Source organism: Quercus suber, unplaced genomic scaffold (genome assembly GCF_002906115.3).
Source record: "Quercus suber isolate HL8 unplaced genomic scaffold, Cork oak 2.0 scaffold_87, whole genome shotgun sequence".
NCBI classification, from domain to species: domain Eukaryota; kingdom Viridiplantae; phylum Streptophyta; class Magnoliopsida; order Fagales; family Fagaceae; genus Quercus; species Quercus suber.
Window position 1 is genome coordinate 485,980 of NW_027069552.1, and position 71,167 is coordinate 557,146.

General features: G+C 34.7%; 6 protein-coding genes and 2 long non-coding RNA genes across 12 annotated transcripts; 2 read left to right on the forward strand and 6 right to left on the reverse strand.

The window, feature by feature from the left end:
- Positions 1-2,696: 2,696 nt before the first annotated feature.
- Positions 2,697-4,618, reverse strand: LOC112008478 (uncharacterized). Its single transcript, XM_024040806.1, has 6 exons — positions 4,300-4,618; positions 4,021-4,179; positions 3,861-3,975; positions 3,621-3,712; positions 3,326-3,534; positions 2,697-3,209 (listed from the first exon to the last, which is right to left on the reverse strand). Exons 1-6 carry the CDS (start codon positions 4,616-4,618, stop codon positions 2,697-2,699), a joined length of 1,407 nt encoding a protein of 468 aa, XP_023896574.1.
- Positions 4,619-16,707: 12,089 nt separating this feature from the next.
- Positions 16,708-18,334, reverse strand: LOC136067827 (uncharacterized). The gene is made up of 2 exons (XR_010629233.1): positions 18,043-18,334; positions 16,708-17,014 (listed from the first exon to the last, which is right to left on the reverse strand). It is a non-coding gene; the product is annotated as an uncharacterized LOC136067827 (long non-coding RNA).
- Positions 18,335-18,361: 27 nt separating this feature from the next.
- Positions 18,362-22,079, reverse strand: LOC136067828 (uncharacterized). 2 transcript variants are annotated; one of them, XR_010629234.1, is made up of 4 exons: positions 21,573-22,079; positions 20,947-21,116; positions 19,491-20,828; positions 18,362-18,481 (listed from the first exon to the last, which is right to left on the reverse strand). It is a non-coding gene; the product is annotated as an uncharacterized LOC136067828 (long non-coding RNA). The 2 variants fall into 2 exon arrangements; XR_010629235.1 differs by having other exon boundaries at positions 18,623-20,828.
- A 4,317-nt stretch (positions 22,080-26,396) lies between these two features.
- LOC112008479 (serine/threonine-protein kinase CTR1) lies at positions 26,397-33,967 on the reverse strand. The gene is made up of 5 exons (XM_065774181.1): positions 33,943-33,967; positions 29,378-29,463; positions 28,504-28,775; positions 28,267-28,408; positions 26,397-26,768 (listed from the first exon to the last, which is right to left on the reverse strand). The coding sequence occupies exons 1-5, from the start codon at positions 33,965-33,967 to the stop codon at positions 26,622-26,624; spliced, it is 672 nt and encodes a 223-aa protein (XP_065630253.1). The 3' UTR covers positions 26,397-26,621.
- A 368-nt stretch (positions 33,968-34,335) lies between these two features.
- LOC112008480 (uncharacterized) lies at positions 34,336-39,067 on the forward strand. 4 transcript variants are annotated; one of them, XR_010629236.1, is made up of 5 exons: positions 34,336-35,071; positions 35,726-36,114; positions 36,292-36,385; positions 36,963-37,091; positions 38,559-38,668. XR_010629236.1 is itself a non-coding variant. In XM_065774147.1 (5 exons), exons 4-5 carry the CDS (start codon positions 37,033-37,035, stop codon positions 38,964-38,966), a joined length of 501 nt encoding a protein of 166 aa, XP_065630219.1. In that variant the 5' UTR covers positions 34,364-35,071; positions 35,726-36,114; positions 36,292-36,385; positions 36,963-37,032; the 3' UTR covers positions 38,967-39,067. The 4 variants fall into 4 exon arrangements, 3 of the variants coding, with proteins under 3 accessions (XP_065630219.1, XP_065630220.1, XP_065630221.1); XM_065774147.1 differs by having other exon boundaries at positions 34,364-35,071; positions 38,525-39,067; XM_065774148.1 differs by lacking the exon at positions 35,726-36,114 and having other exon boundaries at positions 34,364-35,071; positions 38,525-39,067.
- Positions 39,068-39,691: 624 nt separating this feature from the next.
- LOC112018010 (uncharacterized) lies at positions 39,692-47,861 on the reverse strand. The gene is given in 15 exon segments (XM_065774146.1): positions 39,692-40,028; positions 40,030-40,148; positions 40,694-40,781; positions 40,874-40,983; positions 41,100-41,161; positions 41,237-41,728; positions 41,990-42,017; positions 42,148-42,237; positions 42,318-42,401; positions 42,666-42,759; positions 42,859-42,922; positions 44,673-44,733; positions 44,902-45,635; positions 45,735-45,899; positions 47,245-47,861. Coding segments are annotated over 15 exon segments (2,532 nt in total). The 5' UTR covers positions 47,453-47,861; the 3' UTR covers positions 39,692-39,895.
- Positions 47,862-60,446: 12,585 nt separating this feature from the next.
- Positions 60,447-61,859, reverse strand: LOC136067843 (anther-specific proline-rich protein APG-like). The gene is made up of 3 exons (XM_065774182.1): positions 61,566-61,859; positions 61,401-61,451; positions 60,447-60,599 (listed from the first exon to the last, which is right to left on the reverse strand). The coding sequence occupies exons 1-3, from the start codon at positions 61,857-61,859 to the stop codon at positions 60,447-60,449; spliced, it is 498 nt and encodes a 165-aa protein (XP_065630254.1).
- A 1,525-nt stretch (positions 61,860-63,384) lies between these two features.
- LOC112017999 (protein mago nashi homolog 1) lies at positions 63,385-66,994 on the forward strand. The gene is made up of 2 exons (XM_065774153.1): positions 63,385-63,572; positions 66,711-66,994. Exons 1-2 carry the CDS (start codon positions 63,420-63,422, stop codon positions 66,795-66,797), a joined length of 240 nt encoding a protein of 79 aa, XP_065630225.1. The 5' UTR covers positions 63,385-63,419; the 3' UTR covers positions 66,798-66,994.
- Positions 66,995-71,167: the final 4,173 nt, after the last annotated feature.

A 71,167-nucleotide genomic window follows, 5' to 3' on the forward strand; every position in this document is an offset into this window, starting at 1 on the left:
GGTATCTTTGAATTTTATGAATCTTTCACCGAGTATCTAACGATTTTGTAATTTATAATTTTTTAGTTATGTTAGAATATTATTTTTTTTTTTGGGGGGAAAATTTTTGTAACACAAATAAGGCAAAATCATTTGCCAACCTTCCAATTTGTTGGTATTGATGATGAGTAAAGCTAGAAGTGCTAGTAAGATTGTTTGCTGGAATCTGCTTATTTTTACTAATATTTCATTGGCTCACTCTCTTTTTTTTGGGGTCTATAAGATTAATTTAGAGATTTTCATTTTGAACGACTTATTAACCAATGGCTTAAGTAGTTTTTTTAATGGGATAACATTCTACATGAATTTCTTTCTTTCTTTTTCGCAATTTTTTTTGGTGTGGAGAATTTGTTTAACTCGAAAAACACAGCAAAGGTTGAGGTCTACTGATGTAGACATACACAAATCTTGAGATAGTCTTTATTTGAGTTGTGCCTTTCTTATCTTCTACTTATCAAAAGCTTCTAAATTGATATCGAATTTGTTCAAACAATTTCAGTAAAACCTTTTGTGCGTTCGGTTTCTAATGCCCATTGATCATAATCATGAGTCTTTCGGTTTCCTAGTGGTTTTGGCTCTTTGTCTACCTCCAATCACTGATATAGTCTTTTGCTCTTCTTCCTTCTCATCGTTGTCCAATTGTCTTGCAAGAAAGGATTTTTTTTTTTAATGCATAGTTCATAATTTTTTTGTTGGGGGTAGGGGAAGCTCTTTTCTTGTGCTAAAATGTTATTTCAAATAGATGCTTCATAACACTTCCATTGTGCGTATACTTAAAAACTGTTTATCCAACTATGCTACAAGAATTAGCTTATTTTAATGGTATTCTCTTGGTTCCTTTTTAAAATACCATAGATACCATTGATAATATTCTATCAATTTTGTAATACATTGACATTCAAGTTGGATGTTGATAATGTTGTCATGGCCTAATGGGATTCCTAAAATTGTTTACTAGTAACTAATTATGATGTCATATATTTGTGGGATTCAAATTTTCTTTATGCTTTTAATCCCCTGAAATTTTTTTAAAAGCATGAATCCATAAGCTGTTGGACTTATCTTTGTAATTGCATTTGGCACTCTTGGAGTCCATGGGGGCTAATGGATCTACTGGATCTGAAGTTATTGCTGCTGCCGAAAAGAATGCGGCTTTATTGACTGCAAGAGCTGGTTCCTTGGATCTATCTACGATTCCCTCAATATTCTGTGTTTTAGCTACCCTTCAATATCCTGCTGGTGAGTCATGGCTTCTTTGTTTATACACGACATAAGTATAAAATACTAGGAAGAACCTTTATGGAACAGGTATAGGTATAGGTACGGTACGGTGGCATAGAAATTTTTGAAAAATGCAACTATCCAGGTTAGTTAAGTTTTTATTTCTGATAATCCCTTCTAATTTGATGTCAAAGATAAAAGTCCCTTATAATCTGTTTGAACAGGTGCTCACATTGGACCAGAGCCTACAACACACAGATTTGTTGTTGTTATGGTATCACAAGTCACCCTCACTTTCCTATGTTATTTTTGAAGGCTAATTAAGTTTAAATGCACTATGTAAAATTTTGAAACTACTTTGGTTTAGACAGAAACTACCATGTGTGTATTGTCTCCTTCCCAAGTAGCAAATGGGGCTTTCCAAACAGGTATTCATTTGGGAAAGATATTCAAACCAACCCCTCCCCCTGCGGCGGTGTGCACGGTAGTTTCCCCTAAGAAAATTGAACCTCGTGAGTTTTCTTCTCCCCATATGGTATTGCTTTATGTGTCAACTCATTAATTGTGTTACACTTAACCCCCACCTTCAAGGGCTTTTGGATATAACACAACACCTACTATGGTATTTTTGTGAAAATAATATGGAATCTTATAGTTATTTTCCCTCAAAATCTATCTTCTTATTCTATTCTTGACATAATGAAAGTTTTTGGTGACTTTTCTTTTGTGCAGAGTTTTTTTTTTTTTTTTTTGATAAGTAATCAGTATATATATTGAAGAACACTACCTTATGCAGAAAAACATAAGGCAGAGAGCAAAATACAGAAAGATAAGATAAAGAGGAAAGAAAAAAGAAAGGAAAAGATACTAATTATAAAGAAGAGTGTTAAGGAACATAAGGAGAGAGTCACTAGAGGTGAGTCTCCAAGCCCTAGACCAGTCAAACAGAGAGCCACTGAAAGAAGCCAATAGCTGGTCCTTCGAGCTTTCCAAGTCCTCAAACGTCCCCCGATTTTGCTCCCTCCAAAGACACCACATTAAGCACAAAGGAACTAAATTCCAAATGCTAGACGAATGCTTTCCCGGCCAATTCCACCAACCAAAGAGAGTATCTGCAACTGTTCTTGGCAAGACCCATGAAATTCCAAAAGATCTAAACACTAAACTCCACCGCCTATAAGCCTTACCACAATGGAGGAGAAGATGATTCACCGTCTCCCCATTACAACGGCACATAATGCACCAGTCAACAAAATGCATCCCTCTATTCCTCAAATTATCACCTGTGAGGATCTTATCCCGTGCAACAATCCACACAAAGAAGGATACACACCTTGGGGACTTAACCTTCCACACACCTTTCCACGGAAAGATAATGGGCAAAGGTCTTCTTATCTTATTGTAAAACGATCGGACATCAAAATCCCCATTCTTTGTCAACTTCCATCACATTCGATCCCCATTCTCATTAGGAGGTAGATTTGAACCCAAGGTGCGGAGAAAATCATCCACGCCATCCATTTCCAATTATTTGGTCTCCGAATAAAATGAACATCCCAACTTTTCCGTTCCTCTATCCCCAACCGTTCAAGAGAAGCCGCCACCGATGCCTCTTTATTGGACGCAATCCCATACACATTCGGAAAAGTCAATTGAAGTGAAGACTCCCCACACCATTGGTCTGTCCAAAGCTTAACTCTATCTCCCACCCCTACTTCAAACCAAATATTTTTGCTAAATTCCTTCCAACCCATTCGGATGCCTCTCCACAAACTACAACCATGTGTCCCTCTAACTAGCTTGGATGTCCATCCCTCCCATTCTTCCCCAAACTCTAGAGCTACAACCCTTCTCCAAAGCCTTGTCTCTTCAATCCCAAAGGTGCACACACCTTGTCCCATCCCACCAAATGAGACTTGGAATCCCCCCACAAGAAATCCCTTTGCAACCTCTTAATTTTATTGGCCACATGCGTAGGGATGGTAAAAAGAGATAAATAATATGTAGGAAGACTAGATAGTATGCTTTTAAGCAACGTTAGTCTTCCACCTTTTGACAAATGCACCTTCCATCCGGCCAGCTTGCACTCAATTTTCTCCAGGATAGGATTCCAAGCAACAAGGGATTTGTGGGACGCCCTCAATGGCATACCAAGATAGGTCATAGGCAAAGACCAAATACGGCAACCCAAAATCTCTGCCAACACATGGACATTAGGCACCTCCCTAATGGGAACCATCTCACTCTTCAACGCATTAACCTTTAAACTTGTCACTGCTTGGAAACAAAGAAAAAACATCTGAACATGTAGAATTTGCTCCTCATCTGCATCACAAAACAGAATCGTATCATCCGCAAACAAAAGATGCGAGACATAAACCCTCCATCCCATCTACCACCAGCTCTAAAACCTCGAAGCAAACCAGCCCCTTCAACTCTTTTCATCATCTTACTGAAAACCTCCATCATAACTAGAAACAACATGGGAGATAACGGGTTCCCTTGTCTCCAACCCCTCGAGCTCCCAAAAAAGTCAGCTAGAGACCCATTAAACAAGACAGAGAATTGGACTGTAAATATACAAGTGCGGATCCACTTACACCATCTCATCCCAAATCTCATTCTCTTCAGCAAATCTAGAGTTCACATGATCATAGGCTTTCTCAATATCTAATTTACAAATAACTCCCGAAGTCTTACTCTTCACCTTGCCATCTACACACTCATTAGAAATAAGAACTTAATCAAGTATTTGTCTACCACCCACAAAACTGTTTTGAGACTCAGATATTAGCTGATCCAAAACCTCTTTTAGGCAATTTGCCAAAACTTTAGCCAAAATCTTGTAAACACTCCCCACCAAACTAATAGGTCTAAAATCTCGAATATTGGAGGCACCATTCGTTTTAGGGATTAAGGCTATGAAAGTTACATTGACAGATTTTTCAAACTTATTGTGTTAATAAAACTCTTCAAACACAACTAAAACATCTCTTTCCACAATTCTCCAACAATGGTGAAAGAAAGCCATAGAGAAACCATCAGGACTTGGAGCTTTATCTCCTTTCAACTCTTTGACAACTTGAAGAACCTCATCCTTTTCAAACCTCCGTTCAAGCCAGTCCCTCTCCAACCCATCTATCTGATCAAATTTCAAACCTTCCACAAAAGGACTCCACTCCTCAGACTCCTTGTACAAGTTTTTATAAAACTGTACAGCTTGGTCTGCCTTCTCGGATTCGACCTCATAAATAATCTCATTTACCTCCAACATACTAATATGATTATACCTTCTCCGAGAATTGGCCACTTTGTGGAAGAATTTGGTGTTGTTATCTCCTTCCTTCATGCAAAGCATTCACGACTTTTGTCTCCACAAGACTTCTTCCAAAGAGAGAAGGTTCTGAATTTGAGATCTCAACTCAGCCCTCTCACCTATCTCCACTTCTGAAAGGCCATACTCCCTTTCCTTAACATCCAATAATTTCAAAGCCTCCAAAAATTATTTTTCCAATGCTCTACATTTCCAAACTCCCTACGGTTCCGCTGAATAATATCTTCCTTCAAAGCCTTCAACTTCTTGGCAAGTACAAAACTGGGAGTACCTAAGAAGGAATAACGACTCCACCAAGAATGAACCCTATCTTTGAACCCATCCGTCTTAAGCCACATGTTCTCGAACCTAAAAGGACTTTTCCCCCTTAATATCCCACTTGCCTCCACTAAAATAGGAAAGTGGTCTGAAATAGGATGAGGTACCCATTGGATCACATCTGGAAAGTGATCCTCCCGGTCATGGGAAACCAGAGCCCTGTCTATCCTAGACATCAAGGGCTGATCTGAACCACTAGACCATGTATAACTCCCTCCTTCCAACGGCAAATCTATCAAACTAAGCTCCTCAATGAACTCAGAAAAATACTCCATTGCTGGGGTAAGGCAAGAACCCCCCAACCATTCACTAGGAAAACGAACAATGTTGAAATCCCTTATGTAACACCATGAAACTTCACATAGTTGCTAAATTTCAATAAGCTCATCCCACATCTGCCCCCTCAAGTTGTTATCATTTGGGTCATAAACCCCAGAGCATGCCCAAATAAAACCATCCCCCATACCCTTCCACTGAACCGATACAGAAAAATTACCTACCATAACCTCCACCTTTTCTAAAGCCCTCCTATCCCACATCATCAAAACCCTACTTGATGTTCAATCCGCATCCAAAGCTACCCAATCTACATAGGGGCAACTCCATAAGCTACAAATCAACTGTCTACCTACGCCCGCAAGCTTAGTTTCTTGAATGCAAACTACATCACAATTCCACTCCTATAATAAATTTCTCACTACCAAACGTTTCCACGAATCATTCAATCCTCAAACATTCCATGACACCATTTTCAACTTCATTAAAAACTGTGACTCCCTATCACACCCTCAATAATGCAGTTAGAGAAAACTATCTCCCATCATAATTAATCTAGGATATCAAATTCCCCAACTCCCTCTTCCCTTTATCCTTGGAGACAGCTTTTCAGTAGGCAGCATCTTTCCTGTGCATCAGATTGGCCGCCTCAATTGCCGTCTCAAGCCTTTGTAGTAACGTAATACACATCTTCTCATGTCGACCCAAAGAAAGCCCCATCATCTTACTGAAATCGGGAATTCTATGTTTCACCCATTTAGAAATGTTCAAAGTATTATCAAAACTCATCACCTCCGTTTTACTTTTCACTTTAGTTGACACAACCAACCCTAGAGGGTTAATGGTCATCAGGGGGGAAAGACTCCACATCATCCAAGCCCTCATCTACCCAAGCTGTTTCCACCTTAGCCAATGCCAATACTAACTGACCACCTTCATCTTCACCCTGAAAACCCAACTCCTCATACCCAATTCTCGATGGATTCAGAACACAATTGGATACAACCAAACCTTTGAAAGCCTTGTCTCCCTCTATTTCTGCGTTACCCAATTCATGGAATCTTGCATAGGTAATTTCCTTTGAAACGATTTGGTGAGCCTGAATCATTTACTACTTGTGTTTTATTGTCGAACCATGCAGGGGAATGTTTTCAGGTTTTATGACTCTGCTACCCCAATTTCCCATTTTAAAAAATTTAATGCCGATATATCTACTAGGGCAACAAAGTTGCATAGGGACCTAAGGCCATATGCTCTCTTATCTCTGGATATTGATATTCTTTTACTAAAATTTAAAGGTTTCTTTATTGAATTAAGATGCAAGTTAAAAGAATTTGCTAGGGTGACATAGGGTTGAGATCAAAATTCTCTTTGGTTTTCTCAATAATCTCATATCGGTACTTTTCTCCTTATTGTGTTTTAAAAATTTTATATTGAATATAGATAACCTTGTTGTTGCTGTGTTAGATTTTATTTACGATTGAACTTAATTCTCTCTTAACTATTTGATTGACCCTTATAGGTTATTGATTCTCTCTCTCTCTCTCTCTCTCTCTCTCTCTCTCTCACACACACACACACACACACACATATATATATATATATTTGTGTGTGTGTATCTTCCACATAATCATTTTTAGTCTATATTTTATTATTGGAGCTTAGGATTTGTGTTTTCTCTAGTTGCATTCTTAGAGTTTGCTTAATCCTTGGGGTGATGCATTTGCAATGCTTTAACTAAGGTTGATTTGATTTTGTTGCTTGTCAATGAGACATCCTTTTGAGTAGTCTTAAAATTATTGCAATTTAAATTATTGCGCTTTTATGTCGTGCTTGTTCATCTATCCTATCATCTAGTTTTTGTTGATGTTTTCTTGCTTTTAATTGAACTGGGTTATCCTGTTATGGTGGAAACTCCATGTCCAGTTTGGTGTGCCATAGAGTCTCATTTGGCAATATGCTCTCTTTTCCTATCATATTTGTATATAAGCAGCTACCAAACTTCATATCTCAACTTAGTTTCCTTATGTAATTTGTGAATTAGTTCTTCAACTTGAGTACTCCAAGGATCTTGCAGCTTCGAGCGCCACCTGGTGGATGTGTGTTTTTCGTGAATGTTTCTTATGAATATCATGATCATGCAGTGCATCATGAAGTGTCCCATTTCTGCAACACTCTTATACAGGTAGCTGCTAGCCATGCTTAGCACAGTAACCCACCATCTCCACAAAGATTAGCATGGCGAAGTTTAGGGATACTATAAAGTGTCATTACTCAGCTGCCCGGAAACTTTAGTGTCCAGTTCCTTGATTGCCAGAAGCTATAAAAGAAATAAGAAATTGAAGATTAATTATTAGGATCTCAAATTACTTATGAGGATGAAGAAGAATCCACCACGTTACTTGAAACTTGGGGAAATAGTGATGGTTGGGAGGGTGGGTTGGAAGGGACTACCTAACAGACATTTATTTTCACACATGGAGGTAAATGTAATTCAGACTTCAAAACTAATTTACCTAATGAGGATAGAGAAGATGAAGGGGAAAAAAAGAGAACAAATACAAACGTACATGAGGCATTCTAAAGTAGAAGCCACACAATCAAACAGCCACGCCATCATCTGGCAAATTAGTTCTTATTAAGTTCAAAGAATCTTACCTTTCCATTGGGCAGCTCACCCCTATAAATACAAACAAGCATACCTTCACCAATAAAATTTTCATGAGAAAAGCTGCATACTGCTCAAGCAACGCAACAGTGAAAGCTTTTGCAGAACTTGCATTTGGACTCTTTCAAGGATGTATACTTGTAGTTACTTTGAAAGGTACCATCGGTTACACAGAGACCCTTCTCGAAAGGATAAAATGGAGGAAGTCGTGGTGGCAAGAACTCCATATCCACGCTGCTCATGACTGAACCATGATTCTTCTTGGTTAGTGAAACTGCCGGTGTGTTTTTCACATCTACCTCCTGTTCATTCTGAAGCTTTGGAAATACACTTTTTTATCCATTGTCTTCAACATAACTATCTCTTGGTTTCACAACTCTCCCTCTTGGCACTGCTAAAGATATTCAAAAAGTCAATTTTCATTTAGAACAGAATAAAGGAGATAAGGAAATTTGAAAATTTTGAAAAAACTAAGAGTGGACAATGAAAGACATTACCTCTTGGTTTTGAACACTTTCCTACCTCTAGTCAAATATGATATTTCTAGGACAGAAGGTCCAATTTTCCCAGGGGTTTTTCAGAGTGTGGTGCAGCCGCTAGAGGAGGAGCAGCATTGTGACTAGTTAAAAGGTTTCCCAAACTTGTTAGAAGTTTTTAGCATGTTGCAACAGAGCAATTCTAACAAGTCAGAAACTCACAATTCAATATTAACTGCTCAGTTGCAACATGCTAAAAACTTCTAACAAGTTTGTTCACAAAATTGACACATTGCTACAAGTCCGAATCAGGGCAATATCTACATGTTCATTCCTTAGTGGACATCATATCATCAAAATAGATATTAATATTAGTTTTCTTTTTCACTTATTATAAATAAAAAAAATGTACATATTCAATTTCTTAAAAAATTCTTTTCAACTAACAACTTAAAATAATTGGCATCCTGTTTACAGAAGCATCAATAAAGGATTGAAACCCATAAACTGGAAGGGAGGAAGTCCAACTTTTTAGTACCTAAAAGATTGAAACATTAATAAAGATTCTATTTCTAAGGAGAATTTCATAGAGCAAAGAATAATTTTGGCAGTAGGGTCGTGTACAAAGGACAAGCCAGTAGGGGATGGCAATTTTTGCCTGACCTGCGGGTACCCGGCTCGGTCTGACCCTAATGGGCCGGATTTTACCCGGTCCGATTAGGAATAGGGTCGGGTATGGGTTTAAAAAAAAAAAACCCGAAGCGGGTCCGGGTCGGGTCTAGGTTTTATAAAAAAATCCGAAACCTGGCCTGAAACCCGACCCAAATAAAACCCGGTTTCCCTGAAATTACAAAAATACCCCCTATATATATAGCTATAATCTAACCCTAAAACCCTCATTTCCCCTCAGTAGCAGCTCATGCCTCCTTCAGTCCTCACTGCCTCACTTTCCTCTCCCACTCACTTTCCTCTCTTCTGACCACCACAGCCACAACCAAGCGTCCAAGCCTCACTCAGTCTCCCCTCTTCTCACCACGACAGCCCAAACGATGCCCAGAAAACCCATTCATTCGACGGACATTTCGCACTCAAGATTTCCTTCACCCTTTGATCGAAACCTCCACTGTTCCTCAGCGAATTCGAAGCCACCAAACCCCCAAACAGCTTGTTGTTGAAGAACATCTGTCGAACCGCTGTACTGTTTCTGCAATTACCAAGAAAAGAAATTGAGAAAATGGGTTGGTTTATTAGATCTTGGATCTGTTTGGATGGCAAGAAAATAGCCAAGATTCTGTGTTTATGATTTTGGGATTTGAACATGTATATTCAATGATTTAGATCTTGTGATTTTGGGATCTTAGATCTTTTATTTAAACATGTATATTCAATGATTTCTGTGTTTGTGATTTTAGTTTTGTTAATTATGTACTGTCTCTGCACTTTTAAGATCAACTTTCCTATTGTATGAAGCAGTCCAATCGTGAGATTTGATATATTGCATTTTCAGGAGGAATAAAGAGGAAAGTATGATTAGATTTTCGTTACTCTGTTTAGGCTTCGATTCTCTTCTTCTTCTTCCCTTTTTTTTTTTTTTTTTTTTTTTTTTTTTTATTGGGTTGGGCCCAAATCTGGTTGGCCTAAACGTGGCCTGTGGGGCTCGGCGGGGGCAGGTCCGGGCCCCGGAAAAAAAAAATCCGTTTAGTAAACTGGTCGGGTCTGGGTCACGGGCTAAGACCCGCGGGTCGGGTTCGGGTATGGAAAAACCCGGCCCGAACCCGACCCGTTGCCATTCCTACGAGCTAGTGTCACAGTAGTAATTGATTGTGTTTCCAAGAATAGAGATTTGAAACTTTTGAGTTTTTCCAAGAAAAGTTTGTTGCTGAAGGAGATTTAGATAAATTTTTATTTTTGATTGTTGCTTTAGGAACGGACGCTAACGGTGTTATATCCAGTTAATGGGGATATATGATGTGGCACTTAATGCCTATGTAATATCCTTTTAATGACTTGGTGTTTTTCTACTGGGTAAGACTACAAGGTCAGCTTGACTACCCAATAATTTCCCAATTGATTATTGGGGGGATGGAAAATATGGGAGAGGAAATGGTGTTTTTGGTTTTTGATTGAGAGGGCAGAAAAATGGAGGTCTTGGGTATTTTCCACACAAGACCACAAAATATAATCTCACTGATTTGGTGAGAAGCATGAGAGAATTTACTGGGCTGCTTCAACCAGTTATAATAACCTTTCTATCCCTCTCATTATAACGTGTAACTATAACCAACACAAAATAAACTTATGTAAACTACATTTTCTATCACCTCCTTTTCGCTTCAATCACGAGTTTTTTTTTCTTATCTCCCCACTTTTACATCCTTTTAATTAAATACGTATGAGGGAAAACTAAATTTTTTCTTTCCTACCACCAATTTCTACCCCCTAACCAAAAAAAGCCTTAGCTTTCAAAACATCTCATCAAAACCTAAAGACGCATATGCATCCATCATTTCGCTTTCTCGTTTTCAAATCAATTCCCTTGCTTCATTATATAATTACAAATGAACCATGTTTCCAGCAAATTTTTTTTTTTTAATTTTTTACTCCGAAGACTTAAGTATTGATTTGTAAAATAATACTCAAGAGTTTAAAAATCTCCTGCAATATATACACTTGTTGAAGCCTAGTGCGCCATTGAATGTCTCATGGTGCATTGTTGAATGTGTCATAGCGCACCACTGAATGACTCTTGCTGTCACCACCAAATGCATCATGTCATTCATTATTTAATATTACTATGTGCCTGCCACTAAAAGTCACATGACTCTTTTTAGTACCACTGATAATATTAACATTGAGTGCTTCATGGCTAAATATCTTTTTGTTGATTCTTTTTTTCCACTCTTAAAATGACTATCTAATCTAAAAGCAACTCCAAAAAACTATAATTTCAACTATCTTTTCTATCAAAATCTTTATTATTCCTTAATTTTATCTTTATAAAGAAAAAAACTCTTGTTGGGTATAATACAATAAATATTTATTATTTGCGATTCTATAAACAAACAACAATAAAAATACTATATATTGCTCTAACATGAAGTAAATAAATAAAATAAAATACAAAAAACAAAAAAATACAAACAAAATATGTAAAAAAAATGGAAAAATCATTTCTGATCAAGGCTAGTGCTTTTTGCCACATCCTTAAGATAGATTTCATCCATCATAGTGGTTTTTTGAGTCTATTGGACAACTACCTCACAGGATACAAAAATCTTCTATAAACAGAAGAAGCATAGCAAATGTGTGCGCATCTAACAATACTGTGTTTTTCTCCCTTTCAAAAATTCTTAAGCATGAAATATGAAAATAAAAATTGACCAAAATGAATGAGGGACAAAGTATTCATAGACAAAATCGCAACAATTCATAATAGGTACAAGTTAAGCATTCATGCTTTTCCAAAAAAAAAAAAAAAAAAAAAAGGGCAATGGCCCCTGCCCCTTAATGGGTCCGTCCCTGACCCGACCCGTGGACACTCTTAGTCATATGAAGACCATTTTGTTCCTTTCTAAATGCAAAGCCCTTCATTTGAGTAATATTATTGCCCCTCTCCGAAAAAATTTCTTTTCAAGAGCTTTCAGCAGGTGCTTCATAACTTATTAGATTGCTTCAATCAAAAAGATTTTTCCTGAAGATGTTTTCATAGGCTTTTTCAGTTTCTTCCACTACTGTATGGTGCAAAGTCATATTTTCTATGTCTTAGCATATTGTTACTTTTTTGCTTATGGGCAGTTTGGGTAAATTTTTATATCATAAATGCCACTTTACGTTTTGTTTTAAGTCATTGTTANGCTTAATAAATTAGATTATTACTGGCTTAATTTTGAGCTTCAATTGTCCTCTGGTTATAGTTTATTAATGTTGTGCTCATATTTAAAAACCCAAGATTCTTTGACTAGGATATAATTGTTTTTCCCCCTGCTAATGGTTTTCATGTTTTGGCATTCTGCCTTGTTTTTGAGGGTGGTGAACCATATGCAAAGTTGCAAACATAAAGCATATGGACTTTTTAAATTGCTAGTACACGTGTTGGTCTTTGATACGTTGGAGGTTAGACTTAAGGTTGTTGTGGGAGTCGAGTCTGTAACTCTTGCCAATGGATGGTCTGTTGGTCCTCCTCATTGTGTTTTCTCCTAGGTTATGACTTATGAAATAACGTAATGAGTAGGTGAAAAATGGGGTGGAGTTTTGAAAAATTTAGGTTTTAAGAAGTGAGTGGTTGGCTAAGTCAAAATAAAAGATAGACAACACTTTTGAGGCAGTGTGAGTTGGGTTGTGTTTTCCTACGTGGAAAAATTAACTTACGTTATCACTCGCTCAAAACCATTAGGAAATTAATGAGAAATTGACGGATTCAGATCCTCTAGATTTCATAGGGTACTCTACTAAATAGATTTTCCTAAATCCTAACCACTCTTTAATGATTTAATAATTAAGATTCTGCCATGTCAGCATTCCATTAATAATAATCTTAATTGTTTTGTTTGCAACATTATTTTATTATTTTAAGAATATTGTTAGTGGAATGCTGATATGGCAGAATCTTGACCAATAAATTATTAAAGAATGGTTAGGATTTAAAGAAATCTACTGGTAGAGTATCTTAGAAAATCTAGAGGATCTGAATCCAAAATTGACTACAAAAGTGTCTTCTTAAACATGAATGAAGGTAGTGAAAATCATGATCCCGCATTGGTAAAGTTATAAATATTTTGTGGGTTTGTATACCATAGACATAGAGTTGGATATTAGATGGGCCCAAAGGGCACCTTACTTTTGTGGAAGGGGGATGACCTACTTAAATGGGTCTTTCTCACACAAGCAGGCATCACCTTAGGTTGGGTTGGGTTGGGTGTGTGCGCAACTGTGCATGCTATTTGGATTTGTCTAATATTGCCCCCCCCCCCCTCTCAAATTAGCTATTTTATTTCCCCCTCTTCAAATTAGCTATTTTATTTGCATGCTCGTATTTTAGAGTTTATAGTTGGCCCCCCTCAAATTTTTGGATTGGTTCAAATAGCCCAAAAGAAACTAATCACTTAACCCTTTCTTTGAACCCATGGCCCCTCCATATTCCAAATACAATACAACAAAAAATCTACAAATCACCAATATTATAATTCATAACTCATAACCAAAAAAATCTCATAGAAAAAAAAAATTCCCTTACGAGGGTGACAATAATTTATATAACTTTTTAATTGATTTATAAATTATAGGAAAGTCAATTACAATATTTAAATTTTTTTCAAAAGATAAAGTGCAAAATTCTTTTAGAAGCCAATATTGATGATGTAGCATTGTCAACTCTTAATATTAATATCCTAATTTTTTTAAATCCTCAAACAAAGTTTTGAAAACTTCATTAGTGTGATTTTTAGTTGCATCCAAAAGTGTGGGTTTATCATATTGATGAGTTGGTCAATGTGATAAAATCAACATATTAATTCCAATTATCCAAAATTTGGAGATCCAAGTCGTCTTCTTTTTTTATTCTTCTTCGAAAAGGTTTGAATATCATATTGTAACTTTCAACTTTTTTTGTTCATATTATTTCCTTCTTGACTTAAATATTTATGGCAATAATGTGCAATTGTTTTTGTCTACCATTAAATTATTTTTAATAAACTATGTCACTTGAAATTTTTTTGGTTCATGTTTTTGCCCCCCCAGGTTCAAATCCTGGTTCCGTCCTTAGGTCGGGTCAAGTTAGTTTGGACTCAGACACATTATGTTGGTCGTTGGGTGGTGAAGGATGAGACCCATCACTAACTGAGCAGAAACAACAACTCAAACGTGCAAGTGGCCATGGGTGATAGTCAGATTCAGTTGAAACCGGCAGAAAAAGGCGATGGAGAGCAGAAACATTTGAGATTGCAAGATCTCTATCGTATCTGATTGGAGATCTCACCAGATATCAGAGATTGTCTCTACCAATTTGGGAAAATATTTTACCGATTTTGCATCTTGAATAGACAAGTCAGTTTCATCAAATTCCCAAGTGGGAAAGCTGACACTTGACCTGTTTGAGGTAGATTTTCAACGGATTCATACCTAGGTGCAATACCTAAAAGAGAAATGATATGTCAACAATATTTTTACAATAAATTCTAAGTGACAGGTTGTTACTAGTTATTATTGTTGGGACAAAAAAGTAATCTTAGTGTTAGTTAATTTGAACTAATAATAACTAACTACATGTGATTTGTTGTAAAAATGTTGTGGATGTAGCATCTCTCTACCTCAAATCCTAGCCTTCCATTCAATCTAATGGCTCTAAAACAACTCCACATCATCAATCCGCGTGACTTAGAAAAAATTTAAAAATTCACTCTCATTCATTCTTTTTCTCTACTTTTTTTTTTTCTGGTCATATCTCTCTTTGCTACTCTTCACTCCTCTGTTCTCTACTTCTCTCTTAAATTTCAGAATTTTCAAAAAATCCCTTTGTCACTGTTGCTTCTTCCACTATTGCGCCAAACCACCATCATCACATGGACCAAGTCTCGAATCAGTCACCATTGCGCCACCCACAAGCCACCGTTGCGACCTTTCTATCCCCCAACGATCTATCAACCTTTGCTATGCCTTAGCTTGCTCCACTGCCTAGCATCTTCAAACTGCACTGCCAGCACAGTCACTTCTCAATAAGTTTTCTCTCTGATTTTTCATATATATTAGGAACATGAAAGAAAATAATTATAATTTGACATTGCAATCTTTTCGATTTTTTTTTTTAGTTAGTTATGAGCTTAGGGATTGAAATCAAATGGTGGGTTTTTTGCCTGTGGGATTTGTGGGTTCTTTTAATCTAGGTCTTGTTTTTTTGTAAAGTTGTGATTTTTTTTTTTCATTCCCATGGTGGTGATTTGTACTAAGAGCCATGAAATTTTTGATGGGTATATTGTTTTGCTCAGTATTATGGGTTGGGTTATTTATTTATGAACTTGAACAGAATTTTAATGCTTCTTCATTGTTGAACTTTTTTTTTTTTTTTGGAGAAGAATGTAAGCGCATTGTTGAACTTGAAAGGCACTATGAGTACCTTTATTTAACTTAAGTTGGACATATAGGTGATATATATGGACAATTTAGAGACTTGATTTTTTTTTTCTTTTAGTTGAGTATTGCAAAGAAGATTAGACATATCAAAATATGCTGGTGATTAGAATAATTCATTATTACAAAACTTGCATCAATGTGAAGTTCTAAATTTATACAACACTTTAATGTGTTCATTTGCAGTTAGATGACATTAGATTTGATGATGGAGAGTCTCCATTGGAGACCTCTCAAAGTTGAAAAGGTAGATTTTGCTGTGCACAGGTAATGTAGCATTAGTAGAATGCTTACCTTTTGTACTTGTTGGTTGTGATCTTGCTAGTAGTAATCTGGGTTGGTTTTGATGTAGCTTGTTGGAAAGCTACAGTAAGGGATAAAGACCATGGGCGTGATTCTTGTTGCAATGATACTAGGCAATTTGACATTGGTAGTAAACAAAAGGTACTAAAGACAGATGCAATTTAGGTACTAAAGACTGATGCCTTTCAGTGTGTTATTAAATATTCATAATATGCTTTGGGTTACAGCATTTTTGTGGTAATGTGCTCTCAATTTGTATGATAGTTCATGTACAAGAAAAATTGGTTGTTTCTTTGCTAAGTTCCGTGTATTCATTGGATAGCTATGCTAGCTCTTGATATAAATCCCCCCCCCCCCCCCGCCCCCTCTCCAAGTCTGTTCATCATCTTAATAGTAATATTCTTGTTTTTCTTAGCATTTTTTCAACTTTTCAATATTATCTTCTATGTAGTCCGAATTTGAAAGAATTATTGCACTGAGTCACAATACTAAAGGTTGCTAATTTTTGATATCCACTATGCAGGTGATTCCTTGGATGCAATTGAGTGCTAAACCTATTTTTTCTAAATTGGTGGCTCAATAATCACAGCATGGTTACGTCTACCATAGTCCACTTGAGATCAATGAAGAATATGATCTTGAAGCAAACTCATTTTTTTTCCTCTCTTCATAGTGTGGAAATTATATATTCTACTAGGGGAAAAATTGGTCTTGTAATCAAAGTCTATATTTCAATAAAACTCTTGTTATCTTGTTATTTGTCCTTGTAATCAAAGTATACATTTCAATGGAATTACTCAATTATCTGCTATCTATTGATTTTGATGAAAAAAAAGGTTTCAAGAAAAGTCTCTTATCATCCTTTTTATGAAATCAAAACTACCATAATTGGCTAATAGCTTGGTAACATTTCAAAAGATAACTCATAAAAATCATTATAGATATTGAAATATCAAGAAAAGAAGAATTGCATTTTATTACATTTTCTTTGGTTTGTACTATACATCATTGTAATGGTTTTTGTATACATAAACGAGGACACTCATGTGTCAAAATTGGATAAGACAACATAATACTCAAGCAAGTCTTTTTTGTCACAATACATTTTTCACAGTAAAAAGAAGTTCACTCATATCAAGTCTAAAACTTTAATAAAACTGAAAATTAGTCTTGCTAACGTCAAGATATCAATCCATAATGAATGCTTCAAAACCTTTTCTGGCAATATAGCTTGGCTGGATCTCTATGCTCTATCATCTTGCAATGTTGAAAAACAAATTTTAATCAATACAATAACATCTTAGAAGACCAATCTTCAATTTACTTGCAAAAATCTTATATGATCCATTGGTTTCAAGTGAAATAAACCAACAATTTGACTGGAACTTGAAACATAATTGATCTATATAAGCACTGTTCTAATGCCCCACACAACTGACAATCCAAACCTTTTGAAATCAGAACAGCCCTTGTTTAAAGCTTGGCTAAAAACATATTGCAAATACCATGACAAAGGCAACCCAATAGAAGAAAAACTACATCTACCATAACTCAATAATTTATCTATAATTTACTGCAATTAAAGCAAAAGCCTAGCTGCTGTATACTGGAATAGATGCACCCCATCGGGTAGTTGCAACTTGAACCAACCAAGTGATGTAAGAATACTGCCAACTCATGCTCAAATTTGTAGTGGCACCTGAAGCAACTAAGACAATGCATATCTCTACAGTATCAACATCTGAAGAACTAAGGAGGCAATTTTAACATGATAAATTCTAATATTAGATAGAAAAATATTCTATTTGCCAACAAATGGTATTTTCACAAACTTCACAATATCAGGTAGTTGAACAAGAATAATAGAAGAAACAGCCTTGTCTATGAGCACATCCTTGGCAAAATCAAGACCAAGTATGACACTTGCACATATATGAAGCCTTCCTCATCAAATTGAATTTGGGTGCTATTAGGAGTTAGTAGAAATGATAGAACTAAACCCATAATAGGGTAAAACAATATACCCATCAACAATTTCTTGGCTCAGTACAAATCAACACCATGAAAATGAAGAAATTAAAAAAAGAAAAAAAAAATCACAACTTCATAAAAAAACAAGATCCAGATTAAAATAACCCATAAATCTCACGGCCAAAAGACCCACCATCTGATTTCAATCCCTAAACTCAGAACCAACTAAAATAAATAAAAGAAAAATTGCAATATCAATTTATTTTTTTTTCGTGCTACCAATATTTGTGAAAAGTCAAAGAGAAAGAACTTACTGGGAAGTGATTGTGCCGGTGGTGCAGTTTGGAGATGCTAGGTAGTGGAGCAGGCAAAGGCGTAGCCGAAGTTGATAGATCATTGGGGGAGAGAAAGACCACAACGGTGGCTGGTGGGTGGTGCAATGGTGACTGGTTTGAGGCTTGGTCCATGCGATGGTGGTGGTTTGGCGCGAGAGTGGTAGCGGCAGCAACAACAATGGGATTTTTTTAAAATTTTGAAATTTAGAGAGAAGTAGAGAACAAAGGAGTGGACTGAGGAGTGAAGAGTTGCAGAGACAGCTATGGAAAAAAAAAAAAGAATGAGAGTGAATTTTAAATGTTGTTTTCTAAGTCATGCGGATTAATGACGTGGAATTGTTTTAGAGCCGTTAGATTGAATGGAAGGCTAGGATTTGAGGTATTGCACGGGATATGAATCCATTTTCAACTGTTGAACCTGTTGCCACCATCAAAAAAAATACAGATATTAAATTTCTTAAAAAATTCTTTTCAACTAACAACATAAAACAACTGGCCTGAAATGAAGGCCATCTTCCCTCTCCAGTAAAACTGAATATAGTTCAGATTTAAAACTCACAAGACAAAAACAGGAAAAGAGCAAGAAACGCCTGATGTGGAAGTGAAAGTGAAGTGAAATCCGCCAAGCTCTACAGAACGCCAATTCTTGAGGGACACCACAGGTCAGCAAGCCCCAAAAATTACAATGTACATCACTGAACATTGACTTATTCTTTAAACTTTGGATTGCTGTGGTGACTAGTCCTTAAAAGGTAAAAGCTAAAATTTGAGAATACGAAAGATTGCTGTGAGGTGTCTTGTGTTTTGGACCTGGCTCTATCAAGTAATGCAAAAAGGTTTCTTTCAGAAGCCAGAGGCCTAGAGTCACCATGGTCCATGATGGTATCAGATAGAGAGAGAAGGATGAGGTCTTCTCCCTCATATGTGGACAAAGGCAATCATGGAGAACCATGTTAGATTTGAGTCCCTTTCTATTTTGGGCTTCTAATTTATTTATTTATTTTCTATTTGTGATCAAATAATAAATATCAATTGGAGATAAGCATACATCTTTAAAGAAGCTCCAAATGTCCAAGGGCAAGGAACATCAACTTGTTCCTGTGCTCAAACCTGGACATTGGTATCTCCAATCTCCCAAAAAGGAAACGATTTCTTTTCTCCAGTTTCATTTCCCAAGTTACATTCTAAAAGATCCAATATCTAGAAATTTCAAATTCTTCAGCATCTTTGCCACAAAGTTTTACAATTTTTGAAAATTTTATAAAATTGTTCAATTGCATCCTGTCAATTTCTAATTAAAACAGTTATAAAACATAAAGTTGAATGCAAACACAGGGTCTCAATAAACATTTACAAACATCAGTCAAAAATAGTAATTTGTAGCATTTTATATCAACGGGATTTAAACATCATACACACAAAATTACCTAGCGCGCAGAACCAAACAATAGTAGAGGAGCCAAACTGCAGTCTGAAACACGTAATTCAAGCTTGTCATAAGGAGAAGATTCGCAGACTTGAAATTCGGTGAACAGAGGGTGGTTGACAGGTCTCATGCAAATACATATACCACAAAAAAGAGAAAAAATCAGTTTCTAATTCACTAAACATGAATGACAAAAAACTTCCTCACAAAAGAGTGAAATCTACAAGTTGTGATTTCCTAGGTTAGCAATAAAAGAGACAACAAAGTAATCTGTTTCTGACCTCCTAGCCTAACTTGAGCATTCAAAAATAAAGAAAGAAAGAAGTATCGAGTTCTGCATTAATTAAAAACAGACCGTGAGAGAAGCACTAACATCACTAGTTTAGGATTTGGCATACACGACACAACCAAATCCATGTTAAAAGGAAATCTATTCTCTGGACCTATACCTGCAAAATTGCTGAGTATTTCAAATTTTAGGTGCTGTGGATTTTGGAATTTGGAATACTCAGCAATTTTGCAGGTATAGGTCCAGAGAATAGATTGTTCTCCACACTCCTACATAGCAAGCAAGAATTTGTGAGTTGCTGTAGGTAGCACATAGTTCCTCCTTGCAAATTCTGAATCAAGATCAAATTTTGGAACACAAATATTGCTAAGAAACATATTATCAAATATTTAAAAACAAAAAATGAAAAATCAAAGAGGATGAAAGAAGGGTACAGATCCTGTAGGCCGCAAGAGAAGATCCTGTAAAACATCAATGTATGGAGATATATCCAGACGTTGATTAATGCCTAAGGCAATACAACAGAATCAAAGGGCTGGAAAAGTCCATCAAGAAACAGAGAGACGAACAAACTTTAGAAGTATCAAGTACATAAGAATTCAAATCACAAAAATATTCTAGAAATAAAAGTTATGGAATATTTTTGTCTATGTACAATTATGGAATATTCTTCCTCGATACATCTCTTGAGTATATTTCGTGATCAAAATATGAAAAGATTGAATTCAAACTAGTTGTGATTACTTTGACAAATATGATTTGTTTGGTTTAAACCAAATTCTCTTTTACTTGGTACCACACAGGCATTAAAATCATCTCAAACAAGAAAGTACAACAAGGCCCATACCACAGCTTAAGGGTTTAGAGACGTAGAAAAGTACTCTAGAAATAAAAGTTAATCTATGCTAACTGCATAACTCAGATGATAAATAAACCACTCAAGCTTCTAGCCTCCTTCAGAGATTGAACAAACAATTTACACGGTGGCAATATAGAAAGAATAAGTGCATTCCCTGTTATTTCAAATTTGTAAGGAGTTCCCTTCTAATCCTGCACATTTATAAATAAATTGAAAAAAATAGTTCAAAATTCAAGGTAACACAAATCAAATTGAAAAAAATGGTTCATAATTCTATTATTTCAAGATCAATGCCAAACTTTATCTCACCAGATGCCTGCCATGGCTCAGGTACTAAAGACGAAGGATTTATCAAAGCTGATTCAATTCCTCTCCCTAGCATATCCAGCAACAACGTTGCTTGCATATCAAGAATCATTTGCTCTAACTTCTTGAGCATTTGTACCTCCAAGAAGCCTGCATTTTATCCTGTCTAGACTCTACATCATGCAAAACCATGTTTTCATATCTTCAATAAAAACTACGAAGCAAACAAATTAATGAGTATCAAAACAACTCCCCCTCCCCAAAAAATAATAATAATAATAAACCACCAAAAAGAGGTAAGTGGCAGGATGCATCGCACAGGACAGTAAGACAACTCTGAGCTACATTTAGAATTTCAGAACCCTATAATGCAGGTGATTTTTTGCTGGAGACATGAGGAGGTCACTTATGTAAAATAAGGAGGCCACTATTAGTATGATAGTTTATGCCTACAGGACAAGATTGTATATCTACATTCACAAATCATCTTTCTTAAAATAATAGGAATTTATTAACCCTTTGTTCGAGTCACTGTATAAGACGGCATACACAGTGAGAATGTTTAAAAAGTTCACCCCTTAAATATCAATACATTGAGAAAGAGTCTAAATCTAGTAAATGAGACTCACAGGTGATGTATATCCAGGTAAATTTTGGGTATGAGAGAGCACAAGCTTTCCTACTAAAATAGGATAAGTTATCTCCTCATAAAGATCATGCTATTCTGCATGGGCATGCACCCCAAATTAAGAAACCTCAATGACAGCCTTCCCACTAGAGATGGCTTTACCTGCAAGAAAGACAAAGGGTAAGGTCACCTCACTAAAAATGGCAAAATATATGTCAAATGGCACATACATTAATTAATGTTCAGCAAATACAAAACATCAGTAGGCAAAAGGGACAAATAAACTCTATGGTTTGATCATATTCATAGTATTCAGAACATTAAAACATGTAACAAGAGGCATTTTCTGGCATTAGATATAATACATTAGATTTATAATGCCTTCTTTGGAGCATTGTTCAATCAAAACAAGTGTTACATTATGAAGTTACATAATCCAAGCTTACTTATATCAAAATCACCTAAGTCAAGTAATTTCCTAAAAGAAAACATGACCAATGGAAAGAAAGTTATGCCAATAACACACGCACACAAAAAAAAAAAGGACCAAAGATAGAAGAAATTTCCGGTTGAGTCTGAGATGAAGCATTGTTCTGCCATTAGATTTATAATGTCATCTTTGGAGCATTGTTCAAATCAAAACAAGTGTTATATTATAAAGTTACATAATCCAATCTTACTTATATCAAAATCACCCCAATAGAAAGAAAGTTATGCCAATAACACACAAAAAAAAAAAAAAAAGAAAGACCAAAGATAGAAGAAATTGCCAGTTGAGGCCGAGATGTTAAAGGTGGCTGGCCTGCCTGACACCACTGGGTAAGGTGATACCTCAAAACCATGGACCTTCACAGCATAATTAACTTTCTTATCTCGCATCATTCCACAAAATCCCATTCATTAAGAAAGAAAGATTCATCATTTATAAACCCCCCCCCCCCCCCCCCCCCCCCCAACAAAAAAAGGTTACAGCACAGAAGCCTGTTGCTTACCAAATATTTCAACACACACACACAGGAAATTTTTTATTTGGAATTGCATTTCACATATTATTTCAATCTTCTAACCTTTTCCCTCTTTCCCAACCCATAAACTCTATTCCAGTTTCAAAGTAAGATACAACTCTCCATTTTACATTTTCATAATATTGTATCAATAGATTTGATCTGGCAATTTAGGATGAATGTATATCCTACCTATGCTTTATTCTAAAATGTGTATAAACTATAATGACAAATTTAGTGAGAAAAAAAAGCTCTACATATGAGGCAAGTAATAGTAACAGGGGGATTGTAGGTATACCAAATCCATCGAAGGTCAGAATATTAGTGGTAGTAGAAAGAAGATGATCTCTAATATTAACTACTAAGTAAGGAAAATCTACTAGTATCAATGGTCTTTGGCTGATATTCAATTGACCTATGTCAAGCTCCCAAATTACCCCATGAGCATAACCAATTGCAAACAAATTATTCTGTCATTTCACAAATACATAAAACTAATTGCACATTCACAATGTTACATCAACTGAAGTTCAAGATAATTTTCACAAAAATAAGTTCAAATTTACAACACTAGTGCTCAACATAATTCCAAGGAAAGATAACAAAACTAGAATAGCAACAAACAACCTAGTGCCAATACAAGAAAATAAATATCACCAGGTAAAAGAATAACTTGCAACGAAAATACCTAGTCCTTAATCATTAGTCAATAAGTTGATATGATTACATACAGTACAAAGTAAAACAATATGTTTTTATACCCTTTACTTATCAAAAAAAAAAAACAATATGTTTACTCCAATATAAAGATAGCTTTATCTAATGGGGGAGGGAGGGAGGCATGAAGTAACCAAAAGAACCAAACTAATTATACTATTTGTTTCACTGTTATCCAAGTGTTATGTAAAAATAACTAAATTTGTCCCTAGGGGTGGGTCCAAAGGGCCCTTGCCTTGGTGAGGTTCCTCGTTATGGAAAAAAAGAAAGAATAAATAAATAACAAAATTTACCAATAATGGCATTCTTACTTTCTTTCAATTTTATCCAAGCAACAGAAAATAACACACTAGCTCAACTCAAATACCATCATGTCCCAAAGCCTACTTTATTTTTACGTTTTCCATACTTCTACTTTACATAATTCTTCATGAATATCCATAATTGTGCAGTTAATATGTCATTTAGAGTCTTAGACTTATAAATCTCCAGTGTTTTCTTATTCATTACTGTGTGATGTGGACTTTTCTTTCATACTTGTTAGTCCTTTTCTTTTTCTTTCTTCTGGTCGTTGTGAGGGAGTAGGGGTGGGGAGATGGACCTTGTCTACCACTTTTAATGCACTTTACATGATTTGCACTTTTAATAAATCCTGTCCCAAACCATAGGATATCTCATTTCATTTTATTTCCCATCCATTATACCCAATCCCCATCAAGATCACTATTCTTATTTTTAGGAAAAATTACACTTTACCCTTATGGTTTAAGTTTAATTTGAATTAACAACCTATGGTTTAAAATGTTGCACTTTACTCTCATGATGTCTTATTGTATTTGCTTTTAGTTCATTAGTTTAATATATTTAGACTATATAGAGGTCACTATTATGCTTTCTGAGCTTTCTTTTCAAGGCACGCTATTTGCACAACCAAATTTTAACAATTTTTAGATCAAAAAAATGGAAAGATATGACCTCGTGTGGGCAAAGTGCAATCTATAAAACCACGCACAAGTGGTTTTCTCTCTTTGCCCCCACTTTGCCAAACTTTTTAGTTGCTTTTTTTGCCTCACTTAATGCTTTTGGTAATTCATGTACTGACATTTAATGAATATATGATCATTGCAGCATACCTATCAGAACCAAATTGCACAAGGCAGGAGGCAGATACATCCTTTCTACAATATTTGCAGCCCTTAGCAATTCGGCACGGTAGTTTAACTATGTCTGCTAAAGTCTGCCAAAATTATAATTAGTTAGCATTTAAACCGGCAAGTCATTTTAACAGATATCTCCAACATACCAAATGAGAAATATATTCAATACTAATTGTTAGAATGTAGGACTAGCAAAAGTGCATTTACACAAGCAAGAAATAAAAACATCCACAAAAGACAACAATATTTAATATCCCTCTCCTACACCAAAAAAAAAAAAAAAAAAAATCCCAATTAAGTGAATTCACGTTACTTTTTTTAATTTTGTTAGTAGTAGTAGACTTCTACTCCTAGTACAATTCTATATATAAAATTAATGAATCACACTTAGTAAACTTGATGGACTAGACAAAGCCACTTGTAAAATTTTTTTATGTGTCAAGTTTTTTTCTTGGATAGCCAACTTGAGACATACATCCATGACATACAGTCTACTAAAAAGTTTTCAGCAGTTAAAAGAATTGGATAGCTTGCTAAAAAGATGGTAAAAATGAAAAAGAATGTTTCATATCCATTAGTTTACTCATTAGTGACTTTGGCATTGATCTTACCAGTTACAATAGCTACTGTTGAAAAAGCTTTTTCAGTAATGAACATAATTAAAAATCAATTTACGCAATCGAATAGGAGATCAGTGATGAATGATTGCTTAGTCACATATATTGAGAAAGATATATTCAAGACTATTGAGTGTGAATAAATCATGCAGCGGTTTCAAAATATAAAAAATCGCTAAGGGCAATTGAGTAAAATAAGCTAGATGTGAAAAAATAAATTTAAGTTTACATTTTATGTTAGATTCTATATAACAATTACGTAATCATATAGTTGTTTACTTATTTTGTTATTAATACCGATTAATTTTTTTAGATTAATTTTTTACTTCCAATCTTGTCTTTTAATCTTGCCTCCCCTGATCTAAATTCCTGGCTCCGCCACTGGTGCCAATACAAGAAAATAAATATCACCAGGTAAAAGAATAACTTGCAACAAAAATACCTAGTCCTTAATCATTAGTCAATAAGTTGATATGATTACATACAGTACAAAGTAAAACAATATGTTTTTATACCCTTTACTTATCAAAAAAAAAAAACAATAGGTTTACTCCAATATAAAGATAGCTTTATCTAATGGGGGAGGGAGGGAGGCATGAAGTAACCAAAAGAACCAAACTAATTATACTATTTGTTTCACTGTTATCCAAGTGTTATGTAAAAATAACTAAATTTGTCCCTAGGGGTGGGTCCAAAGGGCCCTTGCCTTGGTGAGGTTCCTCGTTATGGAAAAAATAAAATAAATAAATAAATAACAAAATTTACCAATAATGGCACTCTTACTTTCTTTCAATTTTATCCAAGCAACAGAAAATAACACACTAGCTCAACTCAAATACCATCATGTCCCAAAGCCTACTTTATTTTTACGTTTTCCATACTTCTACTTTACATAATTCTTCATGAATATCCATAATTGTGCAGTTAATATGTCATTTAGACTTATAAATCTCCAGTATTTTCTTATTCATTACTGTGTGATGTGGACTTTTCTTTCATACTTGTTAGTCCTTTTCTTTTTCTTTCTTCTGGTGGTTGTGAGGGAGCAGGGGTGGGGAGATGGACCTTGTCTATCACTTTTAATGCACTTTACATGATTTGCACTTTTAATAAATCCTGTCCCAAACCATAGGATATCTCATTTCATTTTATTTCCCATCCATTATACCCAATCCCCATCAAGATCACAATTCTTATTTTTAGGGAAAATTACACTTTACCCTTATGGTTTAAGTTTAATTTGAATTAACAACCTATGGTTAAAAATGTTGCACTTTACTCTCATGATGTCTTATTGTATTTGCTTTTAGTTCATTAGTTTAATATATTTAGACTATATAAAGGTCACTATTATGCTTTCTGAGCTTTCTTTTCAAGGCACGCTATTTGCACAACCAAATTTTAACAATTTTTAGATCAAAAAAAATGGAAAGATATGACCTCGTGTGGGCAAAGTGCAATCTATAAAACCACGCACAAGTGGTTTTCTCTCTTTGCCCCCACTTTGCCAAACTTTTTAGTTGCTTTTTTTGCCTCACTTAATGCTTTCGGTAATTCATGTACTGACATTTAATGAATATATGATCATTGCAACATACCTATCAGAACCAAATTGCACAAGGCAGGAGGCAGATACATCCTTTCTACAATATTTGCAGCCCTTAGCAATTCGGCACGGTAGTTTAACTATGTCTGCTAAAGTCTGCCAAAATTATAATTAGTTAGCATTTAAACCGGCAAGTCATTTTAACAGATATCTCCAACATACCAAATGAGAAATATATTCAATACTAGTTGTTTGAATGTAGGACTAGCAAAAGTGCATTTACACAAGCAAGAAATAAAAACATCCACAAAAGACAACAATATTTAATATGGCTTGGCTAACTTCATGCCCACATCCAAGGGCAATGCCAACCAAAATCCACTATCAATGATACAGATTGCAATCACTCTCAACCAAACCTCACAAACCAAAATCATGGACTTCCACAAACACCACTCACAGGCCTCACAATCACAACCAAAAACATTAACTTAATCTCTCATAAAGTCTCAATCCCATAGCCCCAATCCACCCAATGGTGCTCTCATACTAAAAAAGAAAAAAAAAAACTCTCAAATCACAAACACACCCATATTGGAGGGTCTCAGCCCACTTGTGTTCTTCTAAGAGTCTTCTCATCTCCCCCCATATTGGATGGTCTCCTAGGAAAAAGCCACCAAACCTCTTAATAGTAAGCCTATATACAGGATTCCAACTCCTATACCTTGTTAGGCAATGACCCTTCAATTACTTCTGAGAATAAATAAAATTTCTTCCATGCAAGAAAATCCAAACTAAATTAGAATAGTAATTTGAGCCAAACTCTAACAAATCTCCACCTTGACTCAAATTCCACCAAGTTTAAAAGCCACCAACCTCTTAATATTGAGCCTATATACAGGGCTCAAACTCCTATTCCTTGTTAAACAATGACTCTTCACTTCTTTGACATAGGATTAAACTTCCTTCCATACCGAGAAATCCAAACCAAATTAGAATAGAAATCTGAGTCGAACTCTAATACTTATCATACACGAGTTCAAGAGAAGCATTTATGCCAATATCACCTATACTAACAAAAGGAAAAAATAAATAAATGACTTGGGGCTAGGTGTGAATCATTTCTTATTAAATATAAGGGAAAACACCTATTTTAGTAAATGAAAAGTACTTGGAAGTTCCAAATTGGTCCTTAAGAGTTTAGAAATCTGCATCAAGTCCTCAAATAAACAATAACGTTATAGTTAGGTCCTTCCATCAGTCAAAGGAAAATGTTAATGAAGCAATTATGACTGACATGTCAAAAAAAAAATTTCTTAAATTTCAAAATTTTGTTATTAATTAAATACAAAGAAAAATAATAAAAGTTTAGTATAAGATGACATTTCGTCGCTTTTGCCAGGTACGCATGCAAATGTTTATAGCAACCACATAAGATATGACACATCCCCAATTTCTGCTAGTCAGACAGATGAAAAGACTTAATCATGTAATATAAAATTATTATAGGACTTGATTGTCCTTTCTGAACTTTAGCAACAAAATCGGAACTTCATGTACTTTAAAATAGGTGGTTTGCCAAAATAATATTTTTGTGAAACAGCAACAAATTGTTGTAGAGTTCATCACATTACATTAAGGTTGTGAGAATTACTTTAAACAGCAATGCACGATGGACACAGCGGCCGACAGATAAGCTTCCAATTGGAAGGACAACAGAGCCTAGGCAGCGTTTAAGAAATTCGGTGTACTCCTCCCAGTGTGCACCCAGATGTTCTTCAGTAAAAACTGCACCCCTTGTAACAACAAAAAAAGTTTGTTTACAAGGAAAGAAGAATTGCAAGTTTAACAACATTCAAGATATACATTTAACAAGTAGCATGAAGCTCACCCCATTCTATTACACACAAGGGTTGCCAGCTGACCAATCACGTCTTTTGTGGTGATCCAACCCCCAGAAAGACTACGTAATCTATTCTGTAGTTCCTTCAAACCAGGATCCCTAGATTTATCAATCAAAACCACTTTGATTGACAAATCATCACAAGGATCAATAGCCTTCAAAGATTCAAAAGATGGGATCTGGCCACTGTCTTGCAGATCAGTACTTATAGTCCATGCATCAGAAAATAACATAACACCAGAAAATCCTCTGGTTGATTGCTAAAATTTCAGAAACACAGCTAATTAAACCTTGTCTTTATACTTTTTTTGTTGTTGATAATTCAATAGTTGGGGTTGAGGGAATTTGAACTCTGGACGTCTTCACTGGAAACATCAAGAGGTGCTAGTTGAGTTACAAGGTTGTTGGTGTCTTTATGAAAACTACGTTGAAGCTTTTGCAATCACTTATGGTAGCATTGAAACTATGCACGTGAACATATCTTCTTTTATTATTATTTTTTTCAATATTTATTTACCTTTTTTATAATAAATCAATGTGAAGTCTTAAAACTTTTAATATTATCCATCTCACAACCTCTTTCTTAAATATGTACAACTCACGACTTTAGCCAACAATTTTAAAACACATTACCACTCCATGGGTTGCTCCAAAATAATTTGCATGCCTAGAACACACACATGCACATATGCGTGTGTGCTATTTTGGTTCAAATTTGAACAACATTTGGTTATAGAAAAGAAAGGAAACAACCCATGAGCTGTCACTTAGAATGAAAAATATTACGAATACCAACTTTATGTTGGAAAGCATACATGTAAAATTACAAGATACATTTTCAAATATACAAATAAACCCTAACCAATTCCACAAAGTACTTTCCACAAGCTACTTTATAAGCAGTATCCTTAAGAATGAAGGACTTGGTGCTGTCAATGAATTGAAAGGCTAACAATGAATAGTACATACAAAGACAAATTAATTAAGTTCTTAAACAGTTATTTGAAACATATAAACAATATAGATATATAATTGTTCTAACATAAGCAGTCTTAGTGTCACCATGCTGCTGTGACATCATACAATGCTTTAAAGATATCAAAGGGTGGTGATTTCAATATTCTTATAAGATAAGAACATCATTAAAACCAAAGAAAAACTACATTAACTATTTCAACAATTTACTCAATGATCACAAGCAGCATGATGAAAGGGAAGACATGATGGTTTATGAGAAGACCAAGATCTTATTGGAAAGAATTTACATATTTTTTCCCTTTTTGATGAATGGTAAGAATTTTCTTGGAGGACAAAAGAATATATAACTATATATACGGGATGTATACACTACAGCCTCTCAAGATTTTACAACTGAAAATTCAAAAGAAAAATGCAATCCAGGAAAGAAGAATTTACAGATTTAAACAACTAAACCAGCTAATATCCTCCTCAAAAAGAAATAAATAAATGAATTTTAAAAAACAAGCGAGGAATGAATGGTGAGACTAAATTCTTTTGGACCCGCATACCTAGAAGTACATATTTGTTCAACATTGTGCTACATGCCTACATTACCATTTCCATTTCCATAACACTAAAGTTTGAGGTGGAAATGGAACCTCTATTCCATCAAGACCTTTGTCGGATCATAACCCATGTGTATTGGGTATCCTTTTTTAATTTCATGGTTTTCTTAGATGTTTTGATATTATATTAAATTGAAAATATAATTAAAAATAATGCAATGATTTCCCATGTAAACATAAATGTATATTATCCTATATTTTGGATTATGCAACCTTACCTCCTGTTGATAAGGTTTGCAATTTGAGGAGCAGTTTACATATACTTTTGGATTAGGTGTTTTTTTTTTTTTTTTAATTAAATATAAAATTTTAAAGTCTCATTTTTCCTAAAGAAAGCGCTTGAGCTTCTTTTTAAAACTAATAGTTGTGAGTTGTGACAGCTATGGTTTACTAGTTCCCCTTTTTGCAGTTCTGGATTTCGCGGGTAAGATGTTATTATGATAATACTTAGATAAAAAAGCCACTCTGATCGTCCCTTTCTACTTTCTATTTCATTAAAAAGAAATCTAATATTTGTAATATTGGGAATTCATTTTTACCAAATCTAATAGTTGTGGTAGGCTGACAGCTACGGTTTACCAGTTCCCAACTTGTAGGCTCAAACTCAGCGGGTAAACTGCTACTATGATAACACCTAAATAGGAAAACTACTCGGATTGTCTCTCCTAATTTTTTTTTTTTTTGTTCATTAAAAAATAAAAAAATCTAATAGTTGTGACATTTTGAAATCCATTTTTGCAGAATCCAAGAGCTTCCTTTAAACTATAAAAAAAATTTCCCTCTTTTTGTGAGCCTCAGGTGGTAGGCAAGGCAAGACCTCATCATCTTACGGTAGAAGCACGCTAGAACAGTAGTAACCACATAAAATGGGCTCATAATGCTAGTAGAAGATAAAAGAGATAACTTAGATAAGCTTCTCCTTTTTCATAAACGAGAGGACCCAAAGGCCCCTTTTGCAATAGAGTCTTCATCAAAAAAGTTGTTCTCTCTTTTAATTATTACCCATATTCAATGAAAGTGGACTAGATGTGAGCACCAGTACCAAACAAATGATTCAGATTTTGTTCCACAAACCTTCGACTCTTGTTCACTACCAAACATCTTTTAAAGCCAAGAAAAAGACCAGTGAGAGAGAGAGAGAGATCATAAATCAAAATGTCCTACCCAATATTAGGCCAATTAGCATTTTGAGCTGTCCAATTGTGAAAGTTTTGGGCTTATTGAAGCACCTTTTCCTTTTTTTTTTTTAAGTGTCAATTCTTTAAGCTAGTTATAGTTGTTGATTTAAGTAGGGTTGATTGTTTAATTAGTAAATTTTAATAAAGTTATACAAAGGATTTTGAATAAAATACCAACTTCCTTTTTTGAGCTGATGGACCTAACTTTAAGCTTGGTGGCCAAAAAGGCAAAAAAAAAAAAAAAATATCCTAGGTTGGTTTAGATTACATGTATGTATGTGTGATTAGTTGGGGTACTTAAAAGAGTCCTAATCACCTTGTCAACAAAAAAACACAAGTAGAGCCGTTTATGATATAAAGTTTGAGGCAAAAAAAGTCCATATTATTATTCTTGTTCATTTTTCCCCTTCTTCTCTAAATTTTGCACTAGACACCCTTTGTTGAAATAATAGCAACAACAACAACTAGTCGTTAACCCATGCATTTAATATAATATGATTTTTATCATTCTTTTTTTTTTTCTTTCAAAATTTGAAATTAGAAAATTATGATGGTTGTTACTAATAGACATTTATTATGATTAAGTTGTATATGGAACTATATATTCTAGAATTATACATTTATTATGATTGTGTCATTTTTTTGTTTTGAAAAACTATTATGATTATATCTGTATATGGAATTATATAGTCTATTATTTCAAAAAATATAAAATTTACCAAGATTGTAATAGAGGATTTAAATATACAATTTAATTTATATTCAATTAAAAAATATATAATATAATAATGATATGTAAAATTGTAAGATCTCAAAAACTTATATAGCAGTGGCATAGTACAATGAGTTCAACCAAAATTCAAATAATTTCATTTTGTATGTCCCTAAATTTTTGTTTTTTTTGCTTGATGGTCCTAGCATGATTACTAGGTAGGTCTTGTCCCCTTCATAGGATAGTAAGTCTCCATTGAAGAAAGGTATGTGGGTCTACAAAATGTATCACTTGGGTTGGTTTAATTCATGAAAAGACTCCTTTATGTTATGATGATAGCTGTATTTTCTTTGTTGCCAACATTCATGACGAAGAAGCATGTGCTTTATCAAAGTTGAAAAATATAATAAGGGATCCCGTGCATAAATTGAAGAAGAAGAAGAAGAAAAAACTTGGCTCCATTGAATGCATCTCAAATTGAAAGAAAAGTTTCTTTCTTCTGTGGAGTCCAAAGTCCAAAGTTTAGACTCCAAGCCCATGAAAAGATTTGAGTATCCGTTATTTTTTTTTTTTTTTTTTGCAATCTTTCACAATTTGTTAAGGTATTTTTTTTTTTCTTTCCCTTTTTGTTTGATCTCTATCTCATTAATGTTGAAATTACCTCATTAGTGATGACAAATTACTTCCATCTCACCTTGAAACCAACTTGTCTCACTCATGTCGTACACAAGTTTTCAAACATCAAGAATTAGTAGGGATACTAATGATCTGACCCTACCTTACTTATTATCATCTTTAGAATTTTTTCTTTATTTAAGTAATAAGTTTTGGTTGGAGTAACTATCATTTGTATATGAATCTATAATTGACATTAGTTTTATCATTTATTAATCACAACAAGCTATATAACAAGTATATATAAAAAAAATTGTGAAGCCATAAGGGTACGGGTGCACTTAAGGGTGTTCGCGGTGCGGTTTTGGACCATTTTTAGCACTGCATTTTGTGGTGTGGTTTAACTAAAACCATAACTACACCGCACCTTATTTTTACAGTCACATGTGCAGTGCGGTGTGGTGCGATGCGGTTTAAAGTTTAGCCAAAACCATAACCGCACTGCACCTCATTTTTGCAGTCACATATGCGGTGCGGTGTATAAGATACGGTTTGAATGATTTGAAATTGATATATTTTTCTAATTTTGGGCTTTTTCTATGCAGCCCAAAACTAATTTTTACCTTTGTTTTGGTCCAAGTTTTAAACTATTGAGCTAGTTTTTCTTTATTTTGAGCTGGTTTTCCTAATCAATACTTACTAGGATTATCAAACTATTTTTTTTTTTTTAAATTAGGGTTATTAAACTATTAATACTATATAAAGAGGGTGTGGTGCGGTGCAATATTACTTGTGGTGCGGTGTGGTTATGCCATTTTACGGGCAGTTTTGATGCAATTTTTGTGGTTTGTGCGGTTTATGCGGTTTGATGAACACCCCTAGGTGCACTGATGAAGCAGCATCATGTTCACGACTCATGAGGAGGGTTGAAATAAAGGTCTTCAATGCATAAGAGTTAGGAAGGATAAAGTTGTGGTTATCTATGATGGCAGATATCATGTGCTGATGATAAAGTCTAGCTACCTTTGGGGAAAATTTCCTTATTAATCTCAAAAGATTTTTCTATTTTTGCCGGAAGCTCATTGGAATTAATTAGGGATAGCAAACATTCTTCTTCTCATTTGAGTAGCCACGTCCTGCTCTTCCCTAGGATGGGGTTTTGCAATGCTCACCTTATCCCACCTTTTGTGTGTTTATATATATATATATATACATACATACATTTTTTTTTATACGCATTCTATTACTATCTCTCAATACACCAACTTTTTATTCTCTTAGCACTCATTAATGTTGTAATCACCTCATTAGGGATAACAAATTACTTCCAACTCACCTTGAAACCGACTTGTCCTACTCATGTCTTACATGAGTTTTCCACATGCCAAGGAGGGTTGAGGCACTCATGATCTAACCTTACCCTATTTGTTATCATCCTTAAAATTTTCCTTTTCTTTTATTTTCTTGAGTGTGTTTAAGGATTTTGTTTAGCATGATATGTGCCAAAGCCATATTGTCATGACCACTACCCACCCATGACCTAACCAAACCATCAGACAGAAATAGCAAATTAACAACTAATAAGGACATCAAATCCATAACTGAAGTCAAATTGACTTTGAGTGAATCGAGCACCAAGGATGAAAAAACTAGATATAACACAGAGAGAGAGAGAGAGAGAGAGCAAAAAACAACTTGCCAAACCTAGATAATGATAGTTTTCATGACTGCACATTGTAGGTTGCACTCTCACAGTGATCTTAGTAGCAATTGTTAGAGAGAAAAAATGAGTGAAAAACCGAAAAATTATTATTATTTCTGTGCATAGAGATTAACATTTTACCCAAAAAACATCCAACCAAACGACCAAGTAATTTGTGTACTACAAGCCGTTTAGGATTGACAACCTTAATACAAAGTCGTTTAGGAAGCAACCTGTACTACAACCACGATTCAAAGTCTGCAAGATAATACCCATTTTGGCTTTGAAAATTCAGGTTCCAAATTCCAACACCCCGCCCAATTTCCAGCCACATAGCTTCTCTCTCTCTATCTCTCTCTGAAACATGCAATCACCAACTCTTCACCTCTGCAAAACACTAACCAGCACAAACCATCACCACCAGGTGGGGTTCCATCACACCCTTTCAACCCCACAAACCCTTTTCACCTCCAATCTCCCAAATCCAAGAAGCCCCAGAAGCCTCATAATTACTCAGACTCACAAACCCCATCACCATAACTACAACAATAACAATACCAAGTCTAAAGCTGTGAAGGGCAAGAAGGACAATGTGTGGAGCGTGGACAACGAGCTTGCTCAGAAAGACAAAGAGAGAACCACTAAAAGGAGGCCAAAGGGGAAGAGAATGGTCAGGAGGAAGAGAACTAAGGCTGGTGCTGGTGGTAGAGTCTTGGTCTCTAGTGCTATGCTAGTGGAGGCTGAGACTGTTCTTCAAACTCAGGTAACTATCTTTTTTTTTGCTTGGATTTTGGAATTTATGGGTGTGGAATGTTTTTGTTTTGTTGTTAAGGAAAATGGGAAAGTAAGAGAATTGGGGTTTGGGAATTGGGCAGGTACTGTCAAGTTTTTGTTTTGAACAATGGGTTATGGAAAGTTTTGGTTTTGGATGGTAAGATAATGTGGAAATGGAATGAGGGGAATTAAATTTTGGGGATAGAGTTTTTCATTTTTAGTTTTTGAATATTAAGTGCATATGAATATGCTTGTCAGTGTGCTTGTGTTGTATTTGAAATTGGATAAAATAAAGCGAAATTCTAAAAATTTGATGTACTTCCTCTGTTTAGTTATTGAGGAAAATATAGTATAGAAGTTAGAAATTCCTGAATTTTGAATATTGAATTGAGAAAGTTGAGGAAAAGAATGTATAGAAGTTAGGAAATCCCAAATTTTGAAAATGGAGGAAAAGAGGAAAGATATTATGAATTGAGTTTGTGATTTATATAGTTTGGATTTTAATAAAATTAAACTGGGATCAAGGATAAGAATATAGTCCTTGATACATAGTAAATTATCTAAAAAACGTTCCCAAAGTGTCTGAAATTAGTGGATTATTGGCAATTACTAGAAGTTATAGTGCTTCTTGATTCAAATTCAGCTTGAAGTGTGGGAGCAGTATTCTCACCAATAACTGCCGAAATGGAGCCAATTGACATTGGAAACAAGAGTGAAAACTTATATGATTGCTATACTCTTTCTCACATTGAGGCAGAGCCATCCTCTTCTGGAGGAACAACATCTCAAATCCATAGGAAGATAAATTGGGTGACTTTGAATCCTTACGGCAAAAAACCAAGGCATATTGGTGGTGGTGATAGAATCAAAGAAGAGCATGAAGCTGGGCGTGCATCTTCACCCACTAAAGAAATAACTCATGAGATTGTACCAAGTCATGTTTTGCCAAAATTTGGGTCTTTTGACTTTAAAACAAGTGATGTGATGGATGAAGATGTCATGGGCAGTGAACCTGGTCTTGTTTTCTTCAAGGTATGATCCACCCCTTTCCTCCTAGATGACTAAATGAGTATTCCAGGAGAAAGTGATGATAGTGATTATTTAGCTTCCAGACTTTCTGAAAATTACTGCAGCATGAATATCTAATTATCTTTTTATAGTTATAAGACAATGCCAAAATTGTGAATGATATAATTGGTTGGTTTGCAGGATGGATCATATTCTAGGGGGTCCTATTGATATACCAATTGGTGAAGTTGACGATTCCAATTATTACTTTTCTCCAACTTTTAAATTTGAACAAGTAAGTTTAGTATGACACTCACTGATCATTTCAAACATATTTGTAATATAAGTGATGTAACAGGTTGTTTGCTGATTATTCTTATAATCAGCTACAGATCGATCTTTAGATCTAGGGTGTTGCAGATTCATATCTTATATGTCATTTCATTTAACCAAGTACAGACAGATTCATATCTTATATGTCATTTCATTTAGCCAAGTACAGACAGACATACACATATAGTGATACGTGCATATAGACTTGATCATTTGTGTTATTGTGTTACGAATCATGGATTTCTAACTCTCTTGAATCACATTTATAGTAAATATTAATATATACTGTTTCCTTTTTCTTTTTCTTTTTCTTTTTCTTTTTCTTTTTCTTTTTCTTTTTTGCATCAATTATTATGAAGCTACTTTGAAGAAAACATTTGTATTATGTCATGAACTGATTATTTATTTCTTTAACTATTCTATTGCATATTGATCCATTTGGAAACTGGAGGAATCTGAAAATAGTTAGTAGTTTTTTATTTGTTTAAAAAAAATATTTTACTCAGCTCTTGCTTTTTCCTTGTTCATTGTTTGGTTAGAGGTTGCCACAAAAGACTCAGGATCATCCATACAATAGAATTTAATAATGGTGGTTCAGATATACAGATAATGAGAATTGCTGTTTATGAAGAAGAGTGGGTCAGTCCTGCTAGTCTTCCTGACCAAAGGTATTCTTATGCTTCATTTTGAAGTTTGCAATGCATGTTGTTCTAATATATCTTCTGTCATTCAAGTATTGGAAATTAACAATGTTTACAGCTCTCTCTTCTAATGCTAGTCTGATAATTTTTTTTACCTGTTTCATATTGCTCAATTTATAACACCAAATGTGTAAAAGAAACATCACATGTGCAGGTTTGATAACTCTAATGGAAGATGAACACAAGCCATAAAAACTCATGGTTCCACTTTAAGTATTTTATTTATGCAAACTTTTTGGTGATATATATAGGTTTAACTATATTGTATTAACAGATTCCAATCTTCATTATGTACTACTTTACTTGTAGAGCTGGAAGCTTAAACCCTATGAAATCCCTTGATACCTGCTCCATCAACTTAATAGAAATTCTCGCAACTAATAGGCTTCTCAGTACCTTCCTAGTAAAATACTCAATCAAATTGAAGTTTGGCTGAGTATTTGTAGATTTCTCTATTTGAAAACTTTTTTTAATTTCTTATTTTATTAATATTTCATTAAAAGACTTTACATAGTAGGGAATAGTAGGGACTAGGGAGAGAATGTAGCCTGGAAGGTAAATCAACTGGAGCTTGTTCTTTGTAGAAGGTGGTCAAGATATTCAGCTAACTTTGTTTTTAAGGAACTTGACGTTGCATTACTTGTAAAGCATTTTGGTCATTTGGCAATCAATCCGGGACCATATTGTGAAATGTGGATAGTACAGCTGGAATGCTTCTTCATACTAGCAATGGATTTGAAAGAATCTGTTATTTTGTTAGAATTTATGGTGGCAGAGCTTAGAGCTTATGGTTCACTGGAGTATTTTGGTGTTTATCTAAAAAAATTTCAGGGTTCATTCTCCTGACTTTCACTGAGCACAGACCTCAAAATTTTCATTTCTTGAAACCATTTAATTTGTTTCTTCGCACTTTTATTGTAGATGTTTGCATTGTTTTGTTACGAAATGTCTCCACATACTGCCAACAGTCTTAATTGGGAATTATTCTGAATGGAATAATTCTCAAGAATGACTTGGAAAAGTCTTTGCTCATACTTCAATCTAGCTATACATGCACATGCTTCATTCATATGATGCTAGTATTATGTTAATGGAAATGGTAATGCTCCCATCATCATGATATGTTCCGCATTCAGGGACCCTTCATCATTGCCATATGTTTGTCATGAAGCAAAAGCCCAGGTTAAGCTATTCATTTTGTACAGGTGGCTGGTTTCTAAATTTTGATAGGTTTCAGGGTGTAGAGGTTTGACTTGCAATTATCACACTTGTGCATTGTGATTACATTTTTAACTTCAATTAAATAATAATATAGTTTCTACATTGTTATAAGGTAGCTTTTCATGCGGTAGCTTTTTGAATATACATCTTTCTTACTTATCCCAAAAAAAAAAAAACAGTGAACCAGACTTTGATTTGAAGCCATTTTCTCAGCGGAAGCGAACCCAGCCATCGGAGCTGACTGGTTCCTGGAAGGTGTTTGAGGTTAGTGCTACTCCAGTATTTGGTGAGGAGATGGTGGCGGAAGAAAGCAATGGCACCCCACATGTTTACCTTTGCACAGAAACTTTAAAGAAGAGGAGCTTGCCTGAAAATCCAGTCTACTTTGGGGAGGAAGAGATGCTGGACATGCAGGATGCGGCTGTCCTTTGGCTTCCGGGTGGCATCACGGGCTATGTTGATGTAAGCAAGGAAGGCAACCTTTGTATTGGAGTTGGATGGTACTCAGCTGAAGGAATAAATCTTGTTATGGAGAGAGATTATGGAGTAGATGGGAAGCTGAAGGAGTTTCGATCAAAAACAGAGGTAAAGAGAAGGTGGTCTGACCCGCTCCCTATGTAAAGTTTCTCTTGAAAACAATTTTGGTTTGTATTTAATAGTAATTGCTTGTATATTTGTTCATGTCAAGGAAGCTGTGACAATGTGAATGTTAAGTTGTTCCATACTAATGCTTGGAAGTTTAGCTGGCCAAAAATCTTTTTGAGAACAAGAATAGTAAAGCATTGAGTCCCTTATTTGCCTCCAAAAGATCTCAGGAGAGATTTTTAGGACGAGCTGTTGCAGTTTCTTGGATATTTAAATGATCATAGCTCTAGCTTCGATCTTGTTAATTTAAAAAGCCACATACAAGAACTCAAACCAAGTTTGATTGGCTCTGGTTGACATTATGGTTCAATATATTCTGGATACCTGTTTTAACTCAAGAAGATCGTCTAGATCCGATGCCATGGAAGCTCAACATTAGACATGTATGTTGGCTATATTTTAGGCAGAGTAGCAGACTAGTAACAAGGCCCATGAGAATCTTCCTTCTGGCAAGCTATGTGAAAGAAATGGAAAGAAAAATGGTCATATATGAAGCAAGCAACCAGACTGCGTTGGATTTTGTAGACCGAACAAATAAATAGACTGGAATTACAGCAAGGGGTCATATTATAATCCATTGCAGATTTTTTGTCTAACCTCTTAAAAGGAGACATTATTTAACCTCAACTTGCAATTTATGATTTTATCAAAGTAAAGGCCCATCAAAATGTATCTGGCTTCATGCTAGACAGTGTTAAAAGTAAATGGTAAGAAGCTCTGGTGTGGATTAAACATATCTACAGCATTTTACATTACATCCATCTCTACGTATAGGCAAAAAAGAGGTGAGTCAAAAAACTTATAATATCATAACAATGGTTATGGCAGCCAGCATAGTTTGAGACTGGCTGAGCATTTCAGTTAAGATACTGAGCCTTCAAAAATGCTGATCAACCTTACTCCTTTCACTGGTCCAATGAGACTTGACTTTGTCTATGAAGAAGGTGATCACTCTGTACATTTGCAGAGTCCAAACTGAACCCTTTCCTGAGCATCCTCTGCTTCCTCAAACACTCATGGCATGAGACAAAGAACTCATTTCTCCACAAGATCAAAGAGGGATCTGGGAATGAGCTTAAAAAACTCTGGCCTCTTCGTATGAGTTTTGCACCAACTTTGCAGTTCCATGGATAGTAAGAACTTTATGTCAAATAACTCCTGGAATATTCAGATAATCCTCAATAAAATGTAGTTTATATTTGGCAACAGCTGTTCTAACATTTAATAACACATCTCTAAACCAAGACATTATATATCAGAACTACCATGCTGATGAAGTTAAGCCATTTTTGTTGGCAAAATTTTAGAACCCCACCACCCCCCCCAAAAAAAAAAACATTCAGGAAAGGCCATTCAGCAACAGGAAACTAAATGCAGTTAAACTTTCAGTCTTTCACTGAATTTTGATAATTTCATCAAGAACTGCCCTATTATTATTCCATAACCTATTAAAATATTATTGTCTATATGATATGTTTGGAAAAGATTTTTATTTTTATTTTTTTATGAGTAATGATATCTTTGGAAAAGAAGAAAGTAATAAATATCTTGACAAGAGGTATTAGGGTAAGCATCTTGTTAAAAATATTTTCAGTGTATGACTAGAGTCATCAGCTTTCTATTTTTTTTTTTTTTATAAGTAGAGTCATCAGCTTTCTATTGAACAGAAGGCGTGCTAAAAGGGAACTTTAACTAATAATTACCACTGGAAATGAGGAATCATGGTCATGCAGTTTGGCAACTTCCCATAAATCTTCACTGCCCTTTAACTTTACAATGTCTTTTATATTCCTGTCATGATTGTGATCATTCTCAGCTAAGAAAATATGGTGACAGAGAACAGAACACATAACTATGTTCATATCAAGCGTAAGGATTTTTACTGTTTTGGGTCTCCGGTAAAGGGAGTTCTTCCAATCATCAGGTAAAGTAGGGTAACTCCAGCAGACCAGACATCAACCTTGGGACCTTGATGCAGAGATCTTAACAGGACCTGCATAATAGAGCCCAATAAAATAACAATTGAATGCATTCTAGGGTTAAAGATAAATATGCATCTTTAAGTGCCTAAACAATAATGCAAGGAATAAGATGGCATCATGACCTCACCTCTGGAGCACGAAATCCCTTGGTTCCAACACAAGGGCCTTCTCTTTTTTGTTTTGGAACCCCTAGAAATAACTAAAACAATTAGTAGACAGAAATTACTGAGGTAACTGCTCAATGTGCTGTATCTGGCTACACACCTGTGCTTTTCAGTAACCCAGCACCAGCAGATTGCAGAGGCATTGGGCTCAGATAAGCAATTTTGCTGTCAATCTTGTCTGGAGGAGCAGCGGCTCTTTCCCTTTGAGAACCAGGACTTTGCACTGCATCTCGCATCAGGCTGATCAGCTCTTTCCTTCCCAGGAAAGGAAGAGGTTCCCTCAGCCTCTCTGTGGAAGGAGTCCTGGTGCTTGTTGCATCCTTTGTGGAGGTTATACCTGAGCCATCTGCACCTTGGCTTTTAAACAAATTTCCAACAGGAAGATCACGATAGTTCTTTAAGGGACCACCAATAGCCCGTTTCATCATGTTCTTATTAGGTTCATGTGTGGGCTTGGAATTAACTGACACCCCTTGTTTGGAAGCTATAAAATTTCCTCTCACAAGTTTATCATCTTTAATTGATGGAGCAGATTCTGAATGAGGGAGAGGAACATGATCAATAGAAACATTATGACTTGATTTTGATTTACCTGCACAGATGCATGAATTGGCCAATTAAGGAGAGAAATTTCAAAGAAACCAAATATTTATGATAACTGAGTATAACTAACAGCACAGTTAACCAAGGAGTAAATCAGCAATAAAATCTAGTCATTGAAGAAGATATAAGCTATGACTCATACAGTGGAACTCAAGAACATAACTAAGTAGCCAACAAGAGAAAAATTACTCATACAGTGGACAAAGATTCACGCAAGACAACTTATAAGAATTAAAATAGGAGAGCTTACTTCCAACAGTGTACTTGCTCTGTAAATCCTGTAAAAAAGAAAAATGAAGACAGAGACACCATCAGATTATTTTGATGTTTTTAACTTTTAATTCAGTGAAATGACTGCTAAAAAAATTCACATTAGTATGGCAGCACTAGCAGGATAAGCAACTCAACCATGGCAAGATTGAAATCAATGAGATAGCCTTTATTTAGCTTCCGAGAGAAGAGGAAGTTCCCAGGCTTAACATCTCTGTGAATCACTCCCTGCAATTACAAGATAAAGACCATTACAGCTAGGCATTTTTTGAGACTTCTCTAAATGTACAACTTTAGGAGTATCTTACCTGCTTATGCAAACATGCAAGGGCCCTAAATAGACAATAACCATACCACTGGAGCTGATATACATCTATGTCTTTCTTCAAAGCCTAGAAGAAAAACAATGTAGTTGACATGGCTGCTAAGCAAGGGTTCAAATCACTCATAAGCCAACAAGGTTATAGCTGTTAGGAAAAAAAAACCGTCTTTTTTAAGCATGTGCACAACTGAAAAAGAGTAGGTTGGAGTTCCTATTTTGTCAATAATGACTGAGCTAGTCAGGTCAAAAGAGGTTTTCAGGATCTGTCAGCACAGAGCATGTCATAATTTTGATCAAAAAAGAAAAATTGAACTGTTAAAAGTGTCTAATTTACCTCAGGTCTGTCATGCTGAACATGCTCCAAAACAAAGCTGTTGCTGTTGCCACTTTGGAAAGACCCTTCAAACTTTATGATGAAGTTTCTACCCCTATATTAAAATAATTCAATAGAAAAATTTTCATTTGTGACAAGTTTTACATTTAAGATATAAAAACACATTTATATCTATAATCACTTGTATACTTACCCAAAACGCTCCAGCATTTTGAGCTCATTATTAACATGGTGTTTATGGGCATTGGCATGGGGACCTGAATAATCACAAACGTAAACCATAGCATCAATTTATTCAAATGCATTATGATATCCGGTACAAGTAAAGCGGTTTTCATTTAGAACAGAAGTTAGGTTCATAGTCTTTTAATCTTTTGCAAAGTTGATTTAGATTAATAATCTGAATAAACTAGCAAGACAGGTAGAGATTGAAATTTTTAAAAATGAAAAATCAAGTTATTATATTATGAAAACTATGTTGAAGCTTCATTTTTGCAATCACTTATGGTAGCATTGAAACTATGCACGTGAACATATCTTCTTTTATTTTATTTTTTTCAATATTTATTTACCTTTTTTATAATAAATCAATGTGAAGTCTTAAAACCTTTAATATAATCCATCTCACAACCTCTTTCTTAAATATGTACAACTCACGACTTTAGCCAACAATTTTAAAACACATACCACTCCATGGGTTGCTCCAAAATAATTTGCATGCCTAGAACACACACATGCACATATGCATGTGTGCTATTTTGGTTCAAATTTGAACAACATTTGGTTATAGAAAAGAAAGGAAACAACCCATGAGCTGTCACTTAGAATGAAAAATATTACGAATACCAACTTTATGTTGGAAAGCATACATTTAAAATTACAAGATACATTTTCAAATATACAAATAAACCCTAACCAATTCCACAAAGTACTTTCCACAAGCTACTTTATAAGCAGTATCCTTAAGAATGAAGGACTTGGTGCTGTCAATGAATTGAAAGGCTAACAATGAATAGTACATACAAAGTCAGACAAATTAATTAAGTTCTTAAACAGTTATTTGAAACATATAAACAATATAGATATATAATTGTTCTAACATAAGCAGTCTTAGTGTCACCATGATGCTGTGACATCATACAATGCTTTAAAGATATCAAAGGGTGGTGATTTCAATATTCTTATAAGATAAGTACATCATTAAAACCAAAGAAAAACTACATTAACTATTTCAACAACTCATTTACTCGATCACAAGCAGCATGATGAAAGGGAAGACATGATGGTTTATGAGAAGACCAAGATCTTATTGGAAAGAATTTACATTTTTTTTCCCTTTTTGATGAATGGTAAGAACTTTCTTGGAGGACAAAAGAATATATAACTATATATACAGGATGTATACACTACAGCTTCTCAAGATTTTACAACTGAAAATTCACAAGAAAAATGCAATCCAGGAAAGAAGAATTTACAGATTTATACAACTAAACCAGCTAATATCCTCCTCAAAAAGAAATAAATAAATGAATTTTAAAAAAACAAGCGAGGAATGAATGGTGAGACTAAATTCTTTTGGACCCGCATACCTAGAAGTACATATTTGTTCAACATTGTGCTACATGCCTACATGTAAGTACAATCTTAGTGGTTGGCAGCCAAATATCAACAAAGCATTTAAAGCAAATTCCCATATACCCCTTCATTCTTCCTCCTTATGTTAGGGTAATACATATCCGTTTTTCATCAAATAGTATTGCTCAGATCTTGAACATTAAAGCATATTAACATATAGCCTATCACTATAAACTAAAACATAAACCATCAGAAACTAGAGTCAACCATACAATGTAACAGAAAGTTTTCTTTTATTGGTAAGTTATACTCGCACCCAATGAGTCTTGAACTAAAAACATCACCCTCCATCCCATCATAGGAGAAAGTGTCTTTTGAGCTAGAGATCCATGATACAATGTATAGGAAAACACATTAATGTCGTTTCAATACCTGAACCTTCTTCTTCCTCAATTATGAAAGATTCAAAGTGTGGGAATGTTTTTTCCTCCAACTGGTTCAAGAAAGCAACCATAATAAACAACCATGTACATCCTTGAACTCAACTAGCTGGAATAAAAATTGACTAAGCAGCCCTTCTCACAAGCACAACACCCAAACTGAAGTAGAGAACTTTGAGCAAGACTGTACAAAATAACTATTATCTTTTGTAGGAACTTACAGTTGAAGTTATAGAGTTAGTAGCATCGACCATGTTTTCTTTATCACGCATGTTCTCGTTACGATTTTGCTTTAAATTCTTCCCCATAAGTATAACTTTCTGACCACTTTTACACTGATCCCGCTGCTTGGGAGTAATAACAACTTTATTATGGTCTAATGACTCCATGACAACTTGTGGTTCTGGAGGTACAGCATTCTTGCACAAGCCCTTCAATCTGCAAGAGGATTTTGCCAGCACTTTCTGAGTGGAACAACGCTCAACAATAGGAAAGGTGGCCTGAGTCTCCACCTTTTTTACCGTCTGGTCTTTGTCTGAGGTGATATTGTCCATCACATTTCTCAACTCCAAGCAGTTCACCGGTGCATCATGAGTAACATTTGTCTTTTCTGATGGGATTAGGTTTTGCAAATCTCCTTTTGCACTAAAATTAGTGCATCCTTCCTTTCCGCTAATTTTCACTTGGGTCTCTGCATCTTCTTTTGGTTGGCTCATTGAAACATCGCAAGGATGAATATCATACTTGCCAGCCACTGCTGGAGAAACATTGCATTGCCTATCTTCTTCTTGGAAAATTGTGGTTGTGTAACCCGGTTGAAATCTAAATCTAATGTCACTGATCAGGGCTTCTTCACATGGTAATGGATCTTGAAAGCTAATTGGGGGAGCTAGGTTTAGATCAGGAATGTATTCGGTAATGCTCTCTACTTGCATTGGCTTCAGAGTATTTGAACCTGTTTCGGTTTTGAACAATCCATTACAGAATTTGAATGTATTCACAGGTCCTGGGATCTCTTTACACATAATAATCTCTATCCCAACATCATTTTTACCTTCTTTGTGTTCAAGATCTGTTGTAGGAAATCTCCGAAAGTTGGAAGAAGAGCCCAGAAGCACAGGGGATACGGCTGTCTCTTTATTTAAAACTCCCAATTCAACTTTTGAGGAAGGCAAGATAGCTTTCAATGAATTCATGTTTCTGATCATAATATTTTCACCTTCAAAACATTTATGCATAAAGGAAAAAATTCAGAAGCTTGCCCAAAATAATGAGCCAGTAAGTCACAACTTACAAGTACGGGACAAATAAGGACTGGTGATTCAAAAATACAATGAAACCCAAACCAAAAGGTCAGAAAAGTGAAGATGGATTAGGCCAGAGCTTCTCCATCAACTCAAAAATGTCAACCACGCTGATAAAAGTTTTAACCAAAAAAAAATATGAAAAGAAATTCAGAAAGCGATTCATAAAAATTAACTTCAATCTAACAATAGATGCTATTATTTCACCTGATCTTGATACTTTTCAAAGTACCAGAGCAACGCTTCTAACACATAAAACAACCCACATGAAAGATGACTAAATTTACCAGTCAACATTCTCATTTGTTGATCTTCAATTTAGAGTCATTATAACAAAATCTCACCAGAAAACTAGCATGGGCAGCATTAGAACTTTTCAGTTCATTTAAACTTTTCAATGCATAGCAAACAAAATTAAAATGATATGCACACAACTAAAAAGACTTAGTCCCAAAACTATGAATCAATTATGGATCCTTACAAACTAATCTGGGTCATTCACATGTATTTTTTCTGCCATTCTATACTCTCTAATCAAATTTCTTTAGAATTTAAAATAAATTGTGTGTTAGTGTGTGTGTGTGTGTGTGTGTGTATAGCGAGAGAGAAAGAGGGAGAGAGAACACATGGATTACAATCTACATCCATAGAGGAAAGCCTCTGACGGCTACAACTTCACTATATGGAGTTATAAATTACAATGGATCCAGTGTGGGATATTTTATAGAAGACTAAACCTAGAGTGATCATATAACACTAAACCATGGTTACTAGAATTAGTATACTTTGCTTGCACACCAAGTACGATTGGGCTTGACATCTTTAACAATTTCATATCATACTATATTTCGTAATGGTGTCCTATCTGCCGTATCATGTTATAATTTTAAAAAAATTGCTCATGTTGCCGTATCATACTCGTACCCGTGTCTATGTCCGTGCATCCTAGATTCCCACCAATCTATTTTAACATTCTTGCTAATTCCAAATTCGGAAACTTAAAATTTGCTTACCTTTTTTTTCTTCTTTTTTTAAATGCACACAAAGAGAGATTCACTTTCACTCATTCTCATACACCAATAACCACACCCAAACAAAAAAAAAATGTTAAAGAATACCTTAATAGAAGTTTCTTGAATCCCATTTTCCAACACACAACAAAGCTTTATCTCTTTCAATCCCTATCAGTTTATCCCAAATCAACAATCACCATTAAAAATAAATAAATAATTAATTAAAAGAAAAGTCAAAATCATATACCATTTCCAGAGATTGAAGATGATCGCATTTTAGCCATTGACGCTACAAGTCCATCTAATTCCGCTCTCTTCCGTTTCCTAAAGTAAGTCTTCACATTACTATCCCACACTCTATCTGACTCCAAAACCCTAATTCCAAACCTCGAAACTTTCCCGCCAAAAACCGCCATGGCAGCAAACTCCCGAAACAACGCCGAGACCGCCGCCATGGAAACCGTAACGAATCCGTTTTCGGATTGATGAATCGGAAAACCGAGGATCGAACATAGGTACCGAACGAAGTCCGGCGGTGCATCGAAGAGCACGCGCTACGAAGAGCGTTCTTCTTCGGGGCGAGCCGAACCGGTGATACGAGAGAGAATTGGTATAAGTTGCCAAGATTTTTCTCTGACCGATGTGGTGAGTCTGTGGTGTGGTTCTGAGATTGAGAGGTGAGAATTTAGCATGGTGAGTTTGAAATTTGATGGGATTTCATACGAAGATCTGTTTGGGTGCTAAGAAAATGTGTGCAAAGAAACGGAAAATTAAGAGACAGAGAGAGAGAAGTGGGCATTGAAAATGGGGCTTTGAGGAATTGGAGTTTCGAACGATGAGTTCCCGCCCCTTATTTAATTTGACGAAACTATACCTATTTGGTGGTTTCAAATTGACGGGAAGGCCCTTTGTAGATGAGAACCAATTTAGCCAATACATGTAATACAAAAGTATTAAGTTTGTAACAGCCATTAAGCTGAAATTGAAATTTTTTTACTGAATGTGTAGAAAAAATATTAAAAAATAAGTTGAATAGTACAAAAGAACCCATAAATAGTATTAAAAAGTACAGTAAGACTTATAAATAATAACAAAAATAAACTGAAAGTAGAGATAAGCTAAAAAATTCAGCTCATCCCAAATGCACACAAAATACATCCATGGGATGATTAAAAAACATCTCAAAATCTTACCTAGAGTTTCAAATCTCTCATTATGTTTGGGTTTGAGTCGTGTAAGACGCATTAGTATCAGGATTGGCGAAACCATTTAGCACAGAGATTTGACTTGTCACTTAAAAACTAACCTGCTCTTAAGAGAGAGATATATATATATATATATATATTTTATTCAGCAAAAGTAAAAAATAAAAAATAAAAATCTCAAATCTTTTTCTTTTTTCTAAGAAAGTCCTTTCTCCCAAAAGCGTCCGCATATCTATTTGTGTTTTTGTGGCAATGATTCATTAACTCTCCTGCTATCATCAACAAGAAAGAGGAGATTAATTGTTAATATTACTATTATTAAAAAATAGAAAGGATATTTTTTAGTTTTCTTTTCTTAAAACTCATTACAGTTGGAAATCAGGTCTACTACAACTTTGGCATCAATTTTAATCTTCACTGCTTCTAATTTTAAGCTTTTTGTATATTGTCAATGTCCTTAATACACTAATGGCACATTCCTAGGTAGTATGGGTGTGCACGAGTTAGATTGGGCGCGTCAAGACCAATATTTTTATTCAATCTACCACTGGCAGGTTAGGAAAATCTCAATTCACCGCTGACCCACCAAAGTCTAAATCCAGCACATCAATTGAAAATGTTGGCGGTTTCAACTCAACAAGTTAGACAAACATTGTTCTTTTAAAAAAAAAAAAAAATCACATACTACAATTTTTTTTAGCCACACTCAAACTAGCATATAATATAATAAATAAATTTCAAAATGGTATGCAAGATCTCAAAAGCCATAATTTATATCCATGTACTATTTGTCTATTTTAATATACATTGGAACACACACATATACAGAGAGTACGATAATACCATAAATAAAATGGTTTAGATCTAGGGGTGGGGGTAGATTTAGGAAATTTTCAACCATTATTAAAATAAATGAATAAAAACTTTTGTAGATTAATGGCCCATTTCTCAAAGCCCAAAGCTCCGTTGCCTAAACTAGTTGTAATACAAATGTTTCTCAAATAACTTCAAACCCAAGCCCCCATTGCATCTCTGATCAAATCTGAACCACCTACTAAGGCTAGATTACCCGCAGATTGACCCCATATGAATTCAAGTTGAACCACCCCATATGAGGTTTTTAATAATGTCTTGCCAATCCTAGTGTCTGCACTTAAGGGGCAAACTCTACCGCCCTCTGTAGAATCTACAGTGAAGATTAATGTTTTGCCTCTGTGCAGCCATAACGCCCATGCTCTAATTGGGAAATACAAGTTTTCTAGGCAAGTGATATAGAGAGGTTCTGTTATCTGACTTGCAATTTCCATGTTGTGATGTTGGCAGTGAAAAAGGAGCTACACAAGCCAGGAAGGCCCAACTTATCCAACAACTCTTAGCACAGGCACAATTTCTAAAAGCATGAAGAACAGTTTGAGGGTTGGTTTTATTTGTATATTTTTTATTTTTTACAAAAGGAACAAGAAATGCCACACTGAGTTCTGAAAAGAAGATTATCAAACAACTAAAATATAACAAAAGCAAATTTAGTCACTATTACAACTAATGTAACAACTAGAATTATGCATTCAATTTTATGTACACATCAATGGTAAAAGTTCTTGCTAGAACATCCAAAACTCAAACCCCGTAGTTGACATGCATTTCATGGGAGAAGTTACGGATGAAATCGTGTCTATGCAGAAAAAGTTGGACAAAAATGGCCAAATACCAACTTTGGCCGAAATCATTTGTATTCTAGCACTGTTTGTAAAATATTTGGCAATTTATTACTGTTTTGAAACTCGAGTTCATTAAGCTCGAGCTCTACCACTGTTTTCACTAAACTCGAGTTCATGAAACTCAATTTCTACCACTATTTAGCAATCTACCACTGTTTTCAAAAAATTCAAGTTTATGAAGATCAAGTTTCAAAAAAATGTGACATGGTGGCAGAAGCTGATCTGACATTTTATAATTTAGAAATCCACATGAAACTCGAGTTTCACAAACTCAAGTTCCTTGTAATATAAAACTCGAGTTCTTGAAGCTCGAGTTCTTTAATCTACTACTATTTTGAAACTTGAGTTCATTAAGATCAAAATCTTCCACTGTTTTCATTGAACTCTAGCTCATAAATCTCAAGTTCTACCACTGTTTAGCAATCTAGTAAATCTACCACTATTTTTAGAGAATTCGAGTTTATGAAAATCAAGTTCTAAAAAAATATGACATAGTGGTAGAAGTTGATCTGTCATTTTATAATTCAAAAGTCTACGTAAAACTCGAGTTTTATTAACTTAAGTTCCTTGTAATATAAAACTTGAGCTCTTAAAGCTCGAGTTCTTTAAAAATTTGAACAAGTGGGAGATAAGTTCAGATTCCTATGCCTATGTACCTCTCAATTTCCTTTCCCATTTCATTGTCTTTACCCAAGTTTTAGTTGAAACCACACCATCCTTTAGGAGCAAGTGTGGCCATTAGAGTAGAGTCAGTAGACAAGTCAAAGACTCATTTAAGGAGTTTGTCTCACAAGATTATAATTTTGGCTTCAAATTGGGAGAAATTATTAGGTCCAAAGAATACTGATTACTGATGCCTAAGCAAGTGTGCAAGTCATCTTCCTAGTGCAAAATAATAATAATAAATAGTGTTATAGCTTATAGGTGCTATAGATTTACTAAATTGGTATTACAAACTGATGTGTCATAAATTAAAAAAAAATGCAATTCAAAATTCAATTTGGAGGTAATTTAAACTTACTAATTATATTATTGTCACATCAGGTGATGCTACACTAGGTGATAGTGTTTTATTGGTTGGAAGAGTCATTTCAGTAGCCCTAGTATATCTAATAATTTGTCTAAATTGGAGGATCAAAGTAAATAACCAAAAGAAAGACATTTTGTGTTGGCAGTAGGATCAGCTAGCATCAGAGCAGGAGGTTCGAGATTCTACTTGCTTAGAGTGAAAACAATTTTTTGTTGTTGATAGATACAGTAGAATTTAAACTTATGACGTTTATTTTATGATAATTGTTTTAATAGCAAAAGATTTTACTAGCTAAGCGAATTAGAAGGTATATGTTGCAAATTGCTTCAATCATGAATCATCTTCGGAGCATTGAGAATAGATAAACCTTTTATTCCACCTCATGAAACTCTTGGAGTTCTTGGTCTTTTTTCAGAATCTGCTAATTCAAAGCTCCTTCCTATTAACACAAATAAAATTAAATCTTTATCCCTCTTCCATCTACTGGTTATCTTGCCTTCACTTGCTATTAGTTCACAGTTGATCAGAGAATGTTCAGTTCTCCTCCTGAACATGACCAAATTGATACTAACTTGCCTATCAATGAAAAAAACTTGTGACTGTTATTATCTCTAACCTGCATGCATTCACTTATACTTTTAGTCCCAAACCCCAAAACCTTTAAGAAGAATGATAGATAAAGTTTAGCTAATACTAGCTTCAGAGAATGCACCATCCTAATTTAACTTAAACTCATTTTCTAATCTACCTCAGAAATTATATATTAGGAATGTAAGTTATGGCTCCAATGAACATGTCTTTAATTATCTTGGTAAAAATAATAACGATCCATTCTTTTTAATATCCAAAATTTTATAATTAAAAAAAAAAAAAAAAAAAAAGTCTAACATGCATGATAATGGAAAGCATCAATGAGTGTACATTACAATTGTCATTAGTTTCATTACAATTAAACAGTCTACAGACTCTACACAGTACAGTACTCCCTCATTACTGTCGGCAAAGTGAGTGTACATATAGACAAAATACGTCCAAAAGTCAAAGGTGGTGATGATTTACTGTGACAACATGTATAGATTCATTCGGAAAAAAATAGAGAACAAGAAGACAATATTGTACAAAGAAACCGACCAACTGAGCTGAAGTGAACTGTCCAATGTTGAAAAAAATTGAATTGAAAAACTGAAAACAGGTACACTACACCTAAACACTACACTAACATAAAGCATGTAAAATTCACCTTAGAAGTATCGAAATCAATAATGTGATAGACTAATGAGAGATTAATGAGAACGATGGAATTGTGAGATGAGAACTTAAAACCTTGACTTGCCATGTTTATGAAAAATAGAGTGAACTAAACCTTTTATAAAGTAAGGAGACTAATTTTCTTTGTTTAGGACGGTGCAATAGAGCAACACACTACAAAGTGTGTTGAAGTCTACAGTAGCAGAGGAGAATATTGAACAATATTGTTACTGGAAATAGGGTTTTGATGAGGAATAGGATATATGCTGATGTATAGTCGTTGACATGAAATGTATGGTGGTTTGTAAACTTAAAAAAAAATGGGAATTCTTTTCTTTCTCCAGTAGAAGCTACAGATATGTATCAAATTAAAAAGAAGTTGCAGATATGTGGGTCTATTTTCTCTTTGGCTTGATTTAGTGGTTCCAAGAGAAAAGGAAAATGAACAAGACTTAAGATATCCAATTTTCTTGCCAAGGAATACCATCAAGCTTTACAAAATTAAGAATTTGTAACAATGCAAAGTTACATATGTTTAGTACCTATGAATTATGGCAAACTATTCAAAAAGATTGTTGCACCCTATGTTTCCACTGAAATCAGCTGATCTATGTCAAATTTTCACTAGCACGTTTCAACAGAAGCGCAGCTCTAAAAACCTTTGCCCCTGAAACAATTCAACCTGCCACATTTAACAACACATTCAGAAACTACCCACTGCTGCATCTAAAATGAAGTTTCAACAGAAAAGCATGAGATTAAAATTCTTACCAACTTACCGTCACCATTCCACTACAGGCACCAACGGTTGGTTGCCGTACAGAATGGTGACGGTGAGTTGGTAAGAATTTTAATCTCATGCTTTTCTGTTGAAACTTCATTTAGATGCAGCAGTGGGTAGTTTCTGAATGTGTTGTTAAATGTGGCAGGTTGGAATTGTTTCAGGGGCAAAGGTTTTAGAGCTGCGCTTCTGTTGAAACGTGCTAGTGAAAATTTGACATAGATCAGCTGATTTCAGTGGAAACATAGGTGCAACAATCTTTTTGAATAGTTGCCATAATTCATAGGTACTAAACATATGTAACCTTTGCATTGTTACAAATTCTTAATTTTGTAAAGCTTGATGGTATTTCCTTGCAAGAAAATTGGATATCTTAAGTCTTGTTCATTTTCCTTTCTCTTGGAACCACTAAATCAAGCCAAAGAGAAAATAAGACCCACATATCTGCAACTTCTTTTTAATTTGATACATATCTGTAGCTTCTACTGGAGAAAGAAAAGAATTCACCATTTTTTTTTAAGTTTTACAAAGCCACCACACATTTCATGTCAACGACTATACATCAGCATATATCCTATTCCTCATCAAAACCCTAGTTTCCAGTAACAGTATTGTTCAATATTCTCCTCTGCTACTGTCGACTTCAACACACAGTTGTAGTGTGTTGCTCTATTGCACACGTCCTAAACAAAGAAAATTAGCTCTCCCTTACTTTATAAAAGGTTTAGTTCACTCTATTTTTCATAAACATGGCAAGTCAAGGTTTTAAGTTCTCATCTCACAATTCCATCAGTTCTCATTAATCTCTCATTATCTATCACATTATTGATTTCGATACTTCTAAAGGTGAATTTTACATGCTTTATGTTAGTGTAGTGTTTAGGTGTAGTGTACCCTGTTTTCAGTTTTCAATTCAATTTTTTTCAACATTGGACAGTTCACTTCAGCTCAGTTGGTCGGTTTCTTTGTACAATATTGTCTTCTTGTTCTCTATTTTTTCCGAATGAATCTATACAATGTTGTCACAGTAAATCATCACCACCCTTTGACTTGGACGTATTTGTCTATATGTACACTCACTTTGCCGACAGTAATGAGGGAGTACTGTACTGTGTAGAGTCTGTAGACTGTTTAAAATTGTAATGAAACTAATGACAATTGTAATGTACACTCATTGATGCTTTCCATTATCATGCATGTTAGATTTTTTTTTTTTTTTTTTTTAATTATAAAATTTTGGATATTAAAAAAGAATGGATCATTATACATTTACCAAGATAATTAAAGACATGTTCATTGGAGCCATAACTTACATTCCTAATATATAATTTCTGAGGTAGATTAGAAAATGAAGTTTAAGTTAAAATTAGGAATGGTGCATTCTCTGAAGCTAGTATTAGCTAAACTTTATCTATCATTCTTCTTAAAGGTTTTGGGTTTGGGACTGAAAGTATAAGTGAATGCATGCAGGTTAGAGACTAATAACAGTCACAAGTTTTTTCATTGATAGGGCAAGTTAGTATCAATTTGGTCATGTTCAGGAGGAGAACTGAACATTCTCTGATCAACTGTGAACTAATAGCAAGTGAAGGCAAGATAACCAGTAGATGGAAGAGGATAAAGATTTAATTTTATTTGTGTTAATAGGAAGGAGCTTTGAATTAGCAGATTTGAAAAAAGACCAAGAACTCCCAAGAGTTTCATGAGGTGGAATAAAAAGGTTTATCTATTCTCAATGCTCCCGAAGATGATTCATGAATTGAAGCAATTTGCAACATATACCTTCTAATTCGCTTAGCTAGTAAAATCTTTTGCTATTAAAAACAATTATCATAAAATAAACGTCATAAGTTTAAATTCTACTTATCTATCAACAACAAAAAATTGTTTTCACTCTAAAGCAAGTAGAATCTCGAACCTCCTGCTCTGATGCTAGCTGATCCTACTGCCAACACAAAATGTCCTTTCTTTGGTTATTTACTTTTGATCCTCCAATTAGACAAATTATTAGATATACTAGGGCTACTGAAATGACTCTTCCAACCAATAAAACACTATCACCTAGTGTAGCATCACCTGATGTGACATAGAATATAATTAGTAAGTTTAAATTACCTCCAAATTGAATTTTGAATTGCATTTTTTAATTTATGACACATCAGTTTGTAATACCAATTTAGTAAAATCTATAGCACCTATAAGCTATAACACTACTTTTATTATTATTATTTTGCCTAGGAAGATGACTTGCACACTTGCTAGGCATCAGTAATCAGTATTCCATTTGGACCTAATAATTTCTCCCCAATTTGAAGCCAAAATTATAATTAAAAAATAAATTATAATTTATTTATAAATTTGATTATGTGTTTTTTGTTCATATTCTAAAGGAAGAGATAACCAATGGCCAGAACCCGACCGTGTTGGGAGGCAGGAGCTTGAGATTGTGATGGGGAACGAGCATATCTCTTTTACGACTTCAAAGATTGGATCCCTTGTTGATGGCAGAGCAGTAACAACCCTGAAGGGCTTCGCATATTCAATTACCTTGTTCAGGTCAGCTTATTAGTACATTTATTTTATGTTTTACGGTGCATTTCTCTTTGTAGTTTGTAATGTATATGTTTTGATCTCTAGGTTTCATTTCCTAGCTTCTTTCTTCTAACTGTGGTTTAAGTCATGAGTTGGTATCTGATACTAGTTTCCAAATCTCAGAACATCTTCTTGTTATCCGTAGTTTCTTCACTTGTCACGGGTCTATCACAATTTTGGGTTCAGTTCTAAGCAGGCATATCGAAGGACTTGTTATTATAATCAAGTCCACTTCTGGACTTTTGTTGGGATCTTACATGGAGTGAAACAAGGTAGTTAGAGCCTTAAGATAACATGGGTACACACATATGTAGGTAACAATGAGTATGATTTTAGATAGGATAGAGTAGCAGAAAAGGATACATATGGTTGATGTTGATTAGTTTTAAAAGGCCATAAAACTTACCATAATTTAATTTGGATTCGGGCACTTGAATTGAGTTAAGTTAAGTTATTGTGCTTACCCAAAAGAATGTCATTTATATCTGTGGTTTATGTTTATTAAGTGGATGTGTATATATTTACTTGGAATTTTAGTTATTCTTTAGGAAGTAATTTTTTATTACTCATTTTATAATTAGCACTTATCAAAGGAAGATTTGAAACGTGCTTTTAAAAACCATGTTGATGGCCAGTCAATGATGCATTTTGCAAACATCTCTACTTCTTTTCTACCTATGTACTGGGCAATGCCCATTCTTAATTTTTAACATACCCTTGTTTGGGGTAAATAAAAGTATAACTACTTCTTCAACTGTCAATTTAGAATCATAATAGTGAATCTCATAGAGACCACACTGTGTCTGACTACTAAGAAGTAAGAACTGTTGTTCCCCAGAGAGTTCCACGGTAGATAAAATTCTAGGTATAGCTCCTCCTCTTGATTTTGCTTATCTCTCAGGCCCATTAGCGGATGCATCTGGAATTGCTGCTTCTAACATTTAGGTGGAGAAAAACTGGTCTACGATTGGTTTTTGCTTTTAAGTAGAAGGTTTTGCTTTTAATCTACAGAAATTTTTTGGACAAGTTTGAGGTTGTAACTTCTTTTAAAAGAGGGGGGGGGGTGGGGGATTTGAGTTTGTACTTGCCACTTTTTATGGCTTTCATGTTATTATTTTGTTGTTGTAACTGGTGTGTGAAATTACATGTATTAGGGTTGCACCTAATTGCTAAGCATCAAGGCAGTACTCTGTTATATCATGTTCATGGTTCTACTAATTGATGTTGTTGTTCACTATCTCTGTTGTAATGGAGTCACTAATTGATAGAATTAATGCCATTGTTCCTTGAAAATAAATAAGTGAAAAGAAAAGGTTTGTAGCATATTGTACAGTTAATAGAATGAAATAGCGTCATCTTGATGAAACTTTGACATGTATCAGATTTTAAATGCTGTGTGAAACTGAATAGTATGGGTTTGTTTTGATTGGACATTCAAATATTTAGCTAAAAGATGCAACAAAATACAACATGACTCATATATAATTCTCTTCATTTTTTTTTCTTTGTTACCTTCTTTTTCTCATTCTCTGATACTTTCTTGTACATAGTTCAGAGCTATATACAGTGGACATGGCAGTGAGTTTGTGTTTTGATCTGGGAGAGGTTTTTCTTGTGACTGAGATGTTTGGTCAAAATAAAAAAATGAGTCAAAATGTCAATTTGATATGAAATCAACCAGTGACTTGTAGGTGTAGTGGGTGAACTGGTTGGATAGCATTGAGAATAGGAGTTAAAAATTCATTTGGGCATTTCGAAACAAGAATCGCGAAAGTTTTGACTTACACTTGGGTTGAGACCATGTATCCTTCAAGTTTTGAAAAAAATTTGAGGAAAAAAAATAGTTCAGAAAACTTTTGTTTAATTCTTCTACTCTACCTAATGACTTAAATCTATGGTAAACATGAGAATTGCAAGTTGCCAAGGTTGTCAAGTAAGAAAGGTAGACGGCATAGCTCAACCTCAAAGTTTCTTTAGAGCACAGAGCACCTTGAGCTATGTAGATTTACATAGTGCTTATTTATATTAGCATAAATATTCGTATCATGTTAACTATGAAATAATATTTCATTAACTCTAGTTACAGTAATACCAATAATTACATTACAAACATTGTCCTTTTGCCATTTCCATGCCAAACTTTAATCAAACTATGTATAAATTATTTCTGGAGTAGAATAGTCCCTGCTGTATTTAGAATCAACTTACATGAGCCAACATTTTATCAGAAGCCCTCTAAAGTAGTCAACATGATATACATGATATGGTTCAAGAATCAAGATTGCAAAAATATGGAGGATAAAATTCTTTACATATTACCAACTTCTGCTTGTGACTACCTTGTTAACAATTTTTTGCTTTGGATTTTTGAAATGGAAAAATTAATCCATTTTATCTGAATATCGGTTGAGTGTGTCTAAGAGGAAACAACTTATGAAGGGCGTCAGCAGCTATAAATGTTTCCCTTCTCCATCCCTCTACCCACTTTTTGTTAGTGAGAGAGCATAATCTGTGCCTTTCTTGGCTTGAGAGATGTTTAGCATGGTGAGCTTTACAGGCTCATAATCCTTGGGGATTTGGCCAGCATGTTATCTGCAGGAGAAATTTAGCTTGTGGCCCATGATATGAAGGTGCAAGTTTCCTAGTCGGGTTGAGTTTCAAGCATTTTGTGCCTTTATAATGTGTGAGATTTGGTTGTACTTTTGTTTTTTATTCAGAATCTGATTGAGTTTGGGGGGTTTGATTTATTATATAAATTTGATTATGTTTACGTTTTCCGCTTCTGATCTAGGATATGTGTTTTTTGTTCATATTCTAAAGGAGATGATAACCAATGGCCAGAACCCGACCGTGTTGGAGGCAGGAGCTTGAGATTGTGATGGGAACGAGCATACATTTCCTTAGTTACAGACTGAAGTACATTAGTTGCTCCAATTAAATTCAAAATACTTGTCTTCGGTTATCAATACAGTACAAACAGTATTATCTTTTCTATGAAGAATTAAATGCAATCTGGTTATATGTTTGGATTTAAATAACGAACCTAATGTACTGAGTTTTGTCCTTCCTATGTGTATGTGACCAATGTGAGAGATTCTGATCTTCATACTCTTGGGTGTGGTATTAGAGTAGAGTGGTGTGTATGCTAAGAGCTAAACTTGAAAGATGGTAGGTATTATATGGTGGAACGGAATTGTCGCTGCTTTGAGGATACTGAGAAATCATTGTTTTAGTTAAAAGATTTGTGCCAGCGAACTCTTTTGATTGGTCTCAGTGTTGAGTTCAATGGATTGTTCTTCTATTATAGAGTTCATTTTTTCTCTTAGAATAGTCTCTTGATTTCTTGATTTCTTTGTCTTTTGTTGTTGTTTTCTGTGTTCATTCATCCGTGTGAACACCTTGTATTCTCCTTGTCCTATAGTCCTATCATCAATAACATGTCAGTGATAGAAGATCTTGCCCTCGACAAGGAGAAATCATCTTAAAGTTGGGCATATAAGATATTTGTGAGATNATTGTTACAAATTCTTAATTTTGTAAAGCTTGATGGTATTTCCTTGGCAAGAAAATTGGATATCTTAAGTCTTGTTCATTTTCCTTTTCTCTTGGAACCACTAAATCAAGCCAAAGAGAAAATAAGACCCACATATCTGCAACTTCTTTTTAATTTGATACATATCTGTAGCTTCTACTGGAGAAAGAAAAGAATTCACCATTTTTTTTTAAGTTTTACAAAGCCACCATACATTTCATGTCAACGACTATACATCAGCATATATCCTATTCCTCATCAAAACCCTATTTCCAGTAACAATATTGTTCAATATTCTCCTCTGCTACTGTAGACTTCAACACACATTTGTAGTGTGTTGCTCTATTGCACACGTCCTAAACAAAGAAAATTAGCTCTCCCTTACTTTATAAAAGGTTTAGTTCACTCTATTTTTCATAAACATGGCAAGTCAAGGTTTTAAGTTCTCATCTCACAATTCCATCGTTCTCATTAATCTCTCATTAGTCTATCACATTATTGATTTCGATACTTCTAAAGGTGAATTTTACATGCTTTATGTTAGTGTAGTGTTTAGGTGTAGTGTACCCTGTTTTCAGTTTTCAATTCAATTTTTTTCAACATTGGACAGTTCACTTCAGCTCAGTTGGTCGGTTTCTTTGTACAATATTGTCTTCTTGTTCTCTATTTTTTTCCGAATGAATCTATACAATGTTGTCACAGTAAATCATCACCACCCTTTGACTTTGGACGTATTTGTCTATATGTACACTCACTTTGCCGACAGTAATGAGGGAGTACTGTACTGTGTAGAGTCTGTAGACTGTTTAAAATTGTAATGAAACTAATGACAATTGTAATGTACACTCATTGATGCTTTCCATTATCATGCATGTTAGACTTTTTTTTTTTTTTTTTTTTTTAATTATAAAATTTTGGATATTAAAAAAGAATGGATCGTTATTACATTTACCAAGATAATTAAAGACATGTTCATTGGAGCCATAACTTACATTCCTAATATATAATTTCTGAGGTAGATTAGAAAATGAAGTTTAAGTTAAAATTAGGAATGGTGCATTCTCTGAAGCTAGTATTAGCTAAACTTTATCTATCATTCTTCTTAAAGGTTTTGGGGTTTGGGACTGAAAGTATAAGTGAATGCATGCAGGTTAGAGACTAATAACAGTCACAAGTTTTTTTCATTGATAGGGCAAGTTAGTATCAATTTGGTCATGTTCAGGAGGAGAACTGAACATTCTCTGATCAACTGTGAACTAATAGCAAGTGAAGGCAAGATAACCAGTAGATGGAAGAGGGATAAAGATTTAATTTTATTTGTGTTAATAGGAAGGAGCTTTGAATTAGCAGATTCTGAAAAAAGACCAAGAACTCCCAAGAGTTTCATGAGGTGGAATAAAAGGTTTATCTATTCTCAATGCTCCCGAAGATGATTCATGAATTGAAGCAATTTGCAACATATACCTTCTAATTCGCTTAGCTAGTAAAATCTTTTGCTATTAAAAACAATTATCATAAAATAAACGTCATAAGTTTAAATTCTACTGTATCTATCAACAACAAAAAATTGTTTTCACTCTAAAGCAAGTAGAATCTCGAACCTCCTGCTCTGATGCTAGCTGATCCTACTGCCAACACAAAATGTCCTTTCTTTTGGTTATTTACTTTGATCCTCCAATTTAGACAAATTATTAGATATACTAGGGCTACTGAAATGACTCTTCCAACCAATAAAACACTATCACCTAGTGTAGCATCACCTGATGTGACAATAAATATAATTAGTAAGTTTAAATTACCTCCAAATTGAATTTTGAATTGCATTTTTTTAATTTATGACACATCAGTTTGTAATACCAATTTAGTAAAATCTATAGCACCTATAAGCTATAACACTACTTTTATTATTATTATTTTGCACTAGGAAGATGACTTGCACACTTGCTTAGGCATCAGTAATCAGTATTCCATTTGGACCTAATAATTTCTCCCCAATTTGAAGCCAAAATTATAATTAAAAAATAAATTATAATTTTTTTAAAAAGAAAAAAAAAAAGAAAAAAGAAAAAAAAGAAAAAAAAAGAGGCCTGCTCTGCTTGTGTTCTAATGAGCCCAGCCCAAAACATCATTAAAATCCAATCCAAAAAGAATAATAATAATAATAAAAACAAATCCAATAAAAAAAAACGAAACAAATCCGAACCGGAGAGACTGAAAGAGTCTGAGAGAGCAAGAGACAACGCAATTACTATGTTCAAACCTATAATAATTACTTCATATCTGAAATTTTCATATACCTGGATTTCCGGCGGTTGAGTGAAATGCTTGGAAATTCCATGTTCTACTATCTATGATTCTATATAAAGGAAATTAGTACTGTTATTATGCAAGATTAACCAAGAATCGCATTCAAGAAACTATCTATATATAAAGATTGGTAAGACAAAATTGCTAGTACTCACAACTCTTTGTGGTGTACCGAAAGCGTTACTAATGCAATATGAAACCACTCCAGCAATGACATTTATGATTAACGTCATAATCCAAGAGACGTAATTCTGACGAAGCAAAGAAGAAATTTTGGATAGTTGAGAGGGTGGTGGTGGTGGTGGTGAGAGTGGTGGTGAGGGCGGTGGTGAAGGTGGAGGTGAGGGCGGTGGTGAAGGTGGAGGTGAGGGCGATGGTGATGGTGTCTTGGGGTTGGGGTTAACTTCTGGGATGGGTCCTCTCGAAAAGCCAGCTATAGCATTCCACATTCTTCCGATTGTTTGATTTGTGTTTTGGCGCTAAAATTATTCACCTTAAAATCAATTTATAATCAAACCCGATCTTAAACCGAGCCCAATAATCAGAAAAGGCCCACAATAAAGCCCAGCCAAGCCTAGTAATAGCAGTAGGGCCTGTGTTTGCTTCTCGCTGTAATTGCATCGCCAATTCGACTCAGAGAAACACATTCGAATTCTTCTCGCGGAGAAAGAGAAGAAAGTAGAGAGCGAGAGCCTAGCAGAGAGAGAAGGTCGAAAAATGGCAGGAGTGGTGGGAGGAGAGGAAGAGTTGGAGGAGTTCTACGTGCGGTACTACGTAGGGCACAAGGGGAAGTTCGGGCACGAGTTCTTGGAGTTCGAGTTCCGCTCCAATGGCATGCTTCGCTACGCCAACAACTCCAACTACAAGAACGACACCATGATTCGCAAGGAGGTCTACATCACCCCCGCCGTCCTCAAAGAGTGTCGCCGTATCATCCTCGAGAGCGAGTTCTCTCTCTTCTCTTCTCTCACTCTTAACTCTCTTTTTTAGGGTTTTGGTTTTTTGTTGATTTTTGGTCGTGGATTTCTTGTTTGGTTGCTGAGAAAATAGGAGGAATTAATTGGTTTTCTGTGTTTCTAGTTGTACAAGATTTAGCTATCTGTATTATTATTATTATTATTTTTCCCTTTTAGGGGTTTCTGTTTTTATTTGTGCTACTTTTGATTGGGTTTTGGAAGGGTTTAGGGTTTCTATTGTGTGTGTGTGAGAGAGAGTCTAGTGTGGAATTGAACTTCAGGATTTGATGTGTTTGAGGAATTTGGTTGAATTTGATGCTTACTCTTTTGCTGTGTGGGGATTAGTGAAGAGTTTAAGCTCTTTCTACGCGTCTATGAAAAATAATGTCTGTCTACTTTTAAGGATTTATTAAAGATGGAGGTTTGAACCCACTGTTTATGTTTATCACATTTGTGCTACTTTTGATTGGTTTTTGAAGGTTTTAGGGTTTCTATTGTGTGTGTGAGAGAGAGTCTAGTGTGGAATGAACTTCAGGATTTGATGTGTTTGAGGAATTTGGTTGAATTTGATGCTTACTCTTTTGCTGCGTGGGGATTAGTAGAGTTTTTGCTCTTTCGACGCGTCTATGAAAAATAATGTCTGTGTACTTTTAAGGATTGATTAGAAATGGAGGTTTGAACACACTGTTTATGCTCTTATCATATTTATGACTAGGCTTAAGAAATCGGGGTTTGAGTTTCAAGCATTTTGTGCCTTTATATTGTGTGAGATTTGGTTGTACTTTTGTCTTGTTTTTAATTCAGAATCTGATTAAGTTTGGGGGGGGGGGGGGGGGGNTATGAAGGTGCAAGTTTCCTAGTCGGGGTTTGAGTTTCAAGCATTTTGTGCCTTTATAATGTGTGAGATTTGGTTGTACTTTTGTTTTTTATTCAGAATCTGATTGAGTTTGGGGGGGGTTTGATTTATTATATAAATTTGATTATGTTTACGTTTTCCGCTTCTGATCTAGGATATGTGTTTTTTGTTCATATTCTAAAGGAAGATGATAACCAATGCCAGAACCCGACCGTGTTGGGAGGCAGGAGCTTGAGATTGTGATGGGGAACGAGCATATCTCTTTTACGACTTCAAAGATTGGATCCCTTGTTGATGTGCAGAGCAGTAACAACCCTGAAGGGCTTCGCATATTCAATTACCTTGTTCAGGTCAGCTTATTAGTACATTTATTTTATGTTTTACGGTGCATTTCTCTTTTGTAGTTTGTAATGTATATGTTTTGATCTCTAGGTTTCATTTCCTAGCTTCTTCTTTCTAACTGTGGTTTAAGTCATGAATTGGTATCTGATACTAGTTTCAAATCAGGCCATAAAACTTACCATAATTTAATTTGGATTCGGGCACTTGAATTGAGTTAAGTTAAGTTATTGTGCTTACCCAAAAGAATGTCATTTATATCTGTGGTTTATGTTTATTAAGTGGGATGTGTATATATTTACTTGGAATTTTAGTTATTCTTTAGGAAGTAATTTTTTATTACTCATTTTATAATTAGCACTTATCAAAGGAAGATTTGAAACGTGTCTTTAAAAACCATGTTGATGGCCAGTCAATGATGCATTTTGCAAACATCTCTACTTCTTTTCTACCTATGTACTTGGGCAATGCCCATTCTTAATTTTTAACATACCCTTGTTTGGGGTAAATAAAAGTATCTCTACTTCTTCAACTGTCAATTTAGGATCATAATAGTCGAATCTCATAGAGACCACACTGTGTCTGACTACTAAGAAGTAAGAACTGTTGTTCCCCAGAGAGTTCTACGGTAGATAAAATTCTAGGGTATTTGACTGATCTTTTTTGTTAAGAACAGAGATTCAAATCCCACTGGCCAACATATAAAACATAAAAACTAGGAGATAGAGAAAGAGTCAACATATCATCCACTCGAAAAATGAAAAGTTCTTAAACTTGGGTGCTTCCATGAACATTAACAATCTATCTATTCTATAAAACAGATGAAATAGGAAAATTGACCATATCCTCAAGTCCTAATTAGCCAGTTTTTTAACTTTATTTTGGTATAGTCACATATTGTCTCCAAAAAAAAAAAATGCAAATAAGCTGCCAAACACACTTTTTGATTGGTAAATTTCAAACAGATAAAAACTCCAAATCAATCCATGTATGAATTTGTGCATGTAGGAAATTTTTTGAATTTAATCAATAAATAGTGCTTTGAATTTATTGAATTTAAGACATGAGAGAATAATATAATTTAAGACCAGACACCTTAGGTACCGTTGTAGCAGCACCTAGTAAGCACGGACATTGATTTGATTTCAAGAAAAGCCAATTAAATTCACAGTATGCTTAAAAGTTTAAAGCTTCTGTGCTGACAACAACACCCCCCTACCCCAACCAAAAACAAATAATAATAAACCAAACCTTACACAGAATCACCCACACTATTACATATGTAAGTGCCCTATAAACGATAATCATAAATTACAAAACAGCTCTAGTGAAATGTACCTTAAAAGAGAAATGTAATTGAGACAGAACACTTTTCCACACATAATATACATGTTGGAAGATATTTATTAATACGTTTCTAAGAAACCTTTTGTTAGCAAAAGGGAAGAAAAGAAAGGAATATTATTTTGGCTGTCAGGTGCAATAACAACCAATGTCCAGCAATAATATAGTTTTGAGTCTTAAGGCACAAGGTAGTAAGTAAAGAAAGGAGAAATTTCATAATGATTTTTAGCATACATCATGAGTTCATGACCAAGCAACACAATTTCTGGACTAATGTCAAAGGCAACAACAGATAACAACTACAGGCAGGCACTTAATCAAAACACAAAGTCAGCAAAGCAAACATAACCATGATTAAAAAGTTGTAATGCATATCAGATTTGGCTAATTCAACAAATCAAAGCACACCAAACTCTATCCATGATTAACCATAAAGAAGTAGCTACTAAGTTCAGATCCATAACAGATTTATGGTTAATTTAACATAATAAAGCACACCAAACTCTCACATGCGCACATACGAGTCAAAAACCCAAAACCCAGCTCATTAATATAATCAGTTGTGTCACCATAAAGAATAACAGAAAAACCTTCATTTGGGTACCTCTGAATTATTCTTAAAAGAAAAATATAACTAAAAATTTCAGAAATAAAGCAATTAAGATAAACACAAGATTAGATTCGCGAAAGCTCTGATTACCACCTAAGAGCATTCACATAAGTCTCAACAGCATTTTAGATAAACAAACCCAAAAGCCCCAACCCAGTCACTAAGCAAAACTCTAAGGGATTCAGTAACTTCTAAAAGGCAAATAAAAAGAGAAACAAAAAGAAAAATAAAAGAGAAAAGACATTAAGGAGAAGAGAGGAGGACCCGGCGACCACCAGTGGTGGTGGCACCGGCAGTAGCACCTCTAGCGGCCGAAGGAGAGAGACAAGAACGTACCGGAACAGCCACCGGTAGTGGAGGTGTGGGACACAGTGGCTGCTAGCTGTAGCCATGCAGATTCAGCAATGGTGTGAGAGAGTTTTTGAATTTTGGGTAGAGAGAGATTTGAAGAAGGAGAGAGCCATTTGCTTTTTTTGGGCAGCTGAAAGCCAAGAGAGAAAAGAGCAAAGAAAGGGCAGAAGATGGGTGTCACGCGGATTGATGGGTTGTCCTTATTAGGTGTCACTGTTTTATGCGTTGGATTAAATAAACGGTTGCGATTGAAACTAGGGTATTGCACGCACGCCGTGCAATATGTGAATCCTCCCCTATATAAAATCATTGGAGGATAAAATTCTTTACATATTACCAACTTCTGCTTGTGACTACCTTGTTAACAATTTTTTGCTTTGGATTTTTGAAATGGAAAAATTAATCCATTTTATCTGAATATCGGTTGAGTGTGTCTAAAGAGGAAACAACTTATGAAGGGCGTCAGCAGCTATAAATGTTTCCCTTCTCCATCCCTCTACCCACTTTTTGTTAGTGAGAGAGCATAATCTGTGCCTTTCTTGGGCTTGAGAGATGTTTAGCATGGTGAGCTTTACAGGCTCATAATCCTTGGGGATTTGGCCAGCATGTTATCTGCAGGAGAAATTTAGCTTGTGGCCCATGATATGAAGGTGCAAGTTTCCTAGTCGGGGTTTGAGTTTCAAGCATTTTGTGCCTTTATAATGTGTGAGATTTGGTTGTACTTTTGTTTTTTATTCAGAATCTGATTGAGTTTGGGGGGGGTTTGATTTATTATATAAATTTGATTATGTTTACGTTTTCCGCTTCTGATCTAGGATATGTGTTTTTTGTTCATATTCTAAAGGAAGATGATAACCAATGGCCAGAACCCGACCGTGTTGGGAGGCAGGAGCTTGAGATTGTGATGGGGAACGAGCATACATTTCCTTAGTTACAGACTGAAGTACATTAGTTGCTCCAATTAAATTCAAATACTTGTCTTCGGTTATCAATACAGTACAAACAGTATTATCTTTTCTATGAAGAATTAAATGCAATCTGGTTATATGTTTGGATTTAAATAACGAACCTAATGTACTGAGTTTTGTCCTTCCTATGTGTATGTGACCAATGTGAGAGATTCTGATCTTCATACTCTTGGGTGTGGTATTAGAGTAGAGTGGTGTTGTATGCTAAGAGCTAAAACTTGAAAGATGGTAGGTATTATATGGTTGGAACGGAATTGTCGCTGCTTTGAGGATACTGAGAAATCATTGGTTTAGTTAAAAGATTTGTGCCAGCGAACTCTTTTTGATTGGTCTCAGTGTTGAGGTTCAATGGATTGTTCTTCTATTATAGAGTTCATTTTTTCTCTTAGAATAGTCTCTTGATTTCTTGATTTCTTTGTCTTTTGTTGTTGTTTTTCTGTGTTCATCATCGTGAACACCTTGTATTCTCCTTTCTTTATCTTTTATCAATAATATTACTCTTATTACCTATCAAAAAAAAAAAAAAATGCCCACACCAATGAAATGGCTGAAGATAAGCCTTCAGTTTTCTTTATGGATTGTAAACTGAAGATTATGTCAGCTATTTAAAAGAGATAATATTTATAACTTGTTCCCAAAATTGCAATTTTGTATGTGTTCCAAGTTTTGACTCTGCATATGGGGATGTAAATCAATTATACCCTTGTGAAGTTTTCTGCTTCCTAATGGAAAGTAGACTTGCATTAGGTGCTTCCTACCAGTGTTTGTAGCAAGATTGATAGATTGAATAGGAACTTCTTTTTGGGTTTCTTGTAAGGACCCTTGTAAAATGCATCTTGTGGAATAAACAAATTTAGTAAACCAATACATAAGGCAATATTATTGTATACTTTCTTTTGAGACATTGTAGTTGTGTAAATTTAAAATGCCACTCACTTTGAAGTATTTTCCAATATTAATGTAAATATGAAATTTGAAGTTGTTCATACATAGACTGTAGGGGGATTTTCTTTTTCTTTTTAGTTAATGTTAATTTTCTATTTGTGCAAGGGTGTGCATGCATAGAGGGTTGCAATGAGACTAATGACAATTTGGGGAACCTAATGTAGTAAGTTTTTTCCTTCCTATGTCTATGTGACCAATGTGAGAGATTTTGGTCTTTCTACTCTTGGGTGTGGTATTAGAGTAGAGTGCTGTTGTGTGCTAAGAGCTGAAACTTGAAAGATGGTAGGTATTACATGTGGACGACCTTTGATAAAGAATTCCTTTGCATACAGAAGGCAAAACTGCCCACTCCGATGAAAATGGCTGAAGATAAGCCTTCAGTTTTCTTTATGGATTGTAAAATGAAGATTAAGTCAGCTATTTAAAAGAGATACTATTTATAACTTGTTCACAAAATTACAAATTTGTATGTGTTCCAAACTGAAGATAAGCCTTAAGTTTTCTTTATGGATTGTAAACTGAAGATTTTGTCAGCTATTTAAAAGAAATGATATTTATAACTTGTTCCTAAATTGCAATTATGTATGTTTGACGCTTGGACTGTGCATATGGGGATGTAATTCACTTATACCCACCAATAGTTTTCTGTTTCCGGATAGAAACTAGACTTGCATTAGGTGCTTCCTACCGGTGTTGCAGCAAGATTGATAGATTGAATAGGAACTCCATTTTGGGGTTCTTGTGAGGAGCCTTATAAAATGCATCATGTGGAATGAAACAAATAATAAAACTAGTAAGTATAGACCCACAAATGTTTTAACAATCACGGTAGATAATTAAGTGGGGTGTTACTGTGTTAGTGGTGGTCGAGATGAGAATCAATAACAACTTGATGATTCAATTGACAAGGACAAATAACTTGGTTGACAAAGCTTGACAGGCCTAGGCTTGTGTTGGGTTATAAGGAGTGGTTATACTGTCAGGGTATGGTCTGACAGATGCCCGAGAAATGGGATCCTAAGAAGCTTTGTGAAAGGACCCTTAAAACAGAGGAGAGTTTATTGGTCTCTTGCTGGGTGTAATCTTGTCTTGCTTTCCTTTGCCTTGTGTCTTGAAGTTGTTGGACTCTTAAACGAACATATTAATAACCTTTTTAAGATTCATAAACAGAGACACAAAACCAAACCAAGATTCGAACTCTTTTGTAAAGCTCGCTTAGAAAATCTAAAAAATTGGATCACTTTAAGCTCTTCCAGTGGTTTTTGGGTCTTGATGGTTATTTATATTAGCATCAATCACCATTAGTAGTATCATTTTGGCTTCAGGCCTAACATTAACTTTCCTTCGGAGGACATATACTAAGCTCTTCCTCACATCTGTGGCAGCTAAATAAACATCATTTTCTCTTATGCTAGAGTTAAGGGACATTGTTAATGGACTGCCAAAAAAGACCATTTTGTTTGTTTAGTATCTTCTCGAATGTACAACGAAGATTTTACATTGTTGCACGACAGGCTTTTTTATCCCCATGCTCTCCATGAAATTTTGTGAACCTATGCGGCTTAGCTTTTTGAACCATGAGCACACGTGACGCCTCTAGCTAGCTAGGGACTACTGCTGGTACTCAGTCCAGGACTAGACGTTTTGTATATAAGTGCACCAGTGGATTCAGAGTTAGTGTCCATCCTATATTTCCGTAGAGATTCTGTCAAATATGTTTAGCAAAACATTGAATCTGACGCATGTATGCGTCTATAGACACAAAATTTTATAATAGTTGGACAAATTTTTATTAATTTTTATTTAGATTTACCATTAAAAATATTTTTTTTATTTACTATTAACAATTTAACACATTCACAGTAACAACTTGACCCTTCGACAGTGATATTTTTTGTTTGTAGAATTATTTATGTTCAGTCTCTCTATTCGCAATTCTTATATAACATGTACAAAATCCATACATTATTATTATTTTTATTATTATTGCTATTCAGAAAAATTGAAAAATTTTTTTGAAGGCCAAACAAGCTTCATTACAAAGACAAAACCATTACAAAGTACGGTTCAGAGCATCCTTCTTGATCACATTCACTAGTTGATAAGGTAAGGATGATTCATTAACAAACCCCTGCCACCTATTATTAAGACCCTATTTGGCCAGAAAAATTGAAAAATAAAAATATGATAAGAATCAATGTGATCTTTGTAAGATTGCTTCACAGAAAAAAAAAAAAAAAAAAAAGGTGTTTCACAACATTTGATAGTAGGAATATATGCTTACAACAAAGTTATTTTTTGTGTTTGATTTACTTAAAAGATATGTAACTATAAACCTCTATTATTATTATTATATTATATTATTATTATTATTATTATTATTATTATTTTGATGAACTATAAACCTCTATCATAAAAGTTCAGTGGTTTGTCATGCACATTAGAATGTCTAATTATCAAGAATTAGGTAGAGTGGAAAGAGCTAATCACCATGCAGTTTGCATTGCTCTATCCTAGAAGGATTTCAATTTGGTTATATACATGTTGCTTTAGAGAATATAAGTTGCAATTAAATTTTTGTTGAATGGTTATGATCTGCATGATCACTTACTTTAATAATGATATCTTGATTGTGGATGCAAGCTAATGATAAATTGTTATTGCATGCTTTCTTGACATTTGGTTTTGATTGATGCTAATTTCTATATTCATTAATTCTTGAGCATATTATTTACAACCTAATCTTTGAATGGTGTATCTTGAATACTTGGACTACTATGTTCTAGGTGTTTAGTGATCTTTATATGATTTAAGGTTCTAATGTTGCATATATTTTACTCTTTTACAATGTTAGCATAACTTTACCATGGTTGCTTTTTCTATTCAAATTACCATCTAACCTTTTTAGTTGTCTATATTTTTTTAAAAAACTGCTAAATCAGCGAGGGTTCTTCTTGGATTATTATTATTAATTGATGGGTCGATTATTCTCTTTCTTGGATGTTTTGTTTTAATTACTGTGGCCCTATCCCTTCTTTGCAACAGTGACATAAAAATAAAACTGAAACGCCACCCCCAAAGAAACAAAACCAGTCATTCTGCCATTTTTTCTACCAATTGGAGAGGAATGTAAAAACAAAAACATCTCATGCAGGGGAAGACAAGTGACATCTCAGGCTAGCACCACCAACAAACTGACTTCCGTCATCACTGTACTTCTAGAATTGTCACCAGGTGATTTTTTTTTTTTTTTAAATTGCTTTCTTTGTATTTTTATTTTTAATAATTAAATAACAAAAACTTGCAATAGCTATTGTTTATGTTTACGTATTTGTTTGGTTTTGATTGAGGCATTTGGGCTAAATATGAAAAACAAAATTTCGCAATA

Excerpts from the sequence above, each read along its gene's own strand:
- LOC112008478 (XM_024040806.1), bottom strand. The coding sequence starts at position 4,618 with ATGCTTTGCATGAAGGAAGGAGATAACAACACCAAATTCTTCCACAAA. Across the intron at positions 4,180-4,299 it reads TAAAGCTCCAAGTCCTGATG|CCTTAATCCCTAAAACGAAT; the intron begins GTTTCTCTATGG and ends TAACTTTCATAG. Across the intron at positions 3,210-3,325 it reads GCAAGCTGGCCGGATGGAAG|GTTGCAAAGGGATTTCTTGT; the intron begins GTGCATTTGTCA and ends TAAAATTAAGAG.
- LOC112008479 (XM_065774181.1), bottom strand. The coding sequence starts at position 33,967 with ATGAGTAGGACAAGTCGGTTTCAAG. Across the intron at positions 28,409-28,503 it reads CTTGTGTGTAATAGAATGGG|GGGTGCAGTTTTTACTGAAG; the intron begins GTGAGCTTCATG and ends TGTTGTTACAAG. Across the intron at positions 26,769-28,266 it reads ATCGTGCATTGCTGTTTAAA|ACTTTAGCAGACATAGTTAA; the intron begins GTAATTCTCACA and ends TAATTTTGGCAG.
- LOC112008480 (XM_065774147.1), top strand. The coding sequence starts at position 37,033 with ATGAGAATTGCTGTTTATGAAGAAGAGTGGGTCAGTCCTGCTAGTCTT. Across the intron at positions 37,092-38,524 it reads GCTAGTCTTCCTGACCAAAG|TGAACCAGACTTTGATTTGA; the intron begins GTATTCTTATGC and ends AAAAAAAAACAG.
- LOC136067843 (XM_065774182.1), bottom strand. The coding sequence starts at position 61,859 with ATGTGGAATGCTATAGCTGGCTTTTCGAGAGGACCCATCCCAGAAGTT. Across the intron at positions 61,452-61,565 it reads TCGGTACACCACAAAGAGTT|ATAGTAGAACATGGAATTTC; the intron begins GTGAGTACTAGC and ends ATAGAATCATAG. Across the intron at positions 60,600-61,400 it reads CTCAACCGCCGGAAATCCAG|CAAAAGATTTTACTAGCTAA; the intron begins GTATATGAAAAT and ends TGTTTTTAATAG.
- LOC112017999 (XM_065774153.1), top strand. The coding sequence starts at position 63,420 with ATGCCAGAACCCGACCGTGTTGGGAGGCAGGAGCTTGAGATTGTGATG. Across the intron at positions 63,573-66,710 it reads TATTCAATTACCTTGTTCAG|GAAGATGATAACCAATGGCC; the intron begins GTCAGCTTATTA and ends CATATTCTAAAG.